This window comes from Vulpes vulpes, chromosome 1, assembly GCF_048418805.1.
Source record: "Vulpes vulpes isolate BD-2025 chromosome 1, VulVul3, whole genome shotgun sequence".
In the NCBI taxonomy this organism is placed as follows: domain Eukaryota; kingdom Metazoa; phylum Chordata; class Mammalia; order Carnivora; family Canidae; genus Vulpes; species Vulpes vulpes.
Genome location: NC_132780.1, coordinates 91,377,211 through 91,449,299, shown reverse-complemented (window position 1 = coordinate 91,449,299; position 72,089 = coordinate 91,377,211). Strand labels below are relative to the sequence as shown.

At 41.2% G+C, this 72,089-nt stretch overlaps 1 protein-coding gene across 5 annotated transcripts; it reads left to right on the top strand.

Annotated features, from left to right (window-relative positions):
• Positions 1–34,198: 34,198 nt before the first annotated feature.
• TNFAIP3 (TNF alpha induced protein 3) lies at positions 34,199–49,560 on the top strand. Of its 5 annotated transcripts, none has more exons than XM_072720035.1 (9): positions 34,199–34,325; positions 37,678–37,987; positions 41,152–41,342; positions 41,997–42,144; positions 42,304–42,474; positions 43,272–43,452; positions 44,613–45,532; positions 46,155–46,336; positions 47,268–49,560. In XM_072720035.1, the coding sequence occupies exons 2-9, from the start codon at positions 37,693–37,695 to the stop codon at positions 47,550–47,552; spliced, it is 2,373 nt and encodes a 790-aa protein (XP_072576136.1). In that variant the 5' UTR covers positions 34,199–34,325; positions 37,678–37,692; the 3' UTR covers positions 47,553–49,560. The 5 variants fall into 5 exon arrangements, with proteins under 5 accessions (XP_072576136.1, XP_072576131.1, XP_072576142.1 ...); XM_072720030.1 differs by having other exon boundaries at positions 46,155–46,351; XM_072720041.1 differs by having other exon boundaries at positions 34,283–34,349; positions 46,155–46,351.
• Positions 49,561–72,089: the final 22,529 nt, after the last annotated feature.

The following is a 72,089-nucleotide window of genomic DNA, read 5'->3' as shown; positions in this document are numbered from 1 at the left end:
GATAACAATGATCCATCATCAGGAAGAGGCTTATCCTGTGACAAGAGAGTGTTTTTGAAAGGTAACACGTCAACAACAACTCCTCAACAACACTGTTTGTTATTGTGGTAGATAGGGATACGAAGAGAGGGCAAGGCTGCCAGCATAACTTGCATAGGGAACAGAAGACTCCTGCCCTGGAAGAAGGAACTGAAGGAAGGAACTCATTCCCTTTCTCCACGGGGAATATGTTCCAAGGCCCCCAGTGGATGCCTGAAACCATGGAGACTACTGAGCCCGACATATACTGTGTTTTTCCCTCTACACACATACTTACAATAGAGTTTAATTTATAAATTGGCACAAGAAGAGATTAACAACAAAAACCAACAATAAAATAGAGCAATTATAACAATACACTGTAATAAAAGTTATGTGAATGTTGTCTCTCTGTCTCCTAAAATATTGTACTGTCCTCACCTTTCTTCTTCACATAACCATGTGAGATGATAAAATGCCCACATGACGAGGTGAAATGAGGTGAATGATGTAGGAATTGTAACGTGGTGTTAGGTTCTCATACACCAGGAGGATCATCTGCTTCCAGACCATGGTTGACTGTGGGTAACGGAAACCCTGGAAAGCAAACCCCGGATAGGAGGAACTTAGATATAAATGTCCTCTGGGGGGAAGAAAGTAGATAAGCATATTCTGAGTTGGAGCCTCTATTCATCTATGTTATTTATCAGATGGACAGAACGTCTTCCTTCTGAACAACACAACGCCTTATGGAGAGAACTTCAAATCTCTGCCATTTAGGCTTGTGAGTTGTAAGTTGAAAAAAATCAAGGAAGTAACAGAGGGAACCTAAGTGAGAGAGGAAGGGAGTCATGGTGCTGCGAATCAAGGCAAAGTGAGTCCCGGCCCATCTGGGCTCCCACAGCTCTTTCTTTTGGCCTTTACCAGAGGCTGTTTGGGATTTTTGTCAGTTTGTTTGCCTGGGTGTCTATCTCCTCCATAGTTCCCTTTTCATTTTTGTATCCACAGTACCTAGCATAGAACGGAAACTTAATCAATATTTATCAGTTGCTAGTGGTGATGGTGGTGGTAGTCATGTAAGAAGCAGAATGGATAGAAGTACAGCTAAGTGACAGGAAATTCTCTTTCTAGGCCTTAGGCAGTTGTGGAGGTCCCTGGAGAGTTCCAGTCCAGATCCTGGAGGAGACCATTAGCCAAGCTAATCAAGATTAGGACTTCTGGTATCCTTCTTCTGCCAAGGGAGGCAGGAGAGCCAATTGTTTAGAGCATGGGCTTTGAAGCCAGACAACCCAGATTAGGATCCTGACTTCACTCCAACCTGTGTGAATGTTGGCAACTTGCTTACCGTCTCTGTGCCTCTGTGAAGATGAAATGAGCTCATTAGAATGGTGCTTAGTATCCCCAGAAAAGCTCTCTAAAGTTTGGCCATGCTATTTCCAGAATTGCTACTCAATTTGGGAAGAGGAAAGTCCAGATGATGAGAACCTTTTGCCTTAAAAATTTTGAGTTTTGCATTTAACTTTGCATTCTTATCCCCTGGGGGCCCTTCTTGATTGGAAAATGAATCAGTTATCTGACCTTTCACCTTAAAGCTATTATTTAGACCACTGCCAATCTGATTTCCTCATTTAACTTCTACAAATGTACAGTTAAGCCACTTGATAAGAAAAGATAAATGGGAGTGTTGGGGTGCCTGGGTGGCCCATTGGTTGAGCATCCAGCTCTTGGTTTTGGCTCAGGTCATGGTCTCAGGATTGTGAGATCACAAGGAGTCTGCTTGAGATCCTCTTGCTCCTAGCCCCTCATCACTTGCGTGCACACACTTCCTCTCTAAAATAAATAAATAAAAATTTAAAAAAAAAGAAAGGAAAGACAAATGGTTCCAACCTGGCATCAAAAGATGAATGGTGTCTGCTAGGTCCAATCCACTGTAGCTGCACATGAGGCGTTAAGTTTGGCCTTAAACTATTATCTCCTTTCCAGATGTGATTGCTGCTTACTATTTCAAACCTTGCCAGGTACTATGGCAGGGACTATGAACAACCAATAATATAGGCTGAGAGGACCTAAAGCCAAGTTGGGGAAATAACATCAATATTGGATAATTAATATACAAACATAACCAGAGAGTAGTTGGGTTCCTGAGAAACACACACACGTACACACACACACACACACACACACACACACTGTGAGCCCACAGTGTTCGAAGGACACATTAAAACTTAAATTTTGGATAAATTTCACTCTTGAAGCCAATGATCTGGGGTGATTCGTAGCTACAAAGCAGCAGCAAAATATTGCCTGTGGGATTTTGCTTCACCCAGACCACCTTGAGCAGATCCTCTTAGAACAGCCAAAAAGAGGAAGAGAGAGAGAACCATTGAAATCATTTCCAGTTAAGTATATCCTAAAGATTAAAAATTTCTGACAAGAATTTTAGATCATTGCAACAGATGCCTTTCTTATGTAGGCTTGCGTTCCCACTGCATGGCTGCATTGTAATAAAGACAAGCCAGCTACCTAGTCCTTTAGCTATAAATGTGCTGAGATAAACGTGTGTGTTTATATATATGTATATACATATATATTTAAAGTACAGCTCTAAGAATCGTTTTAAAGTCACGCATCTATAAATAAAATGAATTAAATATATTTTATATAATTTATCCAGAGCAAGGATTCAAACTGAAAATACAATTATTTGATTATTTTTTCCTTGATGCTCTTCAAAGACAACAACTCTACACCTGCCATGAGGAATGGTTTGTAATATAACAGCCAGGAAGCCCCTCCCCTCCCTGCCCTGCTTTACTAAACTCTGTTTATCTTAGAGCAGTTTTAGATTTACAGAACTATTGTAATTAGCCTCAGGCAATATTATAGAGAATTACCATCTATGCCACACCTGGTTTCCCCAATTATTACCATATGATGTAAGTATGGTACATTTGCCACAACTAATGAACTGATATTGGTACATTCTTTTCTCAGTTGTTTCCCAAAGTCTTCTTTCCGACCCAGAATCCCATCCAAGATAGCACATTACATTTAGTAGCCATGTCTACTAAGGCTTCACTGGGCTGTGACAGTTTCTCAGACTTTCCTTGGTCTGGATGACCTTGACAGTTCGGAGGATTACTGGCCAGATATGTTGTAGAACGTGCCTCAACTGGTATTTGTCTGATGTTTCTCTCTTGATCAGGCTAAGTTAATGTACTTTTGCAAGGAGGACCACAGAGGGAAAAAGTGCCACTGTCATTTTTAATCGAGGGTACCTTACTGTGAATTGACTTGCCGCTTCAGCAGGTTCTTTTTAAGGTCTAAAGAAAATACCTTTTGTTTAAAAATAATAATAAATTTTTAAAATAATAAATTTTTAAAAAAGAAAATACCTTTTGTTTAAAAATAATAATAAATTTTTAAAATTTTATCAAGGGAACACAAAAGGATAATGTCTGCATGGATTCTAAGAGAGAATCAGTTATCTCCTCCCCTACCTTTTGTTAGGGCGATGATTCTCAAAGTGTGGTCCCAGGTCAGCATTATTAGCATTACCTGGAACTTGTCAAAAATGCAAATTTGGGGCCTGGTGGTCACAGTCCCACTGAATCAGAAGCTCTGGGGGGTGGGGCTCAGCAATCTGTTTGAACAAGTCTTCCAGGTGGTTCTGATGCACCTGAAGTTTAAGACCCTGGTGTCAGAGCTTGTCTAACATGTACACATGCGTACAGGACATTTCTCACTGGTCACCTTTTAACTAGTGGCTGTCAACCCTACTACGTTATATAAATACCTATCACCAGACATCATCCCCAAAGACTCTGACCTAATTGGTTTGGGGGGGGGTATTAAAAAGCTCCCAGGTAATTCCCATCCTGGACAGGGTTGAGGGCTCCTGCATCTGGCCTCCAACTAAGAGAAGCCCTCCTTCTTCTACTCACACTTTCCATGCTTCTCATGCTCCCCTTTCTTCCTCCCCAGACTTCAGAAGAATGCATCAATCAGTAGCCTGGTTTCTTAGAAAACATCAAACAGTGCTTAATACTACAGAATTTCAGAGTCGTAATAGCCATAAAGGTCAACTAGTTAAGTGGTTTTAAAACCTTTTTTCTTTCTTGTGAGCAGATCTCCTTCAAAGGAAATCTTATGGGGAAGCCCAATATAGAAAAAGAAAGCAAGCAGAGCTACTCTGAATGAAAGGTGAGGGGCTTGACGTGCTGCTGGTTGCCTACGTATGGCTGGCTCATCCCTGGCCGTGGTCACCATTCCCAGTCCGTGGTTGGACTTCTCCTTATCACCTCTAGTCATCAAAGCTCCCTTATGGCCAAGCCATTTTTCAGCACAACTCAAAGCCTTTATTCTTCTTTCCATTGAGCCCAAGTCTGTCTCCTTATCCCTTCCTACTACTGGTACTGGGTCTCTGATACTAGAGAGGACACCAACAACCTTTCTTCCTTCAAGACCTCTTCTCATTTCATGCTCAGACCTGCTGCCCCTAAATAGGATTAGTATCACCTGCAGAGCTTTTCAAACTTCTGATGTCCCAATTGCCTTCCAAATCAATAACTCAGTATCTCTTTGGGTGTGACGAGGGAGGAGGACTTTTTAAAGTGTCATAGGCAGAGTCAGTGTGCAGACAGCAATCTGAGAGCAAGCCAGAGCCGCCTTTGCCCAGGCAAATGTGAGACTTCTTCCATCTTCTCCTTAGGTAACACTGTATTGAACGTTCTCACCACCTGCTCTGATTTCTTTTCAGAATGCTCCATCGTCCAGATCCCAACACGAGTCATAACAGCACAATTTGACCAAGATGTTTTTGCAGACTGGATGAAAAATTGTAAGTGGAGTTGGTGTAACATCACATTCCTCTTGACCCAAGGTAATTAAAATAAAAGAGATCTATTATTTCATACCTCAACCATTTAAATACCTACCCACTTGTTTCCCCTTCCCCTGTATAGGAAAGATCATATAAACCCTCCTATCATTCCCAAAACAGACTTTGGTTTGGTCAAAGGGAGCAGCCTTTACCTTCACAGTTAGGATCTTTGCCCTGCCCTGATTCAATGAGGTGACAACATGATGGGTTTTGATGAATGACCCAAGAAACTCCACCCAAATGGCCCAATCCTTTGTTTCCTGAGGATTTCTCTCTCCTCCACTACCCCCTTACATAGACCTATTAGTCAGCAAATAATTGAGCTGCCCAAAACACAGGCTGCCTAGGTTGTCAAGTTCACCAGCCTCCCAGTGGCTCCTCCTGAATCTTCTTAACCAGTATTTCCTGAATGAAGTTAAGATCATATAGGCCAGAAGCCAACTAGTTTTGCTGAAGAGGGTGGGGTGGAAGACACCTAAATGAAGCTTTGAAGTATCTCAACTACTCAAGAGCCAGTGACACTTACTTGTCTCCACCAGGCTCCAGAACACATTCTCGTTGTTTCCATCTTCTTTCATTAACTTGTCCCCTCTTTATCAGCTTACTCACAGGCATTAGGTCCAAGGGAACACAAAAGGATAATGTCTGCATGGATTCTAAGATGAGGTATGTATACTCCACCAGCTCTTCCAGGCTGCAGAGCATTGCTGAGGTAAACACAGTAATCATGCTGAGTTTCAACTCGAACTCACATAGCCCACCTTCAGTTGGAGCCTCTATTCCCCCTTTAACTATTTGATGTTTTCTTTCTTAACTTGGTACCCTGTACTCCACAACAGTGTCTCAGAAACTTCTTCCAGAGCATCAGTTATCTCCTCTCTAAAATGCAGATAATCATAGCATCTACCTGAACAGGTTGTTCTGAGTATTAAATAAAATAGTGAACACAGATTATAAATACATGATATCATATGTACCTAATAAGTGCTGTTATGATTACGATCTTATGTGGATGTTGTATATTTTATATGCTGTCATTATGTAACAATATAATAAAATAACAACATAATAATTGTATTGTTTTCTATGCATGTCAGAGTCACAAATGTGACAAATGTGCCATATAATCGGCACATTTTTAAGTGCCAATTATATGCATTATAATTGGCACTGGGATTATAAAAAATTAATAAGATATAGTCTTTGTTCATCACACGAGGAGAAAAAGATATGGAATGATTTAGAATTGATATAGCACTTTGACACCTACCCTCTAAAGATCCCAGCTCCTTCCCTCCTTATTGTTTTCCCTCATCTTATGGCCCTTCCTTATTAAGATCAGGGCAAGTCAATGGAAGCTCTTCGGTGATCCTTTTTAACTCAGAATTTCTCCATATCATTAAGGTCCTTATTTTTCTGTCCTCATGTCACAGAAGACCATGTCTGCTCTACTCCTGGGCCCTTCACATCCTCCTATGATGTCCTAGAGAGGATTCCTCCTCCATCTCTGCTGTGAACTCTGAGCACTGCAGCCCCCAGGTTTAAAATTGAGTCCTTGCTCTTGAAAAAATTAGAACAGAGTTGAGATAACAGGAAAGAAGAAGGTGAAGAAGGAGAGGAGAGAACGGAAGAAGAAAAAGAAGAGAAGAAGAAGAAAAGGGGGAGGAAGAAGGAGAAGAGGAACAAGAAAGATAAAAAACTACAAGATCGCTCATAGCAAGTGCCATGAGTTATTCACAAAAAAAAATATGCTGCAACCTTCAGCAGAAAAGAACCACTGAGCTTCAGTTGAAAAATACACTTTTCCTAATAGGAATAAAGTTAATTCCCCAAAACTTTATAATCTTATTACTATTACTAGCAATATTAATATGCTATTATTATATATCCTCAGCATATGTCACAGTTTTTGTAAGATAATTTTATAAAAATTGTTTCTTTTAAACCACTTAACAAGAAAAGTTAAAGAATATTCTGCCCATTGTACAAATAGGAGAATTCCCAAGGCGGCAGTTAGCAAACACTGGAGTCAGGACTTCAGGATGGATCATGGGATTCCCCTCCCTTGCTTTTTCTCCTGGGACATTAACATTTATTAGTTTATGATGTGCCAATATTATGGTGGGAACTTAGTCGTATGTTATCTTACCTACCCTTTACAGCTTTGGAAGGTAAGTCTCACAACCTGCATTTTGCAGATGAAGATGACCTCATAAAGAGGGGTTGGAAAAAGAGGGAGACTGTGAAGTAACTTGCCCAAATCCCATTGCCAAGAAGCTACAGAGTTGGCATAGAAATCCAGGCTCATAAAACCTGAATTCTATGCATTAGTCTATATTCCTTACATGTTAAGGACATTTGCTTGTGAGAGCAAAAATAATACAAAAAAGTGAAAGCTAACTTTAGACCAGGTGGCAGTGATAGCACCTAAAAATAGACACAACCATGGTTAGGTGACGTGTCCATGCTAATACTGGGCTGTGGTGCAGAATGCAGAGGAGAAGGCCCTCCAGGGAATGGCCAGAAATACTCAGCTATGTTCATAAACATTAATTCCTAAGTTAATTTTAAAAGAAAATTATTTAATGTGATTATCCTTTGATTTTCTTTCCTCCCTATGACAACATGGAATTCTCTTGTAGAAACTCGTCAGTGACTAAGGTGCATGGCAGTAATCTGTGTGTCCATTAAGACCTATCACATACCAGGACAGCCTCTCACAAATGATGGCCTATGTTTTTCAAATAAATTCAATTCTTTCTATTACATTGGGCATGTAGACATACCTTAGTTAATTTGAAGCTTAGGATATTAGGAAAAATATCCTTCAAAGAGAAATACCAAGGAATATATATATATATATATATATATATATATATATATTAAGATTTTATTTATTTATTCATGAGAAACACAGAGAGAGAGGCAGACACAGGCAGAGGGAGAAGCAGGCTCTGTGAGGGGAGCCCGACGTGGGACCCAATCCTGGATCCCGGGATCACACCTTGAGCCAAAGGCAGATGCTCGCCCGCTGAGCCACCCAGCTGTCCCAACACCAAGGAGTATATCATGAACAGATTTAAGGACTATGTGTTCAACAAAATATATAAAAATAACAATACGTAATATAGGGTTCATGGCGGATACTTGATGTGGCAGTCTCTTTGGAATTTTCAATTTGGAAATATTTTAATGGGTTAGATCTCAAAATTCTAAAGTGTGACTGAATAGTTTTCTACTAGGTAGACTGTACTTTTATGAGGATTTTGTTCTTTTTTTTTCTTTTCCCCTTTTGTGTTCTGTCTGACCTGGTTGACGACTATGACTCAGATGATAGACTCACTAGTTGTGGTTTGAAGGGGATCACTTCAGAATTCTAATCTCTTTTGTCATGGACCATCCCTGGGGATTCCAAAGTGCTGCTAACCTTCCAGGAACTCCCCTTCCTCAAAAACCTTGGCTCCCAACATGAAATGAGCAACTTCTGATAGTGAAAATGGGACATTTTAGGAGTACTAACTAATAGTAAAACCAAGTCAAGGAAACTCTCTCTGAAAGCCACTATTTACCATATTAGGAAAAGATGCATGGGAGACAGACCAAAGCTTCATAAGTAGACTAGATTAATTTTATGAAAAGCTTATTAACCAAAGATAATTGTTGTTGTTTTTCACCAGTTAAATATATTAGAGAGGAAGAAAGAGGGTTAGTTATCTACAGAAGGACTGATCACCCCACTTTCTCAGGTCAGACAGAGACAACAATCATTACTAGGCCTGCCTTCCTCAAATTCAAGTCTGGTCAACATTTGCAAACGCCTACTTTGTGCCACACTGTGTTAACAGGCAGTAGGGAGTTAGTTATGCAAGGTCTTTCCCTCCCCTCCAGTGGAGCTCACTGTCCAGTGGGGGTTTTCATACTATACCACAAACTTTTTAATACTTATTATCAGAGTAATTAGGCACCACTACTTGCTAACTGTTTTGCTCTGTCCTTGGTATGAATGAACGAGAGGATCCAGGGACTTCTGAGGGCCTCATGCAATGTAAGTTCAGTTGAATTCCATTTGTGGTTTTATACTTTTTCCCCTTAATCCATTTTAGGTAGAGACATACTCATTTATCAATAATACTACAAGTACCTTGTGTGCATCCCAGAAAACACAATGTGCTTACTTTCAGAACCCAGAAACTTAACTCCCAAAAAGTAAGAGACTCATTAGAATCAAAGAGGAGCTTGTCTGAAAATTAGAAGAGTGTGGTAGAAAAATCACCAGAGGGCCAAAGTTATAGTTAATGTAAGCCCAAGATTTCCCCATTGTGCCTTGGTGTTGATACACTGTTTGCACAGATTGAAAGGGTATAGGGGCTTGTGCGAATAGTTTTTTAAAACGAGTATATCATACATAAAATACTTCAGCTTTCCAGATTTAAAATTCCCAAGTGGAAGAGGAATTAGGGACTTTCTTAAGGGAGTAAATGACTCAGCTTGACTATCCAACTTCACTCAGTGTGTGTTTCAAAAGCAAATAAACAAAACACACACAAGACCAACCCAATTATGTAGTTGGGTAATATACTCAAAACACCCACGAAAGTTTTAAATTTGTAAATTATATCAAGTAGTGGCATGTAGAGTTTGTGATGAGCAGAGTCTCATTTCCATCACAGACATTCATATTTAGTGAATATGCCCTTTGAATGAAAGAACAAACAAATGTATCAATCGGTGCTTCTCTAGGCACAGATGTATCCATGGGTGTATGGGTGTGAGGATTTGACCTCCTAAATTCCACGTCCCAAGATGACAATGAACGCCAATTCAATATTTTCTAAACTTGCCTGCTGTAAGAATCCCTAGGACTCAAGCGTTGAAGGTAATGATTTCTAGGCCTCTGTCCAGGAGACTCTGATTTGACAGAACACAATTCTCCATTGTGATAGCTTCCAGTGATTCTTGTTATCAAGCACCAGTAGAAAATACCAAACGAATTGATTTACACCGCTCTATTTATAATATTTCATTTGTTTGATTGAGGATTTTTGTTTGTTTGTTTTTGCTTTTTTATCACAGGTATTTCAGTGGTCCTTTTCACGGTCCTCACTCCTGCTTTTCTGCCTTTTCATCTCCTGGCATTTCGCCTACTCCCTTAAATGGCCGCCATGCAGCCCTATCGCCATCGATAGCCTTCCCCTGGTTGGCTAGTCCACTCCCACCTAAATAGTTCGCATTGGTAATACTTCATTAGAATCCTAATGGTCAGAGTAACACATGTGCATTTTAAGAAATTTTAGAACCTTTGAGAGACAAAACAATTTTTATCATTTAAGGGACTTCAGGAAAAACTTGAGAAAAAAGACAAAAAAACTAAACTTGAGGAACTGAAAATGTCTGAGGCCTGAAGTCAGGAAATATACCAAAGGAACAAAGCCCCACATCTCTTGTTCACACTTCCTCCAGACTCACTTGTAATTTATTTACCCATTCCTATTTCGAAGCAGGTCACTTTCTGCTTTGATCAAAGTTTTCAGATATTAGAGATGATAATAACTGGCTAGCTGTGTGAATGTGTCACTCCCATTAGAGTGGGGCCATGGGAAAAAAACTCACCTATTCATTTTCTCATGTATACAATACTTTATAAAATTCAAATGCCTACTCTTTGCTATGTGCTGTTCTTTGAGCTAGAGTGCAGACTGCTGAGAGATAACCCTCTTCTTTAACTCACAATTCATTGGAAAAATAGACATACAAGCAAGTAATTATGTTACAGTATGACTATTATATTAAGGTATAAATGTAAGATGCTATAAGGACATAGAAAAATATATTGTGGGTATGGGGAGGGGTCACCTTTGGAGAGGAGATGATCATGTTCCTTTTTTTTTTTTTTAAGAGAGAAGAGGAGGGGTAGGGGAAGAGGGAGAGAGAGAATCTTAAGCAGGCTCCACGCCCAGTGCAGAGCCCAAGGTGGGGCTCAATCCCAACACCCTGAGATCATGACTTAAACCAAAATCGAGTCAGATGATTAACCAATTGAGCCACCCAGACGCCCCAAGATGATCATTTTCCTTTACAGATATCTATTGTTAAGGCTATTTTTTAATTGTATAAATAATAAAACAGTTTTAAAGAGAACTTTTTCTTCCCACCACTTTTCACATTAACAGTTTTTCTTTTGCTATGTTCACATTGAGTCTTTATCCATATGTAAATATATATGCATAGTTATATGTATGAATATATTTAAATATAACATATGTATGAATAATAACATATATAAGTAAAGTTACATTTATATTTTTGTATATATGATATACATATATTAGAATATATAATTAGAAATTCAAAATCATAACATCCATACTTGTGTGTACCAAAAGTTATATATACATTTGGCTGTTTGAAACTTGAAATATGTTTTTCTGTAAAAACAATACTATGGGGCAGCCTGGGTGGCTCAGCGGTTTACCACCACCTTTGGCCCAGGGCGTGATCCTGGAGACCTGGGATCAAGTCGCACGTCTGGCTCCTTGCATCGAGCCTGCTTCTCCCTCTGCCTGTGTCTCTACCTCTCTCTCTCTCTCTCTCTCTCTCTCCTCTCTCTGTGTCTCTCATGAATAAACAAACAAACAAAAACAATATTATGAATGGTTGTTAGCTTTCCCAGGATAGTCTGTTTAATATATGGCACTCTTTAGCCATACAACTGTTACACAGCAATAGAGTAATTGTGTACTAATTAGAAAAAAAGATTGTTTTTCTAATGAATTCCTCTAGTAAAAAAGAAAACAAATACAATTATTTTTAAGTATTTTTCAAAGGCATTTAAAATGCTAATCCTGGAGGTGGGCTAAAAAATAGCCCATAGCCAAGTAAAGGAGAGATGTTAACCAGCTGCCAGTGGGATGGGCATTTCTGTTTCCCTTTGATAACATTACAGGTAGGAGATAGGAGCAGCAGCAGCCTAGAGCTAGCAGAAGAGAGCAGGAGCATGGCTTGCTTTTCTAATTTGGAAATGTATACTCTGTGATAGGGGCAAAGCCTAGCAAATATGGACAGAGGTCAGCCAACGGCTACTTGGGGAAACTTGCACCCTGAAAAAGATAAGGCATGTGTATCACAAAGTGGGGAGAGGAAAAGGAAAGCAAGGGATTGGGCCCCCATTGCAGATGCTTTGTTGGCACAAGAAGCCATTTGCTCTGCCTCCCTGAGACTGGAGAGGTATAGAAGGAAGAAGTAGAATGACTAAACGTATGGCCTCCCCCATAGTCTGGATTCTGGACCCTGGATCTAACTGTCATTTTTGTGGTGGCTCCCAGGTATGTGAAGACTGGTGTACATGGAGGCCAGAGGGGACACTAATTCTTCCTATCTCAGACTTAAGTATATCTTAAGGAACTTCAACTGTGCCATGGGATAGTTCTAAATGTGATATTTCCAATACAGGAGATACCTATAGCTATGTACTTCGGGTTTATTTTTCTGAGTTATATACGTGCAAATAAACTTCATTGAAAATCAAAGCTTTAAGGTAATTAAACTAAAAGGCATCTCTTTATTCCAAAAATCTTCTACTATCCCAGCACAACCATGAAGCAATCAGCACAATCATATATATATATTTTTTCACAGACTAAGATTCTTTAATCACAAAGGCACTTGAGAACTCCTAAACCCAAAGTCTCCACCAAGAGTGGTCCTGCAGATGTCCTACCCTGCTGCCCTCTGTCCACCCATCTGTGGCACTCAGAGTTCATCATGACCTGCAGAGGGATCCACACTGGGCTTGATGAAGATGCCTTCCATGGCCTTCCACGTATTGTGTGTATTGGCGCTGGGCATGTCAAGCACTTTGTGCTGCCCACAGATGGGGCCTCCATACTGCTCCTCAGTGACTGGCAGGAACACAGAGGTGCCCATGTGCTGGAAGCACACAGCGGCCTCCCGCTCCCAGTGCTGCCCTGAGCAGCGCACGGTCCACAGATCCAGGTCCTCACCCTCACCGTCTTCCCCAAAGGCGCTCACTGGTTATTGGACAGCGGCGAGGGGAAGTGAAAATATCAGTGAGGATGACAGAACATGAGAGACACCTAACTCTGGGAAATGAACAAGGAGTAGTGGAAAGGGAGGTGGGCCGGGCGGTTAGGGTGACTGGGTAACGGGCACTGAGGGGGGGCACTTGACGGGATGAGCACTGGGTGATATGCTATATGTTGGCAAATTGAACTCCCATAAAAAAATAAAACAGCAACAACAACATATATATATAGAACATATATTTATATATGTTCTATATATAACAACAAATAATCCATTTGACTAGCACATAGAGTACATGAAGAATTAAGGTGGAAAGTTAGGTTGGGATTATATTCTGGATAGACATGAAGGTTTAGTAGAGAAGTTTGTAAGCTGATTTTATAGGTGATAAAAGGAATTTCAAATTAGACCTTTATAGAATCATAATACTAGGTCATGGTCATAGTACAAGATTCAAAAAGTATGTTTTTTTATTAATCATTCAGAAACTTTTCTATACACAGTTTTTTTGAGCAGAGGCTTGAGGTGCTTTAGGGGCAATGTGAAGCCTGGATTCCAGAGGAAAAGGAAGAATAGAGATTAAACACAGAGATCTGAGAGGTGCCAGGGAGCATAAACAGAGCTGATTCCCAGGATGGAAGTCTATGTTAACAAAGGACCATGCTCTTATTGGCTGGAATGAAGAACCCATAGGAACACCTGGGTGGCTCAGTCGGTGAGTATCTGCTGTTGACTCAGGCCATGATCCCAGGGTCCTGGGGTCAAGTCTCACATTGGGCTCCCTGCAGGGAGCCTGTTTTTCCCTCTGTCTATGTCTCTCTGTGTCTCTCATGAATAAGTAAATAAAATTTTTTAAATTTTAATTAATTAATTAAAAAAGAACCCATAAAGAGAGAAGTTTATAGATTTGTTTTTGAATTGTGGTAAATTTGGGGTTACCAATAAAACCCTCATTTGGTCTGCTGGCCAACAACCTAGAGTTCCAGAAGACGCTGGAGGGTGAAAATGAAATGAGTTTTCCAGCTCATTCACCTGGAGATCACAGTTGAAATGTCTGGGATGAATCATGTAGCATTTGAAAAGACCACTTCTCAGTAAACAAGAAATTGAGTAAAGGAAGAAGAGCCAGAGAAAAAGTCAAAGAAGGAATGACCAGAGGTCTAGTAGAAAAATCAGGCAAGTATATTCTCCCAGAAACCAATAATAAAGAGATTTCAAGACAAGTTTATCAAATGCCACAGAAATGCCAAGGCCATGGGGTTTGGTAATGAAGAGGTCATTGACAAACTTTGAAAAGAACAATTTCAGTAGAGCAATGGACTAGAAACCAGATGGATTGGAAAGACCATAGGAAGTGCAGAACTCAAAGTAGTTTGGCAGTAAAGACATCCATTTCATTGATTCATTTATTCATTCACTTATTCACTTGCATTAATGTATCCAACAGATAAATAAATTGGGCCTGTGCATAAGGCACTGTGCTAGACATTTGGAATAGACACCAGCCCTCATTCTAGTGAAAACAAAACAACAACAAAAGAGTTAGAAAAATAAAATACTACTATTGCAATAAGTGCAATTAAGAAAATAATTAAGCATCAGAGAGTGAGTTCAGGGGTGAATGTAAAGGGAAAAATGCCCATACACAGGGTGATTGGTGCTGGAGTTGAGGAAAGAGGGTTTGTTTTGTCTGAGTAGGAGAGATAGCCCATTTGCAGGCTACTAGGAAAAGGCAAAGTATGAAAAGTAGAAGATGGAGGAGGAATAATTTATAGAGCAAAGTACAGGAGAAATGGGATTGTATTCCATCCAAGGCACTAGGATGGAGGTGAACCTTGGAAAGGATTGGGGAGACTTCTCCAAAATAGGATTGAGGAAAAAGAGGGGGCATAAAGAATTTTCCTAGAAAAAGAGAGAAGGAGATTGAAGGATCCTGTGTGAGAAGTTCATCTCGGGAAGGAGGCCATAAGATCATTTGCCAAGACAGAAAGGTTGTCCTCTGGTTAGGAGGAATGAAATAAGCAATCAACCAAAAATAGTTATCAAGTGGCATGAGGGTCTGGTGGAAGCTAGTAGCATGAATCGATAGCAAAATCTGTAGTAAAACAAAGCTGAGTTTCCCAGCAAAGATCAAGAGAGGAGCAGGGAAAACAGGTGCATCCATACTCTGGTGGGAAGAGTGGGAATATGAGGAAGGCAGAAGATCAAGCGGAAAGAGAGCACTCAGGGCCTTTGACAAGGGCTCAGCTGAAGGTGGTTGAGCTTGAGCTCTATACTAGGCTTTCAGATGCAGAGTCCAAGGCAGAGAGGAGCCTATAGAGTGAGCTAGGAGGTCGGGAATGGGGAAGAGAACAGAAGGTCAAAGAGCAGTTCAAGGGGAGATGAAGGGATGAGCGGCTGTGGTCACATGGAAAATTTCAGCATTTGGGGTAATACAGATGGAGTGTCTTCGGTTGACTCTAAAGTCTAAGGCCATGCTCAGCTGCAGGCTGTCTGCAAGATGTGATGCGGTTCGTGTGAGGATTGAGGTTAAGTGTGTGGATGTTGAAGTCACTGTGACTCTTGGCAGGGGAAGAGGGAGGCCACACTCCGGAAGGTGAAGAAGTGTCATGTAAGCTCTTACTGTAGCTTACATGGCCCAAGCCCATCTGTCTCCCCCCCAGATCCCCCTCATACTGCTCAGACTGTGGCCCCATCACTCCAGCGCAGCTGGCCTTCTTTCAGTTCCTTGAATGCTCTGGACTCTGTTTCACCTCAGGGCCCTCACAAATATGATTTCCTCTTCTTAGAATTTCTAACCCTTCAGCTTCAACTCTCCCTTCCCCTACTCTGACCAAATTTCACTGTGAATGTCACTTCCCCAGAGAGACTTTCCTCCAAATCCTTAGGCTTTAAGCCTGTATTAGAATCTATAATTTCTTAGCACATACTCTTGGAACTAACTCTTTTTGGAAGGATTTTCTTACAGTCAATCTCTCTCAGTGGATAAGCTTTCAGAGGGCAAACACTATCTGCTTTGTCTCCTGAGACAATTCTGTCCCTAAGAGAGTATCCATTTATGTGTTTTTAACTTACCCCAGTCCAAAGGACTGGACATGGGACAGTGCAATTGTAAGGATTATTTCTCTACAAAATATTGAAGCAATACTACATTATGTAAGATTAAAATATTCGATAAAATGCTTAAACAAATGTGAAGGTAGACTGTTCATTGGTTGGCAAAATAGATGATCCCCCAAACTGAGACACTACAGCATGTAAAAATATAAGAAGCTTCCACCCAAAGGGCTGACTACCTCTCAGTCTCTCTCTCAGAGTACTGCGCCCCCCGCCCCCACACCAGTCTTCTTTAAGCTGCATTTTTATTCCAGCATTTCCCTGCTGAAAGTTTTCGGGGTCTTCCCTTTTCCCTTCCCAAGCAAAGCTAAAGTCCTTTGGTGACTTGCAATGGCCCCTGCAATGCTTCCAGGCCCAGTCTTTTTTTACTCAAGGCAAGCAAGTTTTTTCACTCTCCCACTAACTTGCTGGCCTCATTTCCCACCTCAATGACTCAGTCCACGTAACTTCCCTCTCCTGGAAGGCCCTTGCCTTTCTCCAGAACCCATCTGACACTGTCCCTGTCATTTAAGACCTATCTCCACTCTTGGTTCCTCCATGGACCTTCAGGCTCTGGCCATATCTCACCTTGTTGATATATAAATTCTGACAGCATTTGACCATTGGAACCATAAAATAGAACTGAATTGTCTACTGTCCCGGATTTCAGTATAGGTTCTAGGGAGTTACACATATCTCAATATCTCCTAATAGATAATAAATTCCTCATCTAACCAAAGGGAACCGAAGCTTAAAATAGCCTAAATTACCTTTGCAGTCCCCTAGGCTATGTTACTGGTCAGGTTATCTATTGACTGCCTCAAAAACTTATTTTCATATTTAAAATGTTTTAGGAAATTTATTTTAACAACCCTTTTTCTGTTTTCCTCTCTAGTCTCATGTGAGCAAATAGTAGTTTAATGGGGCATTTTCGGGTTGAATTATGAACAATCTCTTTATAGAACAGAAAATCAACATTTTACTGCCATAAGGATCTGTCTCTAGTTGCTTACTGAAGGTCATGCTGTTTTTATGAGTGAGACTGGGGTAGGAGTAGGAATTCCTGGTATTCCATGTAGTTTTCTAATTGATTCCAGTGGCTCTCAGACATATTAAGAAATTGCTACAAAGCATGTTTACAGCAATTCAGGACTTTCTCTATGACTCTCATTTAACTAAACAACTCTTTCCATTTATTTTCTTGGCTGTTAATCTCATAGAAATTAGGCAAGCTTTAGTGGCTCCTTTAGCCACTGAAGGCATATTTCTTAAAAAACTCAAATATATTTCACTCAAAAACTTTAAGTGTTAAATCAATAAAAAAGAAAACTAAAAATAAGTTTACATTACAAGTGCCAGTGGGTTATGTGTCTGTGTGAAGTCCTTATATTAATGCCTATCATTATATTCATAAAAATATTATCATTATCTATTATGTTTTATTAATAAAATATTAATTAAGTATAGGTCTAGAATCCATGTCATATCTATTACTCTATTGGAAACAATGCAAAGGCACACAATGGCTAATCATTTGGAAGGATTTGTTAAAGAATTTAGGGAATTTGAGATTGTTTTGCCTGCCTCTGAAAGCTGACACTAGATATTGCTCAAGGCTTATTAATACAGTTTTTTATAACCATAATATATAGAGTTCATGTGTCATTGTTTATCCTTCAATATCCATTTTTAGATTCAGTGTTCCTCTCATAAATTAAAAAAAAAAAAAAAACTGGTAGAGGCAACTCTGGAATATCCAGAAAATCTGATCTCACTAATGAAGAAACTATTCAATATGGGTACAATCCGGTGCACATTCTCTGAGGTATCTTGAGTTGGGAATACCCTTATTAAAAATTCCTTTTCCAAATTTAATTTAAAATTATTTGTTCCATTGTTAGAATATGGCTGATGGGAAAACAATAGTCAGATGTGGGGAATCACCCAAAGTTTTCTATAGACTCATAGGGTCCAAATAATCAGAGGCACTAATTTCAGGAGACCTGGTTCAAGTGACATTTCCTTCTGATCCATAACAGGCATCTTTCTGTTTCATATTGCCTGTGCATAATCCACACATGAGGCCAAGGTCATCACCCACACAGAAAAGAGACAAAAATACGCATGCCACCCCCACCTGCTTCTAAAAATGAATCTACATCAAGACATAGACTAGAGTCTGAGCTTGTGGCTGTATGCTGAATGAATTAGGGCAGAACTCTGGTTTGAGTGGTTAGTAAATGTGAAAGACATAGACAAAGAGAGCTATTTCCATTTCCATTTGAATCAGATTTGCTATCTGTCATAACTAGTAGCATAAAGAATTGGAGGTCTCCAGGGCCCATTTGTTCCCATAGAGATCCCCTACCCTGCAGTCCCCATGGCCAGCTAGGGTAATTTATCCAGAGAGCCTAGAGAGCGTGAAGTGGAAAATTCTAGTTTGGTGATTAAGAACAAGAAGGCTGGAGCCAAACTATGCTGCCACTTAAGGAAAGTGATGGCCCTTGGGCAAGATACCCTCAGTTTCCTTATCTGTCTAATGGAGATAGTAACAGTGCCTGCTTTTTTTTTTTTAAGATTTTACTTATTTTATTTATTCATGAGAGACACCAAGAGAGAGAGCGAGAGAGAGAGGCAGAGACACAGGCAGAGGGAGAAGTAGGCTCCATGCAGGGCCCCCGACATGGGACTCCATCCCAGGACTCCAGGATCGGGCCCTGGGCGGAAGGTGGCGCTAAACCACTGAGCCACCCCAGCCTGCCCAACAGTGCCTACTTTTTAAAGTGTTCATGAGGGTGAAATAGATCACTGTGTATAAAACACCAGAACATTCCCAAGCACATGGTAAGTGCCATAAGTGTAGGCTCCAACTTTTACTCTCTTTCTGTGTAGCCTTGCATATAACATTGAACTTGATCCTCAGGTTTCTAATCTATAAAGTGCATCCAAAAACATCTACCTCTAAGGATTACTTGAAATAAAGATACTATCTGTATTGGACCTATCACAGTGACAGCCACATAGCAAGCATTTAAAACACTGGAACTGAATGGTAGTGCCAACAATGGGCATTTGGGGCACGTGATCTTCCTAATTAAAACTCTACCATTTGAGGGGCACCTAGGTGGGTCAGTTAGTTAAGTATCCAACTCTTGATTTTCACTCAGGTCATGATCTCAGGGTCCTGGGTTAGAGCCCCACGGTGGGTCCTGTGCTCAGTGGGAAGTTGTCTTGGGGATTTATCTCTCTCCTCGCCCTCTGCCCCTTCCTCTGCTCACATTCTTTTTCTCTCTCTGTCTCAAATAAATAAATGAATCTTGAAAAGAAAAAAGAGTCAAGAGGCTCCTGAGTGGCTCAGTTAGTTTAGTGTCTGCCTGGGGTCCTGGGGTGGCGTTCCACATCAGTTGCCCTGCTTATCCCTCTGCTTGTTACTCCCCCTGCTTGTTCTCTCTCTCTCTCTCTTTCTCTCTCTCTCTTTCTGTCAAATAAATAAATAAAATATTTAGAAAGGAAAAAAATCTACCATTTGGGCTCCATAGAAACTGAGGAAACTGGGAAAACTTTTCAATGTGTTTGATCAAAAGCAAAGCAAAGACCAAAAAAAAAAAAAAAAAAGCAAAGACCATTTCTGTGAGTGCTATAGATTGAAAGTGTCCCTGTCAAATTCATGTGTTGAACCTAATCCCCCAACTGCAGTATTTGAAGGAGGGGCCTTTGAGATGTGATGAGGTTGTAAAGGTGGAGCTCCCATGAATGGGATTTGTGCCTTTATAAAGGAGAACCCAGAGAACTCCCTCACCTTCTCGCCTCACTTGAGAACACGGTAAAAAGATGGCCATCTGCAAACCAAAGCAAGTGAGCAAGTGCTCACCAAACACCCAATAGGCCAGCAATCTTATCTTGGACTTTCCAGCCTCTGGAACTGTCAGAAATAAATTTGTTGTTTATAGGCCACCCTCTCTTTGATACCTATGTTACAGCAGCCTGAATGGTCTAAGACAGTGTGTATGATCAAAAGTGAAGACTCAATAATATATAAAGCTGTCCAAAAAAGGAGTATGGAACTACCTGCCTACTGTTCATCCTCCTAATTTCCTCCACCTGGGTCCTTGACCGCCACCTGCAGGCCCGGCCCCACCCTAAGCTCTGGGGTAACCACAACCTTAGTCAGTGCTCAGGTGACTCAACATCAAGTCAGCCCCACTCAGGGACCTGCTTGTACCGCATGTCTTACATTCAGAAACTGGGTGCCTGCCTTATGCCTCAAACATTCACTTACCAAATACTTTTTTGAATGTCTCCTATGTGCTAAGCAGAGGGCTTCCTGAAGACAATAGAGCAGTGAGCAAGATAGACATAGTTCTTAAGAACAAGACCTCCCCTTACACTCCATTGAATCTGTCCTTTCCCTGAGTACCTGCCTTGCTAAAATACCAAATACTCCACTTCCTTCAAGACTGAGTCCCAGACTTGCTCTCCCCGGTTCTTCTGGAAGTGAGATTCTCTGATACCTAGTCCTGTCAGCATCTCCTTCTGATGCTGTACCTATGTGGGTCTCCACATACCTCTGTCCCAGGCTTGCCCTGTTGTACTTCATCGATGCTGACCTTCCAAAAGCCTGTCTCACTCATTGGTGGTTCCCAGGTCCCTCTACACTTCATCAGAGCCTCCTCTGTGACAGAGCATCCCTTTGGGTGCTTTAATGACAATCTCTTATTCCTTACCATGATAGGCCTCACCAGCCTTTGTGGAAACAAACCCAAGCTAAATGCATCAGTGGAAACTATAAAAGGAACTCTGCCTTTGTTCATTCACCTTTTTTGATCATGGGATAGTCCTTATGTTTTGTGACTCACACTGAAATGCCTTGAGTGTTTCTTCCCTGGGCAGTTTCCCCTGATTCATTGGCCACATGCTTTTTCCTCTGGGGAGTAAGTAATTCATTGGATCACCTTCTATATTTGCTGAAATATTTCTGAGTTTGGATAAGTTACCTGAGAAAGGCTAAATGGAGGTGTGACACAAATAAGTTTCCTGTCAAATGAAGGCATTAAAAAATTAAGACAAATAACTGAATAGAGTGTTCCTCTGGTATTGTTGCTATGGCATATTAAGATCACATGAAAATTTAAATCTTGTTCTCTGAAAGCAAATGCATCTGAAAAAGATAGTTAATTTCCCCAGGATTTTTTCTGTTTGATTTTCAAGAAGGACCAGGAACTGTAGCCCTTAGTGGAGGTATGATTTCAGTAACAGAAAGAATACTTATCTAATAATACCTAGTACAACAATGCTACCATTCCAGATGAAGGAGCATGTTCTGACATGCAGTCAAATAGTATTTTATCTTTTTTACAGTTGATATTATTTAACAGGTTTAACATTTGCTAATTGAAGCACTGTGGTTACTATCACAGACTTCAGAGAGGAGCCAATCTTCACTAGATTTTTTTTTGAAGATTTTATTTATTTATTCATAAGAGACAGAGAAAGAGAGAGACAGGGGCAGAGACACAGGCAGAGGGAGAAACAGGCTCCACGCAGGGAGCCTGATGTGAGACTCGATCCCAGGTCTCCAGGATCGGGCCCTGGGCTTCAGGCGGCGCTAAACCGCTGTGCCACCAGGGCTGCCCCCAATCTTCACTAGAGATTTTGTCAATTTCTAGATCTGTGACCTTAACCTTCAGTTATTTCATCTATAAAATGGGATAATGATACTTATTTGTGAAGATTGCATGTGAAAAAAGCAAATAAAACATTTAATTCAATACTGAGCATACAGCAAGTGTGCTATAAGGTATATAAAATATATGGATATGGGGCCATGAGTGTCAGAAGATGATAATCCAGAATCTCCATTTGATTGACCACTGCATAATCTTTTTTTTTTTTTTAAGACTTTATTTATTTATTCATGAGACACACACACCGAGAGAGAGGCAGAGACACAGGCAGAGGGAGAAGCAGGCTCCATGCAGGGAGCCCCATGTGGGACTCGATCCAGGACCCTGGGATCACGCCCTGGGCCGAAGGCAGGTGCTAAACCGCTGAGCCACCGGGACTGCCCCCAACTGAATAATCTTAATCAAACCTCCCACTGTCCTGTAGAGGGAGATTCTCTACCTTCAAAACAGAAATAAAATAGCTTTAAAATTTACAAAGTATCTGGCAATATTTTCCTCATTTTTCCATGGTTTTCAAGAGATGTAAAGAGTGAGGTCCAAAAAAAAAAAAAAAAAAAAAACAAGACCGAGGTCCATTCAGTTAATCTCTTCCTGGGCACTGCAGACAGCCTCCTTGGATAGACAGGGCAGCCATAATCTGTTAAACTCTCACATCCAACAAGGATGCCATGAGATGCCCCTGGTGGGATATCTGGTCTCCTTGTTACACCTTCCACAAAGATGAGTAGGGCATAGGGAAATGTGGCAAATATAGGTAAATACCTCCTCTTTCAGGGTAGAGCCAAGTATGAGTCACAATCATGGAAATTTTAGATTATTGAGAGACTGATTTATCTTCTTGGATTAGTCACATATACTCCAAGATATAGCAATAAAGTGCATTTGTCACACATTATACACATTACATTAAAAAATGGCCTAAAGCATGGCTAAAGGTCAGGTCCTAAACATTATCTTCATTTAATTCTTACCATGACTCTTTGAGATAAGTACTGTTTTTATCTCTCTTCATAGTATCGCTACTTTATTTTTTTTTCAAGATTTATTTTAAAGAGAGAGAGAAAGCCCACATAGATGCATGAGTGAGGAGAGGGGCAGAGAGAGAGAGAGAGAGAGAGAGAGAGAGAGAGAATCTTCAAGCAGACTTTACACTGAGCATAGAACCAGAGGCAGGGCTTAATGTCACAACCCATGAGCCTTGACCTGAGCCGAAACTAGGAGTCAGTTACTCAACCGACTGAGCCATCCAGGTGCCCTTTATCTCCATTTTATAATATCTGTATCTGCAAACTCTACTGAGGGACACAAAGATAGTTAAATGAAAATGAAGCATATCATATTCTCTTTTTTAAAAGATTTCTTTAAGAAAGAGAGCACACATAGGGGGAGGAGCAGAGGGAAAAGAAGAGAAAGAATCTTAAGCAAGCTCCATGCAAAAAGCATGGAGCCCAACTGGAGGCTCAGTCTCCCAAAGCTGAGATCATGACCTGAGCCAAAATCAAGATTCAGACACTTAACCAACTGTGCCACTCAGGCACCCTGGGGCATACCATATACTTGAATAAAAGTGTTCAACATCATAAATATATAGTCTTCCTTTAAAAATTATAAACTTTATGCACTCTTCCCCCAAGCTTTTTGAGGGTGAAAGTAGATATGGGAATTTTTCATATGAAAAAGTAAACAAGCAAGATTAGCCAGGAAAAGCCTTTTTTTTTTTTTAAAGATTTTATTTATTTATTCATGAGAGACACACAGAGAGAGACAGAGACAGAGACAGAGACAGAGGCAGAGGGAGAAGCAGGCTCCATGCAGGGAGCCTCATGTGGGACTTGATCCCAGGACTCCAGGATCATGCCCTGAGCCAAAGGCAGATGCTTAACCACTAAACCACCCAGGTGTCCCATAGCCAGGAAAAGTCGTAAAAAAATTAGGCAATAGATAATCTATTAGATATGAAAGTATACTTTAACACTTAAATTATTAAAACAATGTTTTCTTTGCATAAGAATAGATTAAAAAATCAGTAGAACAGTGCAGAAAGCCTAACAATATATTAAAATATGCACAGAAACTCAGAATATTATAAATTCAGTGGGAGATGTGTTATTCAATAAATGCCATTGGAACAACTACGTGACCATCTGGCAAAAGAAAGAAAGGAAAAGAAAAAAGAAAAGAAGGAAGGAAGAGAAAAGAGAAGAGAATAGAAAAAGGAAAGGAAAGGAAAGAAAGGAAAAGAAGAAAATTGAATGATTTTAACTTTTTTTTATTTTAGAGTGAGAACTTTCCAAAGATAATAAATACCCAGAAGCCATAAAACAGTTCCTAAAAATTCTGCTTGAAAAACTAAACAAAGTTAAAAGACAAAAATACAGGGATCCCTGGGTGGCGCAGCGGTTTGGCGCCTGCCTTTGGCCCGGGGCGCGGTCCTGGAGACCCGGGATCGAATCCCATATCAGGCTCCCGGTGCATGGAGCCTGCTTCTCCCTCCGCCTGTGTCTCTGCCTCTCTCTCTCTCTGTGACTATCATAAATAAATAAAAATTTAAAAAAAAAAAAAAGACAAAAATACATATGTGCATATGTATTTGCAATTCATACAACAAATAAAGCTAACTTTTTTTTTTCATTTTAGATAACTGATTTTATTTCGTTGAAAGTGTTTCTCATGTAAAATGAACACCTATACGAGACTAGGCGGGGAGCGGGTTTGTGCCCCCACCGGTCAGAGGATGAGGTGGGAGAGAATTTCTTGCAGGCCAGCTTCCCACCACTTCATTGGCAAGACAGAGGACGGCACAGAGTTCACTTCACTTGTGTTTGTGTTGATGTGCGTGTGTATTTGCAATTCATACAACAAATAAAGCTAACTTCCATGTATGTAAACACTTTGATAAGAAAAAAGCCAACACCCCAGGAAAAACTGCACACAAGATGTGAACTGCACACGAGATGTGAACAGTTACAGAAAAGAACATAAGAATACCTCTTTACAGCATAAAAGGATGCTCACCCATCCTCAGGACAAGAGCGGCACTCAGTAAACCACAGCAAGATGCCCTTTCCAGTGAACATTCTCTCACCGCTGGCGAGAATATGAAGAGATAACCACAGTGCAGGGCCATTTGACACTATGTACCAACTTCCAAATACCAAGATTTTCTTTTACCCAGCAATCCTACTTCCAGGGGTCTATCTCACAGAGACATCTTCTCATGTGTGCAGTGACCCACGCACACGACAGCATCGCCTCTTAGAGCAAAAGACGGGATGCTGCCTAATGTCCATCAATAGTCGAATAATGGTACCCCTATATAGTGGAATGCTGTGGAGTGGTTAAAAAAATAATCAGGTAGATCACATGTGCTGATAGGGGACAGCTCCAAGGTATTTTACATGAAAAAAATATGTCAGCCTAGCGGAAAGAGGCTTTGAGAAGTTGAATAACTTACCTAAAATAACCTTGCTGTTAAGTAGGGTAGTTAGTGGTAGAACTCAGTGCTTTCTGAGTATAAAGCCCAACTTGAATGGGCATTGGACGCTGCTGTTCTGCTCCTGTGGGAGAGTCATGGTGCTGACCCCATGTCTTCTGTGACTTGATGGACCCATTGTTTCTTTAGACAGTTTTTCAAGGAGTAAGAGACAGGGTGTGGGGTGGAGGGTGAATTATAAGACTTTGATCCAGTAAATTGTTTCCTGAGCAATGTATTAGAGCTTTCCCCCTTAGTATCTGTCACACATATCTGGAACTAGCAGGAAAGATATTTATCGATTCCCCTCTGAGTGTCTGGAACAGAACATGTATTTTTGTCTTTTAACTGAAGCTAGGAGATCTAGTTCTGGGAAGCATAAAATTTTGCCCCCTAAGCCCTCTGCTCCTTGAGAAGCTTTTTGTACCCAAAAGAAAGCCAAGTGCTTGTGGCAAAACTCTTTTTCATTTTGAAGGGAAAAGCATTCAGCAAACTAGGGCATTAACAGTTATTGAAAGACATGTGCCAACATCACAATTCAGTCCACAAGAGGAAGTGAAGGCAGAGTTCTTATCTAATTAAAACACCTTGGGGAAAGAAAGTGGGCAAAGGGTAATTACCTAACTTGGCATTTGGCCTGGAAAAGAAAGGTTAGTATTTCTTTTCTTGCAAAAACTGTCAGGAAACTTCAAATTATAATGCTTGCCTAACAGCTGTAGGGGCTTTTTCATCCCTGAATCCTACACCGCTTGACATATATGAGTTGTTTGTTCCTTGGGTTACTTCATTTAAAAAAGCAATTATTCATTTCTCTATAAAAAATCAAATTTAGGTGCTGAAGACCTTACAAAACAATCTAGAGGCCCAATCTCTGGCATCTTACTCAACTTCTAAATTCTAGTTTCCTTGGTTTAGTCTTCACTGCTTTCATCAAGTAGAATAAACCCCACTTGGCAAAAATACTTTGGTGTTTCCAAGAGATGTTCTGGGTTTTTTTTGGTTGTTGCTGTTTGTGAGTTTGTTTGTTTCTACTTTAATCTATTTGAAAGTTTCCACGGTAACATGGTGTAGAATGTGGTCGATTGGGCAGTTAGAAATCTGGTTTTGATTTCTGGTCTGCTATTCACCTGCCATGTGTCCCTGGGCATACATAGTAATGCACTTCACTGGGGCTCGGTTTCTTCATCAGTAAAATGAAGAAATTGTGTTAAATCAGAAAATTCTTACCAGGAATTGTAACTACATAAAGTAGTTGGAAGCAAAGCCATTCTGGTAGAATTAGATGAGAGATCATGGAGGCCCACCCTTCTGCACCCATTCTGCATGTCCTTAAGGGTGACCTTCATATCATTTTCAAGGAACTTAGGGATCCTTGGGTAGAGGGAAATCTCAGTCAAGGGCATTAGCTTTTAGTTATAAGGTTAATACGTTCTGGGGATCTAATGATTAGCATGGTGACCTACTGGGCTCGGGAGGTAAAGAAAATGAGATTATCATCAAAAAGTTCAAAGTTGCAGTTATACGAGATGTATAAACCCAGAGATCTAATGTACAACATGATGACTATATTTTATAATACTCTATCACATACTGGAAATTTGCTAAAAGGGTGGATTTCAAAAATGAAAACATTCAAAAATTTAAATGTTTTGTGAAAAATAGTACTATATTGGATACTTGAAATTTGCTAAGAATGGATCCTAAGTGTTCTGCTCGCACACATACGACAATATGGTAACTATGTAAGATGATGGATGTGTTAATTAGATTGGTATGTTAATAATTTCACAATATGTATATATCAAATCACCACATTGTATATCTTAAATGTATATCATTTTAATTTGTCAATTATACTTCAATAAAGCTGGGGAAAATGTTTATTTAAAGAAGTAAGATATTGTCATAAAGAAAAAAGAAGAAAAAGAAAAGGATCATAGGTCTTGACAGTTTCTAAAGCTCCAGCACATACAGTAACATTCCACAGTTCTATAATTCTATATTTATTTTAAAAAGAAGTAAATGCATAAAGGAATTCTTGAACTCCCTTACAAAATAAAAGTAATTCTTTTAGCCAATAATATGAAAAACAACCATGGAACACCTTGTATGATTGATGCCAGGCAAACCTTGGGGAAAAAAAGGATTTGTTCTATCACTAAAATGAACAAATAATAATAATTTGTATTACCATGTGTCAATCACTGCTTGAAGCACATCAATTTATTTAATCCTCCTAATAACCCTAATTCCTATTATTATCTCCATTCTTCTTCTTCTTTTTTTTTTTTTAAGATTTTATTTATTTAACAGAGAGAGAGACAAAGAGATAGCACAAGTAGGCAGAGCAGCAGGCAGAGGAAGACGGAGAAGTAGACTCCCCACTGAGCAAGGAGCCCTGATACAGACCTCAATCGCTGGACCCTGGGATCATGACCTGAGCCGAAGGCAGACACTTAATCGATGGAGCCTCCCAGGGAACCCTATCATCACCATTTTTCAAACACAGACCTAAAAGCAGAGAACTGAAATAACTTGCCCAAGGCCAGTTAGCTAGTAAGTGGCAGAGCTGAGCTATGAACCTAGCAAGGTGATTTAGAGTCTGTACTCAGATTTCTGTATTAAATGTAGCTCACTGGAGTATTAATCCATATACAATTTTCTTGATAGAAGCACAGAAGGATAAAATGACTCTGAGGGACCAGAGTATTCCAAATCTTTCATTTGATAAATAAAACCAATTTGAAGAGGAAAAAATAATATCTTGGCTCAGCTGAAAGTTCTACCAATTTCCCTAACGTTTCTCAAAACAATTTCTATCAGAATTTTCAACTTAAAGACCTAACATTGCTTTTAAAAAAGTAAAACAAGTATTAACTGAGAAAACATTGGAAAAATAGAAGCTTTAAAACTTATAGTAAATGACCATTAACTTAGGAGATTGTTTATATTTTGTCATGGTAAGTTTTCCATTCAAGTTATCTGATTGAGCTCTTGAAAGTCACTTTCCATTCAATCATCTGATTGAGCTCTTGAAAGTCACTTTGAAAACAGAGCCCTGCATGGATAGTTCAGTTATCAACCTCCACCCAACACACACACACACACACACACACACACACACACAAACAAAACAGAGAACCTTACCATAGTTAGGGAATAAGACATAACAGGTTGTACATTTCTGAGTGATTATTGTTAAAATGCCCAGGGCCAAGAATTTTTCCACCACCCAAGCAGTACAGTAATTTTCCTAAAGTTCAAAGCCAGGAGTGTACATATGAATTAAGTTCTTTCATTAAGAAAAATTATGTTTAATCTCTCATTTGTTCAACTTTGTTCATTTGTCTGACATCATTGAGACCCAACCAAAGAATGAGTGTTCAGTTCAGCCCAAGAAGCCAAGAACCCACTATGAGAGCCTGAAGAATCAAGGCATTTCTTCTAAAGCACTTATTTCATAGCTGAGATGTTAATGAGTTAAGTTTTGGGGAGTACTTCTCTAAGGTACCATGAGGTCACCTGTTTCAGTAAAGAAGATGAAGCACAATGCCTAATTGTTTCCTCTAGAAAGCTGAGCATGTCTCAAGACAGGTTCAGTAGATTTATTTCAAGTGTGAAATACCCAGGCAACCCCAGGCAATTGTTTTTCCAAGTGCTTCAGCTCAAAATAATCAATAGTACAAAGTGCGTATTTTGGGATCCCTTGACAATGGTACAAAGTGCGTATTTTGGGATGCCTTGACATGCCTTGAATTCCTTCAACTGTCACCAATCATGTTTGGATCTCAGGCTTCTTGGAGTTTTAGGATTCTTAGGGAGCTAAATTGTGCCCTTGACGGTTGTACATTAAGGTTCTAAGACAGGCTGCTTCCAGTAACCTGGTTCCTCTTCTGGCCTCTTTAGAACTTTAGCAATGACCATGAAATAATATTCTTTAAAACTTCTGTTGAAGGTAAGCTAGAAACTGTTAGTCCTTTAAGACATTCTGTTCAGTGACGGGTACCTTTTCTAACTTTGGGAAGGAATTTGTCACTGTCTAAGCCTGCTGTCTCAATGCATGGTCTGTATCTCCATTTCACATTTAAACAGCTTTATCTCTATGTGGGGACCCTTCCTACAAGGTCCCAAAAGGCCACTGGTTTCTGCTTTACCAGAAACAACCAAAGAGCAATCATCTCTCTTATGATGAGCACTTGCTTGTCTTATAATATCTTCACGTGCTTTTGTTCTGTGTTTTTCTCTTTTAGCCTCAATATGGTATCATAATATATTTTCTAAAGATATTTTATTTAAATACACAGGGGTGAGTTTTGCTGGTGTTGTTGATGATGTTCAGAATATGCACTTTGGTATACTGAATTTTTTGAGCTAAAGGTACTTGAAAAACAGAAACTGCAGAAACAGTCTTTCCCTGAACTTCTCTTAACTACCTAAGGACAGATCCTCCAAAGTGAACTCAATTGTCATGAATCCCCTTCCTGGGAGCTTCATCAACCAGACAGGATTGATTCCGATCACAGGAGAAGAGACTAGACATTGACACCACACCCAGACAAACTTGGTCATAAACTGTCACATCTCTTATCTGTTTTTATAAAGTCTCATTCATCTTCCCTAAATACTATTTACTCTCTCCTAAATTGCCTACATCCATCCCTCCCTCCCCCTATATAAGCTGTCAAATCTCACCACTGTTTAAGGTATACAGTTTCCCCATGTACATATTAAAAATTAACAAATTTGTGTACATTTTCTTCTGTTAATAGGCCTGCTGTCAGATTATTTCATAGACCCAGCTATCGAATGTAGGAGAGAAGAGGAAAAAAGTCTTTTCTTCCCCACACAAAGAAGAAAGAGGAACGTGATGACATCAATGAACGTAGCCCGTTGTCAGTGAGTAAAAGAAGGGACATGTGTACTTTTAAAATTATGAGGTTGATTCCCCCACATTATTAAGTCTATGGGATGTCTTACAGCTATGGATTCTCACATGGCAATATAATAGCTTCTCCAGCCTGCTAAGATGCTCGGAATTTCCATCATCAAAGCTCTAGGAAGTCGCGGGTTCAGTAGGAATGTTTCTCAAGGAATATAGCACAATAACACATTGCAATCTTTTCTTGAAAATGAAAATGATTTACCTTACTAGATCAGCCCATTCCAGAAAACAGGCCCCTGACAAAGTGAAAGCTAAAATCCTTTTTTATGGAGATAGGGAGGTGGTGGTGGTTGCGGAGGGGTGGGATGGGAGAGGAGGCAAGACTGGCAAGGAGACAAAAAATTAGGGGCACCCCAAACTGAGCTGAGGGAGTTCAGGCACAAATGAAAAGAAAAGGGGAGTATCAAAGACCAATTTTCACAATGGTCGCACTCCTCCAAATAAAAACTCATTTACTTCAGTTAACAGCCTGTTTACTGCTAAACCCAACACTGCATACCGTCTGATTGCTAATTGCACTCATTTCAGATCTGTCATTGTTGATATTTGGTTGTCAATAGCAGCTTCTATAGAAACAGAAATGAAACCAAGAATTGAATATTTATTCATAACGTAAAATAAAATTATTTTGCCCAGTGTTTCAGCAAAGCGTTGGACAGGAAATCCAACCAGAGTTTGAAGGGAAATGAATTTTCTGACAAGTTTTAAATTTCAGCATCCCATATTTTCAGGCAAAATGGAATAAGAGGAGCTGTTCTTGGCAGGAAACCAACTCCCTCCCTTCCACTGGAAGGGCTTTGTTCCTGTTACTAGTGACTCACTAGATTACCTCAGTTAAGTCCCTTTACCATGGTGGGTCTTTGTTTCTCCACAACCCCAGATAATACCTACAAAGGATCTGAGGCTCCTAGATAAGAAGTAGTATTTAGGGAGAAGTTGGCATTTGTATGGTGATGAAGTCTATGACATCATTTATCACAGTTCTCCTTGTAATTAGAACCCAAGGAGAGAGAGCTTCCAGTATCTTCTCAGCACCAGCCTTGGAGAGCCTGCATATTGCTGAAGTCTCAAAACCCAGTCAAGGGTTATTAAAATTTGAAGCAGGCTTCAAAGCTACCCTGCAATAACTAAATATGGTACCTGCCTCTCTGTAATCTGGTTTCTCCTACCCCCTGCCCCTCCCTAACCCACCCTCTTGAGACTCGTATCTTTTTCATTATGTGGTATAGGGATACAGGCTACAGACACAGTCCTACAGACTAACTCGGAGAGGTCAAGTATATTCACTGTATGTGGTTTGTGTCATGGGAACGTTAGCATGTTTCACCACAGTGAAAATGGCACATAATCCAGGAATTCTCCGAAAACACTCCATATAATCAGAATTCAATTTTCCTCTTGTAAGGAAACAGGTGTTTTCCTCCTATGTGTCCACTAGACGTTAATAAGCATACCTTTCTCTTTGCAGAGCTCTGTTCATCTTGCTAGAGACTATCACAGAAATTAAAGTGCCTTGCGAGACTTTGGGGCACTCTATATCTCTCCAAATTTGATATTTCCTTTCCTGTACGCCCATATGGAGTCTCTCTGTTCCTCTTCCACTCTTCCTTCTGATTTACCACCGAGAAAATCCTTATTGGCTTGGTCCACGTGTTGTTAGAAAGGGAAACCTGTATGGCCAGAGCTCTGACTTAGAAGGCAGAGAGGACAGTAAACTCTAGGAATGGGCAGGATTGAGGATGCTTCCTCAACAGAGAGTCAGTCCAGCAGAAGAACTGGGGAAAAGGGGAGAGAGCAACACTGAGAGTTACAGACCACTCCTGCATCTGACTGCTATTAACTCATCACAAATCCCAGCAGGCAAGACGGTATAGTGGCTACTATGGGACACTCGAAGTGGCGGATTCGGTCATGGTCTTTCAGGCTTGTTACTCCTGCTATTGCATCCCCACTCATCAAACCAAGCAGCAGATGTAAACCTAGAGGGGCAATGGAAGCTACAGGGGAGGTTGCAGGGCCGGAGCCAGACAGGAGAGAGAGCAGGCAAATTCTATTCCCAAAGGAGCACAAGGGGACAGTGGTCTGAGGGTGTTCTTTCATGTATACCATCTTTTATCATCTCAGCTAGCCCAGCATATTTCCTGAGGATGGAACGAAGGCCCACCTGGCTCCCAAGCTCACCTTCTGCTGCTGCCCAGCACCCACCTTTGACTAAGTGACTGCTGTGTGTTTGTGAGGCTGGGGGCCAGGGTAGAAACAATGGCCTTGAGATTTTAAGCCTTGGAGGATCTTTTCTGAGAGTAATATTTAAGACCCAACAGTGTTTACCTTGGAGTAAACAGGCCCACTTCCAATCACGGCTCTGCCACTGACCGACGGTGTAGACTTGGGGGGGCTTAAGCTTCTTACACTTTAATTTCATAGCTTCAAAGTGGAGTTGTTTTGAGGCCTAAGTGGCAGAGTGCCTTTCAAACACTTAGCCTAGAGAGCGGCATTTAGTAAGGACTTAGTAAACATTATTATTATCATATTCCCTATGCATTGTTTGAGAGTTGGTAGCTAAAAACATTTGTGAATGAACAGCTTATACCAGCAGGTATAAGAAGAAATGCCAGGAGGTTTGGAGTTGTCAAAAGTCCCAGCCACTGGTTTCAAATGGCCAGCACCAGCCTTGGAAGCTTGGCCACTTCTGACTCTCCGCTCTGAGTGTCTCTTTGCCAAAAATGTGCCACCTCGTCCTCATCCAGTCCTCCATCCAGTCTCCGCAGGTCCTTACTGGAGAGGAAAGCATATTTTTCTAATTCCAAAACTGAGATACACGGCCCAACAAGTATAATTTTCATTATAAGTCTAAGTCTAGAAGGGGACCATGCACAGAATATTTCAATCTGGTTCTAGTTTAGCTATTCTAAGAAATGCGCCAAGGGGGACTCTTAGCCGGTAAAAGGGCCTGCCTCTCCCTCTGCAGTTCAGGCACCTCCACTGTCCAAGTGGCTGACACCTATTTCCACAGGACGTCCTTTGGGTAAAGACTGCGGGTTACCACACTATTTAATAAGGGGTGGGGGTCGTGGGTGGGTAAAATGTATTATCAGCCCTTGACACCTTGGCCTGAACTAATGGTCAGGTCATCAAAAAGAGCTCCTAATAGGGCCTTAGGGGGGACACGCAAGGACAGTAATAATGGACTAGAAATGACTTCTGAACCGAAATGCTCCTGAATGCCGAGCCCCCTGGGCACCTGGCGTGCAGGAAGGGAGAAAGGGGAATCAGTAAAGTGCAGACCAGGGTTGATGGTTGCTCTGGTCCTCGACTTCACCTAAGACAGGTTTTGCTCCTGCAGATTCCAAGGCTGTGGGCCTCAGGTCACCCCCAACAGCCCGCCGTCCGGGTGGCAGAACGCGGGGATGGGGACCGAGGGTTGTGAAATCCCCGCCGGGGCCCAGAGCAGGGCGCTCCGACGAGCTCATCACGTGCACGGCCGAAGGCTGCGGTCCCGGACGCCCGGGTGGTTTTTAGGGTTTTCTTTCTTTATTATTTCCCTTATTGTTCTCCACAGTTGGTGATTTTCTGCAGAAAAACGGCTGAGAAAAAAGAACCTATTTCATTTCCAGTTCCCATCACCGCGATTTCCACATGGATGTGACGTTGGGCCAGCTTCCGAAATGCCCAGGTGACTCACGCGGGGACACCCGGGGGCGGGGCTCAGGAGTTTCTCGCGCGGGGGGGCGGGGCGGGGCGGGGCGGGGCGGGGCGCGGCGCCGCCGGCCTCCTGCGCCGCCCGCGCCCCCTGCGCCCCCTGGCGGCCGGCGACCGCGGGGCTCGGCGCCGGCCCGGGCGTCACGTGACTGGAAAGTCCCCGGGTGGAAATCCCCGTTCTCCGCCGGCGGTAAAACAGAAAGGGAAAAAGAGAACTGGCAGTCTGCAGTCTTCGCGGCGGGCCGGTGCAGCGCGCTCGGAGCCCGCGGGGGCGGAGCGGTGACAGCAGCCGCCGGGACAAGTGCGGCGGCGGCGGCGGCGGCGGGCGCGAGCCACACGGCCCCCGGCGGGCGGGCGGGCGGGCGAGCGAGCGCCGAGCCCCGGCGTCCATGGGGCGCCTCCTCCGCGCGGCCCGGACCCCCGCCTGCGGCGCGCGCCTGCCCTGACCCGGACTTGGGACTGCGGGAGAGCACCGCGCGGCCGGGACAGGTGAGCGCCGCGCGGCCGGGACAGGTGAGCGCCGCGTGCCCGGGCCGCCTGCCACCGGCTCGGCGGGGCCCGGGCTGCGCGGGCGCGTCGCTGGCAGCTCCTCGCGGGCGGAGCTTGTCGGCCGTCGGCGCTCGCGGTGTGGGGTGTGAGATGCCGGCGTCGAGGTCGCCGCGCAGGGCGCGGGGTGACAGCTCCGGGCTCCCCGGCCGGCTGCTCCTCGCGGATGCTGCCCAGAACGCAGGCTGCAGCGCACGGCTGCAGAGGAGCCTCCGGACTGCTGGGCCGGGTGGTCCTCGGCGCTTTGCCCCCTTTCGTGCCCCTTTTATTTCTCGATCGAGCTCTGGATGCTCGCGGACGCGGAGACCTTGCAGGACCGCGGTGGCTTCTCCCCGGCGGGTGCAGAACCAGGCGGCCCGCCGGGCGGGGGTGGGGACGGGGCCAGCCAGCCTGTCCAGGGACAGCTCGCAGGCCCCCGCAGCCCGCTGCAGGGAGGTGGGGGGGGGGGGCGCAGGGACGGGCCGAGCTGCTTCGGGCGCCGCCGCGCGAGCAGTGTGCGGGGGGCAGCGGGACGTTGGCCTGCGGTGCGGGTGCCCCAGCTCACGGCGGGCGCAGCCCCTGCCCCAGCCCCTGCCCCACAGCCCGACGGCCGCTGTCAGCCGGCTCGGCCCACATCCTGCCACCTGGCCTCTCAGGACAGCAGTGGTATTAAGTAAGGAAGGAGCTCAGCTCTTTTGAGACCGCTTTGTTTTCAGTTCTCCCCGCCTCTGATCTTTCCTTGGAAGGCTGCTCTGGTCAAGGGTCTCAGGGCAGCATTTGGGGAGGGCCGTGGCTCATCACGGTTCATCCTCTGGACCTTAGCACCAGGGTCTGCAGTTGTTACGCAGCCGGTTATAGCTCCATTCCCATCGTCTAAGGTGCTTCTTTGTTTGGTTGGTTTTTTTAGACAATTCTTCGTACAGGTTTTGGAGTTTAGGAGTGATATTACCAAAAATTCGATGAGGCATTTATTGATTTAAAAAAAAAAAAAAGTCAGTGAGGTGACAAATGTAAAAGAAATGGTAAGGGTGATAGATGTCTTTACCTGTAAGGACGTTACGGTTATAGGTCAGGAAAATTTAGTCTTTAATCTTAAAAGTGGAGAAGTCTGAGAACTGGGAACTTGGCTGGTGGGTTCTAATTCTTTTCAGGAGGCGATCGATTCCACAGTGTTTGCAAGGCTAAAACTATGAATGGGATGACCCAGGGCTATACAGTGCTGACAGTTGCATGTCTTACATACGGCAAAGAGCCCTTGTGCTATTTGAGGTCTTTGCTGAAAGATCTTCAAATTAGAAGAGATTAAGAGAAGATTCAGAAAACTCAAAAGGCAACACCTAGCTTGTTTCAAATCTTTTTACTTCCGGCCTCTTCCCGTCTGGCAGCGGCAGGCACAGGGATGGTGTTGTGGGAACAGCAAGGGGCAGGTGTTGGAAGATCTGGCTTCCAGGCAAAGCTGTCTGCCTTGGGTGGTGTGGAACCTGAGCAGGACCCGTACTCGTGTTGCCTTGGCTGTGGACAGGGAATAAGGGCACCTGTGATTTTTAGTCCCAGCATCCAGCATGGCTCTCAGCAGGTGAGCAGGCAGTGCTTTTTAAGCAATGGACAGATGAATGAGTGATTGTGAGACTGGCCATGCCACAAAGTGGAAATGGGTGTAATGTTTTTATTGCTTCACTATGCTTGTGCCCTGCAATAATTTTGCCCAGTTCCACCTTCAGGGAACTGAAGGAAAGATTACCAACTGGCCCAGAGAATAACTTCTCCCAGGCCTCATTGACAATCAGATTTGGACTCCTGGTCCAAAACTATCACCAGAAAACTCCTCAGAAGCAACCTTGGGTCATCTACTTTAACCTCTCTATTTTGGACCACAAGTTTTAAATCACTTCATCAATGGCTTTAAGAGAGCCTAGACCCATCTAGGAATGGCTTCCCTAAAATCTAGGTTTCTTCTCACTCTTACATAGGTTTCAAGTCTTCCTCAACTAGAAGCTTGCCCTGGCAAATAGTATGGTGCAGGAGTGAGATTAGCAATCTCCATGAAACTTCCTAGGGAATGTCTTCATGCTCCAAAACCCATCTTTGCCTTCATCTTGGAAACCAAGATGTATGTTGGGGCACCCTGCTAAGGCTTGTGGACGAGAGCTGGCTTTCCACACAGCTCCACATTGCAGAGATCCCACGTTGCATCCATTCACAACATCCTACGCTATTGGCATGGGTTGTAGATGCTGGGTTTTGCCCCCCTCCCCCCACCCCCCCCCCCACTTCCTTCATTTATCATGAGCATCCCCCTGGCTGAAACATCTTTCCTTGCCCATTTCTAGACTTTTATTTCCTTCTACCAGCAGATAATGTTTCAAGATTCCAGGGTGAAGACAGGGTGGGAAATGCATTTGAGTGTTTGTACCTGGACAATGATAATAAATGTAGTTAAGTTGAAATAATTGAAATCTAATGCCTGCTCTCGGAAGTGTAAAATTTATTCTTGTATTATTATTATTATTATTATTATTAATTATTCTATGTCCTATTCTGATGTTGTGAAGTTCAGTGGAGAGGTTCTGAAAGACTTATCGTTGACCCTTAAAACTGCAAAGCTTCTTACTGGAAATAGGCTTTTTCATTGGTTCTAAGATATTCAGTTTTAACCTTTATAAATATTATAATACATTTTTGTAAATAAGCCCTTGATAAATATTTCTCTCCGGGGCTAAAGAGGAAACTCTAATCAGCAGCCTACGTGACAACATAAAATTGTGAGATTTTCCACAAAACATTTATTTATTCTGCAGTGTAGGGTGGGAGGGCTTAAAAGAGATAAATCAAGGCTTTGCCTAAAAGCCAGGGCTGCTCAGCAGTGGTCTTAAGGGAGAAGCTCAGGACTTGTCAGGGCCACCTTGTGCCCGTCACTGGCATTCAGAGCTCCGAAGCCCCGGTGGCTGTGTCAGAGTGTCATGAGAATGAGAGGGGAGCTTGTTGGTTATGAGGTGCAGTACCTGTTGCTGACGGACGGGCTTGGCTCCCTGACAGACGTTACTGAAAACACGGGTTATTCCCCTCCTCCTCAATACCCACTCCCCGCCTTCCTTCTCTTGTTTAGACTAATCTTTAAAAGTGATGTAACTTAAAACAGTCCAGTGTGAGTTAATCTCGGGGGCCAGCTAGTATCCTGGAGTAGAGGTGACTAAGATCTTTTGCCTACAGATGAGGCTAATGACAAGATCAAACACTGGGGTTTCCTGCAGGCAGGTATATAGGAGTGGTATCGAAGTCGGGCTAACGGAATGGGTTTTTCTTCCCTCCTCTTCAGGTGTTGCAGAGCACGATGGCTGAACAGCTCCTTCCCCAGGCTTTGTATTTGAGCAACATGCGGAAAGCTGTAAAGATACGAGAGAGAACTCCAGAAGACATATTTAAGCCAACCAATGGGATCATTCATCATTTTAAATCCATGCACCGATACACACTAGAAATGTTTAGAACTTGCCAGTTTTGTCCACAATTTCGGGAGATCATCCACAAAGCCCTCATTGACAGAAGCATCCAGGCCTCCCTGGAAAGCCAGAAGAAGCTCAACTGGTGTCGGGAAGTCAGGAAGCTGGTGGCACTGAAAACGAATGGTAAGAAGCTTTTGTCTAGGTGTTGGCTCCTACAGTACTGGATCCCCATTCATCAGAGTCTAATAGCACTGGTCCAAACTCAAGCCTTTTGAGAGCATAACCACTTTAGTATAGAATACTCTATAAAAAGCATGTGATAAAAGCAAGCTTGTATACCGGTGTTTTTATTAAGGATATTTTGTAGTTGTGCATATTAGAGAGCAGAACCACTCAGGCTTGAGGAATGCATCTCTAAACATCCATTAGGGGACTTAGGTATCTAATTTTTGTGGCTATTTGTGTAATCATTTGTAAAATACCCTTTCCTGACCAGTCATGGAAACCTTAAAAGATTTTAAGTTCAAAAGGAAAGCATGGTGTGAAAATTAGTATTACTATTGTCTCCCACAATCATTAGAAAATGTTCATAATGATGACCTTACATATTTTGAATTGATGACATGTTATGGCTTAACCAGTGAATGGCTGCTGTCTGCCTCTCCCTTACCTAGGTTCTGTTGGTTTTGGTCCCAAGATACAAAGTAGAAAGATACTTGAGATTTTTAGCCCAGATTTAGAGACCTTTACTTCACTATTTTTAGGGATTCCTAGTTCTGAATTTCTTGTGTCTCTCTGTGTGTATCTACCTATTGGCCCTTTACTACTGGTAGTTGTTTCCTGTTCTAAACTTCACTGTTTTGTTTTTTGTTTTTTGATTATTACCCTTGAGCAAGAGTATGTGTGTCATGGCAACATCCGAGCCTACGAGATACAAAATCCTACGTTAAAACATCACTGATTATTACAGCATCAAGTAGACTGTTCACCATCAATTAAATGCTTATAGTCTAGATGAGGGCAGAAATCAGGTACTTATGTAAGTAACAGTCCTTCTTTAAGACCACCTCGATCAAAATAATAGTCCTAAGCATAGGAAATCCTTGTCAGTGAGAGGATAAGAATATTAATTAAGTTAGTTGATACCTTAACTTTGGACATTTTTGAGTTGGGTAATGTGGAGTGATTGGAGATACGTATTCTGGTGGGGGGGTGTCTTGTGCATAATTACTACAATATCTTGCATCTTGTACTTTTGAAGTACAGATTCTTAGAAACAAAAGTAGAATGAAAACTGGGGAGAGCTAGTGTTTACATTGTTCTTGGCCCTAAATCAAGTGATGCGTAGAAGTGGGTAATTATGTTAAGTCATCATCAAGGGGTTTATATTCCTGACAGCTTGTGGTTTTAACTCTCTTCCATTTTGTTACCAAAAAGACAGAATGAACGTTGGGAAAGTTGGAAACAGATTAGAGATGTGGTAGGAAAAGGAAAACCTTCCTATCTTTAACAGAATTAACTGACATTTTAGGTTGAACTTCTGCCTTAAGAAGAAATGAATGTAAATAGTCAACACTTGTCTTGCCAAGATAAGTCATTAAAGTCAACAAGGATTCATGCTACAAATCAAGCTACAGAAGCAAGTGTTTTATAACAGTTTCTGGGAAATAGGAATTTGGGGGCTCAGACCCTTTTATTTTCCCAGTTTGAAGAAAATTTCTTAAAATTCTGGAAAAGGGAGAAAGATATTTAGAGGAGGGGAGATAGACAAAGTGACTTTTACTCTGGCTTTTATGAAGCACCTTTAAAAAAAAAAAAAAAAAAACTTTCTCCACTAGGAAGGTTCTACAAAATCAATGGTCTGTTTGGGGAGGGGGTGATTAACAAGTTTGCATTTGAGGATATGAGACTGCGGTGAATGAGGAAGGGAGTAGGTGGCATAAAATTGAAACTTCATGTGAAAAATTCCAGCGTCTATTGGCTGTGGCGATTTCACTTGTATAATGAGTAGCCCTATTCCAGCTCACCCTGGCCACACCCACTTGGAAAGTCCAGGGCGCCCTTCGCAGTTTAAATGTCTACACACCAGAACAAAAAGTACAATAGCTGTTGCTCAATTGCTAGTCAAATCACTTAGCACTGGGGAATTCCAGATGTTACTTAGGGAATTTTGTACTGGTGCATCTCAATAAAGAACTGAAAGTAAGCACAAGAAGAAGAAAAAAAAGCCTTATCTTTGCTCTAGATTTTGCAAAGGGGAAATTTCAACAGAATGCAATCGTTGCCACACTTCTGCCAAGACAAAAGGCTGAGCGATCTTTTTTGTTCGCTTGTGTGAATCCTTAGCTTGTCTTTCTGTGTGTATGAATTGCAGGGGTGCCTGCTGCGGATGTATATGCTTGAGGGGCCTTCGTTGTTGTTTTGTTTTTGTTTTTTACAGTTTGGCTACAATTAAGATTTGATAAAAATTTCAAAAAGCTTTTGTAGCCCCGCTTGTAGAGTAATGTAAGAAAACAGTTGAACTCTTCTTTATGAAAACAGTGGTGCATTTGCCCACAAGATAGTAAGGAGTTAACTCGTTTGGTATTAAACATTCTCCCCAAATGTTTATTGTTTCGAGGTTGGGAAAAAAAGGCAGTCTCTTGAATTGTGGGTTTTAGCCTGTGAAAGGAACAGGTTAATGGAGTAAATTTAGACCTATCTTTTTCTCACATGCTCAAAAGGCAGGCTGAGGAGGTAACTCGGGGTTCTTGATCCCACTTCACAAACCAGGAGAGGAAACTCCCAGGCCCCAGAGGCCTCAGTGGAATGGTCAAGTCATTTACCACTGAGTCATAGCCAGACTGTCCTTGTCTAGTGAACGGAGCCAAGCCAGCTTCCTGGTTTGTGCATATCACCTTGTGTGTTCTCTGTAGAGCCAGAGAGTAACCGTGCCTTTGTCTTAGCCAAAACATCAAGGAATGCTAGAATGAAATGAACTGTAGAGATCTTAATCCAATACCCTCATTTCACAAAGAGAAGAAATACACAGAAGTTGACAAATTTCCCCCAAAGGTGACACCTAAACCAGTTAGGGCAAGCCGGGCTAGACCCAAGGTCCCCCAATAATCATTCCCTGGTTTCTTTGCTCTGTTGGTGTCAGGCATTAAAAATAAGAGCGAAAAGAATTTTTGTTTTTTCCCTTAAAGCTGTCATCGCCTTGTGCAATGATCTCATTAGCCCTTGGACTAAGAAATTAAACCATTGCCATTTCTCACATGCCCTCTTGGGTCCCCTCTGATAGCAGCAGGGTTCATGCATCTTAAAAACCTTTGCAGGCCTTTGATGTGTATGGCTTCTGTCCTCAGGCGATGGAAACTGCCTCATGCATGCTGCCTCTCAGTACATGTGGGGTGTTCAGGACACAGATTTGGTTCTGAGGAAGGCGCTCTTCAGCACTCTCAAGGAGACGGATACACGCAACTTTAAATTCCGCTGGCAGCTGGAGTCTCTTAAATCCCAGGAGTTTGTGGAAACGGGACTTTGCTACGACACTCGGGTATGTTCCCCCATGAAGTATCTATCGATAGAGCTCCACGCTGAGCAAAGGGTCCCTCAGGCCAGCCCCTGCTCTCAAGGAGCATATGATTTACTAGGTCATGTGCACTTGGCGAAGTAAAGCATTCAATGGAAAACACCCGAAACCTCTGATGGGATGACCCTGAGGCTTTTGTCACTGCTGGGAGGTTTCCAGGCAACAGATTCCCAGCTGTGCATCTCTTCCTTTTAGAAGGGCATCTGCTCACAGCCTTTCCTGTGGTGTTTTGGTTGCTTTCCAACCTGCCTGCCCTTTGCACACTTTGCTGAGCCCGCCAATCAAAATCAGACGTGGGGCTCCCCATTCTCAGTCACAGGCTTGGAATTTTTGTGTACATTTGGATAAGGGGCTTTGGTGTTATGCCTCATCAGGGATTTTTTTGAAGGCAGGTGCTGTCCCCATCCTCCCCCGCTTGTAAGTGTGCCTTAGAGTGGAAAAAAATAAAGGAAAAAAAACCAAAAGGGGGAAAAAGGGTGATCATTTGAACGATGATTTCCAAAAAGGGGAAAAGTAAGCTGAGTTATATAAATGAATAATTCTATCACGAAGTCATACTGAGTTTTTAATGCATAGTACATTCAATCATGATTTTTCCCTTTACCTGCTTCTCTTTAGAATTGGACCGATGAATGGGACAGCCTCGTCAAAATGGCATCCACGGAGACACCCGTGGCCCGAGGTGGACTTCAGTATAACTCCCTGGAAGAAATACACATATTTGTCCTTTGCAACATCCTTAGAAGGCCAATCATTGTGATTTCAGGTGAGAGGCCACGGGTCACTTATTTGTATTCGAGTGCTGTTGAGCTTTAATGCTTTAGCTCTTGGGAAAAACCCAGACTTCCCAGGGGCAGTAGTAGCTGAAGGGAATTTGATGAAAATCACCTGAGGGCCTTATTTCTTTTGCTCTTTCTCTAAACAGACAAAATGCTGAGAAGTTTGGAATCGGGTTCTAATTTCGCTCCTTTGAAGGTGGGCGGGATTTACTTGCCTCTCCACTGGCCAGCCCAGGAGTGCTACCGATACCCCATCATTCTCGGCTATGACAGCCAGCATTTTGTACCCCTGGTGACCCTGAAAGACAGCGGACCTGGTAAGAAAACCAAGCATGAGTTCACATTTGTAACTGCTGGGCTCTCTGGCAATAGCCTCATTTATGTTTATTAGCTATTTTTTATATGAATACAGTGTTGTTTCATGTGCCTGATTAGCAACAGTAATGCAGTGGCAATATTCCCAATACCCACTATCTTTGTGTATGGCTTGGAAAGCACTTTCCATAGCTTAATTGCAAGTAGGAGATACATATACACCCATGACTACTGCCATTTGATCCATTTGATCCATAACTGAATGAGGCACACAGAGCCCTGGCACGGAGCAGATAAATGTCTGTCAGGTTAGCTGCTATTATGATGGCTTCCAGTGGAAGAGTGTGTGTGCTAAGTGCTTTAGAGACAGCATTTCATTTCATTTCATCCTCATAGCGTTCCTATGGGCTATAAGCCCTGGGAGCCTTATCTTACAGATGAGAACCTTGAAACTCAGAGAGGTTCAATAACTTGCCTGATGTCACAGAGCTTGATAATGGCAAAGTGAGGATTTAATCTCAGATCAGTCTGGTTCCGAAGTGTGGCAATGTAACCAATGAGATCCACTGCCTCCAGGCTGCCTGATATTCTCTAACCTTCCAGAACAAAGCATTTTATGTTAGAGTTTAATGTAGTTTGTTTCTTCATCTGAGTGCGACTGGGGCTAGGTGATACTTTTCTACTCTTTCCTTGTATCCTTTTTATGTTTTCAAAATGTGATCATTATATAATGTGGCCTCACACATAATTTCATTTAGTAGAACCATGTGTCGCTTACGTGTTATTTTTTCCCCCTCAGAAATCCGAGCTGTTCCACTCGTTAACAGAGAGCGAGGAAGGTTTGAAGACTTAAAAGTTCACTTTTTGACAGATCCTGAAAATGAGATGAAGGAAAAGCTCTTGAAAGAGTACTTGATGGTGATAGAAATTCCTGTCCAAGGCTGGGACCATGGCACCACCCATTTGATCAATGCCGCAAAGTAAGAGTTTATCCTTAGCTCTACCCTTTGTCATCTTCAGTTGCTTTTACTTTCACCACATAAGGCAGTGCCACCCCAGCTCAAATAACCATAAAGTTATATGAAGCCAATCTCCTCCAATGTGAAACAAATTCAGAGTGGTGTACGTGAGTCAGAGAGGATGACCGGAGGCCATGCTAATTTGGGTTTCACAGGGGAAAAAGTAATTTATTCATGGTGATTTTCCTGCATATCTAGATGCTGACGGAATTGTGGCTTTTAAGTATATTGTATTAAACCAAGGATAGTTTTGTTTTGTTTTAATTGCCCTAGTACTAAGCTAGCAAATGAAAATTCTTGGAGATGAAAGCCTTTTTCTTTTGGCTTCTTGGTAAAGACAGACACATCAGACACAGACTGGGCTGTAGATCATGTTTCTGTGGCAGCCGTACGATTTTGGCCACATGAAAGTGACAGAGACCCAGAGTGCATGTTGTACAGGTATCCATATATTAAACACTGGCTTCCTGTTAGATGCCTGTTTGTTAGGACTTGAAATACACAAGAGGGGACGATGGAGGGATAGGAGAATCCGTTTCTCAAAGCGGAGGCGGGCCATTACAGAGGATCAGAAGTCCATGGACAGCACCTGTGAGCATGGCAGCTGCTTAGTCACTGTGCAGGGGGGTTAATGCTGATACAGACCAGGCACAAGTTTAAGATCAATAAGATCAATAACAGCAAAATAGAGGCAACGAGCTCTCAAAGTAGTTTGGACTATGAAGTAGCCTCATCCCAAATGAATACCCTATGTAATATTTTCATAGAAGTTTGAGAGAAGTTAAAAGGTAAAAGTGACTTTTGATAAGAGGAATAGAGTAATCAAGTGTGGAGGCATCCCCAGAATAGCCCTTTCTTTAGAATTATCTGTCATTTGGGGTGGACCAAGATTGATTAAGTAAGATTTTGATTCTTGAAATAACGAAATCTTCTTAGATGGACTGTGCTATTGGAAGCACAGACTCTTAATCATGAGCCTGCATTTCAGTGAATGCTTGTGAAGTTAATGCCATAATCCACATTCTAAAAGTTTGCCCTATGAACTAACGATATGAAATCGTGTGTGTGTAGTGTGTATCTGTGTTTGTGTGTAGCCTCATATTTTTCCTTTTGGTCTTTAGGCTGGATGAAGCCAATTTACCCAAAGAAATAAATCTGGTAGATGATTACTTTGAGCTCGTCCAGCACGAGTACAAGAAGTGGCAGGAGAACAATGAGCAGGAACGGAGAGAGACGCATGCTCAGAATCCTTTGGAACCTTCCGTTCCCCAGCTTTCTCTCATGGACGTAAAATGTGAAACACCCAACTGTCCTTTCTTCATGTCGGTGAACACCCAGCCTTTGTGCCACGAATGCTCAGAGAGGCGGCAAAAGAACCAAAGCAAATCCTCCAGGCTGCACTCCAAGCCAGGCCCTGAGGGGCTCCCGGGCATAGTGCTTGGGCCCTCCCGGGGAGAGGCCTATGAGCCCATGGGCTGGAGCCCCCAGGAGCCAGCTGGGGGACCTCATTCGGCCCCTCCAACAGCACCCAGCCTTTTCCTGTTCAGCGAGACGACCGCGATGAAGTGCAGGAGTCCCGGCTGCCCCTTCACGCTGAACGTGCAACACAACGGATTTTGCGAGCGCTGCCACAACGCCCGGCAGCTTACTGCAGGCCACAGCCCGGACAGCATGAGGCACTTAGACCCTGGGAAGTGCCGAGCCTGCTTACAGGACGTCACCCGGACATTTAATGGCATCTGCAGTACGTGCTTCAAAAGGACTACGGCGGAGCCCTCCTCGGGCCTCAGCTCCAGCGTCCCTCCTTCCTGTCACCAGCGGTCCAAGTCAGACCCCTCGCAGCTCATCCAGAGTCTCTCCCCACATGCTTGCCGCAGAGCCGGGACCGAGGCTCCCTCCGGCTGCCTCTCTCAGGCCACACGGACTCCAGGGGACAGGACGGGGACCAGCAAATGCAGAAAAGCCGGCTGCATGTATTTTGGGACTCCAGAAAACAAAGGCTTCTGCACGCTGTGTTTCATCGAGTACAGAGAAAACAAACGTGAGTGACATGATTAGTTTCCTAACCCCGTTTCAAAACCCCTGATCTAGAAGCTGCAAGAAAGCAGCCCCTCTGGGTGGTGGGCACAGTGGGACAGTCGCCTGGAGATGTAAGCCACAGAAATCCACCTTCCAAAACCCTACAGCACCTCGTAGATAGAGTTCAGAGGATTTGTGTCATGAGGTCATGCAGCATCTGGCATTTATAAGGTAGAGTTTAAACGGGACTTCTTTGGAAACGTAGGTGTGATAGAGAACATTCAAGATCCAAAGAGCAGTAGCTGGACTGAAGGAAGCCTCTGCCAACATTGTAAGAAAACCTGGGTGGTTTTAGCAATCTCTAGCTTGAAAGAGGGATGGGCAGTTGACATCTTTGCATGTTCTGTTACTGCACCTGGCCAGTGCAGCACATTCAAAAGTGAGACATCTGTAAAGTTACAGATGTTTTGATAATGACATTATTACCATTTTTTATTTGGCTGAATTTATAAGAGGCTGTGTTCATGGATGCATGGCATAGGCTGCCCTAAGCTGCATCCAGAACCCGTCTGTTTCTTTAACAGCAAGGTCTCTCCCTGCTTGGAGACCACATGAACACTGATGGGCCCCAAACTCTCTTTTAGATTTTGTCACTGCCTCAACAAAAGCCAGTCCCACGGCCCCCAGGTTCCAGAACGCTGTTCCGTGCTTGGGGAGGGAATGTGGCACCGTTGGCAGCACCGTGTTTGAAGGATACTGTCAGAAGTGTTTCATTGAAGCTCAGAGTCAGAGATTTCATGAAGCGAAAAGGACCGAAGAGCAACTGGTGAGACATTTTGAGGTACTTTCCCTCCCCCGCCAGGATGCCCTCCTGGCTGGAGCCCTTGCTTCTGACCAGACCATCAGACTCTCCTCCCAGCCAAGTTCCAGGGAAGAATTGTGGGGGTGGAGAGAAGTCATGTGGCCCCCAGGGTTGGAAGTGCAGTAGCTACTCTTGATTTTTATGGCTTAAGTGTACTTTAGAACTCATTTAAAAATTAAATGGAGGGACACCTGGGTGGCTCAGTGGTTGAGCGGCTGCCTTCAGCTCAGGGGATGATCCCAGGGTCCTGGGATCAAGTCCTGTATCAGGTTCCCCGCAGGCAGCCTGCTTCTCCCTCTGCCTGTGTCTCTCATGAATAAATAAATAATATCTTAAAAAAAAAAAACAAAGATGACTTAAAAACTAAATCAAGTCATCCATAGAATAAAACCTCTTAAAGCCCACAGAAAGCCAGACATTGAACAGAGACTGCTTGAATTTTAGTAGCAGCAAAGGCATCTGAGTGGCCAGCAGGCTTTCTGAAGTAATCCTTTGTCACGAGACAGGAGGAGGAGACAGAGCAACCCCAGTGCCTCCACACAGTGGCACATAAGAAAAGCAAACTTTGGCTGATGGGCGCCTGTCCCTTTGTTCACAAGAAGGGCAGCGTATTACTAATCCAAGCAGAGGCCGCTGGGCCAGGCTTCGCAGGCCTCTGGGCCAGGCCTGGTATTCGGCCTCCCGGGGGCCAGGCCTGCTTTCGTGGTCCTGGGCGGGGAGGCGTCCTTGGAGAGCTCCCATTCTCAGACTGTGTGTGCCGCTCCAGTTTCCCTGGGTCAGGCGGCTGCTCTCCATCCCATCGAGTTCTCTGTAGCTCCCTTCCTGGCTAATAGGTTTGCCTAGTGTTCTCCCTGAGAAAATGGGACCAACAGCTCTCTTTGCCCTTTCCACTCAGCGATCCAGCCAGCGCAGAGACGCTCCTCGAAGCACCCCGAGCGCCTCCAGGCCCAAGTGTGCCCGGGCCTCCTGCAAGAACATCCTGGCCTGCCGCAGCGAGGAGCTCTGCATGGAGTGCCAGCACCTCAGCCAGCGAGTGGGCGCCGGGGTCCACCGGGGCGAGCCGGTTCCCGAGGAACCCCCCAAGCAGCGCTGCCGGGCCCCCGCCTGCGATCACTTCGGCAACGCCAAGTGTAGTGGCTACTGCAACGAGTGCTTCCAGTTCAAGCAGCTGTACGGCTGAGGGATGCGGCAGGCTGGCCCAGCCACGGGGCGCCTCGAGCCTTAGCCAGCATGGTGCTAGCCCCCGAACACTCCTGTGCCGCAGCGGGGAGCTCCGGGGCGGCTTTGAGCCGGGGAGCAAAGAGAAGCTCCGGTCGCTGTCATCGCCGCCAGCGTTCCCATGTGGCCTTTGAGCAAGAGCAAGGCTAGTGACTGGTGGCAGATGGGTCTGGTCCTGCCCGGCCGGGGGCTGCTGCTGCTCCTCCTCCTTCTCCCCTCCTCCTCCTCCTCTTTTACCTCCTCCTCCTTTTCCTCCTCCTCCTCCTCTTCCTCCTCTTCTTCCTCCTCACCTGCCACTTGGAAAGCCAGGAACTTCATGGACTTGGGTGCCAGGACGGCTTCATCATCTCGGGAAGAAAGGGAGAAGATGCTCGGGCAGGCGGGCTGGGAAACCCAGAGCCATTCCACCCGCCCAGCCGCACGTGGGCCTGGCCCAGAGCTGAAGCTCCACGGGCCGCAGCCTTTGGCCGGGAGTCCAGGAAGCTCAGGGAGACCCGACATGTCCAGAGTGCCACTCAGTGGTGAGTGGCCTTTTCCTCCCCGCCTCGTCTCTTTCCCACGGACACGGCAGATACAGCCATCCACAGACTGTGGTTCTGAGGCTGCTGAGACTGAATAAGTTCACACTGAAAAGCAAACCAGCTGCTCTTTACCATATGCACCTTGGAAGAATCAATATTCTAGTGGGAAGATGTGTGACTCTTTGATTATCACTGTCTTCACTTCTAAAGAAGTTAGCTTGAACTGAGGTGTGCATAAAAATGTGTACATATATAATGTACCCTTATATTATGTATGAGGGAATTTTTTTATTACATTGAAATGCTGCCCTAGAGATTTAAGTAGGAAAACTGAATAATAACCTATTTTCTGGTTGTTGTTGGGGCGCCATCTGTATAGAGCTTGCATGAATTCAACCAGCTGTCTTGTTAAAGTGAGCTCCCTATTGTGTCTATGTAATTCACTTTATTTATTTTATTTCAAACTTCAAGGTTATTTAAATGAAGACGTTTCTTCTGCTCTGGGTAAAGCGCTTGCTATAGTGTCTTCTTGAAGTAACATATTCGTATTGAATCGTCTTTTAGGCGAGTTCCTTAGTACCTTGGGGATTTGGTCTCTTTGATGTACCGTGGTTGTCTTCCCTAAGAAAGAAGGAATTGCATCAAAGGTGTAGTCATTAAAAGCTCATGCTTCTTAATGAAACTTGGGTCAGAGCCACCTCCTAGCCACCTGCTTTCTGCAGTAGACAGATGCCTCTGAGTATCCTACCTCCTTAAAGATGAGATTGGGAAGGAATAGGGATGAAATTGGAGGAGGTCACGGGAAGATGTGACCTTTAATGATGGTTTTATTTGCTGTTTAACACTGTGTCCTGGGGTGCTGGCAGTGACCTCACATCCAGTGGCACTTTAGCGCCAGGACAGCAAAACCCTGTGACCATGAGCATAAGGAAATTTCTTTTTGTCCTTGGCCTGCAGTTTCTCTATTTGCTTTATGTTACTGTCATACTTGTTCTAGAAAAAAGGGGGAAACAAATTGTCCCTAGAGGTAAAGGCTGCCTTTTTTTTTTTTTTTTTTTTTTGGTCCAGATCTTATGACCTAAAAATATTAGCAACCTATAACTCTACACAGCCTTTACTTGTGCTACCTGACATGTTTGCCACTTGGAGTGCCATAAGTCTATTTCCTCAACATAAATCTTAATAATTTTTTCTAAAGATTTCAAATACTTCAGTGTTCATCCAGTTCTTCTGAAGTCAATATTTTAATATTTTGTGTGTATCGATATTTTCATTCTTAATGTGAAAAAATGGAATTATTTATACTTATTATAGAAAGCATTTGAAATTTGCACATTTAGTTGTCCCTAATAGAGAGCTATTTACTCTGTTGGATTCCTTCAAGTTTTCATAAATAAGTGTAACTTTTCACAAAAGTCAATATTAAAAAATAAATTATTTAAGAATAAATTTTGATGTTTTCTGTTTACAAATGATGATAAAGAGACTGTAATAAAAGCCATGTTTCCCAAACAGCTTCATTTTGAGGTACACCTGGTACACATGTCCCACCCCTGTTTAGTAAGAGAACTTTGTGAACATTATAATGGCATGAGGGTAGGGCATCGTTCAACAGCAAGGACACTGAGACCCAGACAAGAGTGGAAAAGGTTCACCTATGCCCATTCCCAGGGGCCATTAGGTCGCTGTGCCCCTCCAAACGTTCCTGCCCCTGGTCTTAATGCAGTGCTGAAAAGGAAAAGAGGACAGAGGAGCAGAGAAAGGCTTGGAAAGACAAAAATAGGAAGGAGGAGGAAAGCCTGGTGTAAGACTTCCTGGATCAGATTTAGAATAGGTGACATCTGGCTGTGGTGCCTAGGAGGACCAGCAGTACCAAAAACCTGGGAAATTGCAAAATGACACATTCTTCTGTCCAGTGCAAACATACCTGCAGAAGATTGATTTGGGAGGACTGCAGCTCCCAGAATCTGTTTTTTAAAGCTCCCTAGGAGATTCTGATCATCAGTGAGATTTTAGAACCATGCTTTAACAAATTATTCATGATCCTTTTTTAACTTATTGTGGGAAATGTTAACGCACAAGAAATGAGAGTATAACGAACCCCTATGTATCCATTATCTGGTTTTGACGGCTATCACATTTTACCAAATTTGTTTCATCTGTGACCCCCCCCTCTTTTTTCTGGATGATTTCAAAGCAAATCCTTACACCTACAAATATATCAGTCCACCTTTCTAACTGATCATTGTTCTTTCTATACAACCACCATTTTTACACCTAGCTAAATAATTTTTCGTGTCATCCAATGCTAACTATGAATTCTAACTTCTCAGGTTGTCCAGACATAGTCCTATTGCTTTGGGTTGCTAGCAGTAAAAGAACTTAAGGCTCTTTTATTCTGTAACATTCTCTTAATTTTTATTCTATTAATTTGTTGGGGCAATTGGGTCATTTGTTCTCTAGAAGAGCCTACGTTCTGAATTTGGCGAACTGCTTTCTTATGGTGCCATTTAACTTGTTCTTCTCTTCAGTACTTTGTATTCGATTCTAGTTCAATGAGGCGAGAACCATCCACAGGTGGTGCTGTGTGTCCCATAGAGTCCCGTCCTGTGTGAGCTCTATGAATGCCAACCCGGAAGAATCATAAAGCCTCAAATTCACCTTTTCTCTTTTTTTGTCCATTCTTCCTCCCATCTCTCACTCAGCATTAAAAGTTATAATTCTTCAATCAGCATGATGAACATAAGCATCTGACCATAAGTCATCAGGATTTCTAAAATAGGAAGTGAGTTATAATCAGCAAATTATCTCTGACTCAGAAGAATGGCACATAGACAAGGACATAGGGCAGGTTGGAAGACAGCAAGAGAGCCACCCAGTCAGGGCAGGACTCAGTCTGGAGTCGTGGCTGGGCCTCTGCTGATTAGGGGGCCTATAAAGTATATGCACAATCTTATGTTAGGGTGTGTACATTATTTTTCTGTAGTGCAGCCAATCAGTGGCTTTCTTCAGAGTCTCAAAGAAATGGAGGATTTTTCTAAAAAAGCAAAGAACCTAAGCATAAAAAGGGCTACGAAATGAGGCTTGGGAAGAACTGGCTTTGCTTCAGCTTGCCCAGATCTTTGCTTCCAGCGCTGGAAATGTCACCCTCATACCACACAAGCATGGACATTCACATTATCCAAAATTGAACTCAATATTCTATCCCTGCCTCCCTTGTTCCCATGCTCAGGGAAGGGGATTATCTTCCCAGCCACTCTAGACTTTTTCTCCTCCTCCCACATCCAAACTTCATGAAGTGTATCTCCAATGTGTATCTCTAATCCACACCTCACCTCTACCCTTCTGCCACTCCGGCCGGGGCCCTAGCCTCCTTCCGACTTTTTGCCTCCACTCTCCCCCTTTCTAGCCCACTCTCTCACTATAACTTTACTGGTCACCTATGCTTCTAAACCAGAGAGCTGATAAGGCTTCTCCTCTAATTAAAACTCTGTGATGGCTTTCTACTGCTCCCAAAGCTGGATGCATGCAGCAGGAAATGCAGGAAGAAAATAAGAAAACTCTGAGTTCATTCTGCAAATATTTGATACATGAATTACTACTGGTGATCTCCTTTTCTCAATATTAGAGGCCACTGTCACCTGCGAGTTGTCCAGCTAAGAGAGGGTAGTAGTGGCACCTCCATTCATTTCCTTCTTGCATGTTGAGACAAATTACATTTGAATTATCCCATGTTACATGATTTTATGGTTAAAACTGATGGAGCTGTGCCACCTATAAACTTTCCTATCTGCAACCTAAACTTAGAAACCACAATTTTTAGTCTGCTTAAAAATTATCCAAATGAAGAGCTTTAGAGAATTTTGAACCCATTTATTAGAAATACCAACGTAGGGACGCCTGGGTGGCTCAGCAGTTGAGCATCTGCCTTAGGCTCAGGGTATAATCCTGGGGTCCTGGGATCAAGTCCCCCCATCGGGCTCCCTGTGGGGAGCCTGTCTCTCCCTCTGCCTGTGTCTCTGCCTTTCTCTCTGCCTATTCTCTCATGAATAAATAAATAAAATCTTTTTTAAAAAAAATAAAGAGCATGTGCTGAAAAAAAAAATACCAACATAGTTTTACATCTTTTCAACTAATTGGCATAAAAAATTAGAATTACTGAGTTTCAACAAAGAACATTGCATAGGTGATAGCTAGAATGAAACAGTTAATATGAATAAGGAGGCACAATAATTTTTTTCTTTCCATTCTGTTTTCTATTACTCTTCTTTGTAGGTGTACTTTCCAGCTCTGAAGGTCATTAACATCAAAGATCACAACAAAGAGAACTTAGACTTTGGAATGGCTTTATCCCAAAGTGATAGATAATGATTTTTTTTTTAAAATAAGGAAGTGTATTTACTGATTTCATTATTTCTTATTGAGAACAAAAGGTGTTTTTACCATTAATAAAAAATAATTGTTTTTAGAATATTACTTCATATTTATCTCAGTGTTTTGAAATCCTTACATTTTGTGATTTTAATGTTTTATATAAGATAGTAACATATTTTCATTGATTTAAAATAACACATACGGGGGCAGCCCCGGTGGCTTAGCAGGTTAGTGCCGCCTTTAGCCCAGGGCCTGATCCTGGAGATCCCAGATCGAGTCCCACATCGGGCTCCCTGCATGGAGCCTGCTTCTCCCTCTGCCTGTGTCTCTGCCTCTCTCTCTCTCTCTCTCTCTTTCTCAATCTCAATCTCTCTCTCTCTCTGTCATGAATAAATAAATAAAATCTTAAAAAGATAAATAAATAAAATAATACATACCGAACACCTGGGTGACTCAGCGGTTGGGTGCCTGCCTTCAGCTGAGGTCATGATCCTGGAAGTCGGGATCAAGTCCCACATTGGGCTCCCTGCAGGGAGCCTGCTTCTCCCTCTCCCTGTGTCTCTGCCTCTCTCTCTCATGAATAAATAGATAGATGAAAAAAAAAAAGAAAGAAAAAGAAAATATATAATACATATATTGTGAATGTACTCTCAAAAATATTTTTTAAAGATTTAACTCATTATATGAGATGAGATCAAAAGCCTTTGGAATTGAATTTCCAACATGTTATACAGTGCTGTTGACAATTTGAAACAATTTAAGTATTCATTTTTGCCTTCTGCCACTATTATAGCTATCTCATGACCTTCTATACTCTCTTCTGCACTCTCTAGAAAAGAAAACCTTTTGGTCTCAGGACCCCTTTATGCTCTTAAAAATTATTAAAGACTCCAGAGAGCTTGTGTTTATGTGTGTTATATCTATTTATATTTAGCTTTTAGAAATTAAAACTAAAAAATGCCAAACCGCAGAATATCCAAGCAAACATTCCATTAGCTTCCAAAATTATGATATTGTTACATGTCACAGAGCAGTAAGGAGTCATAAGGACCCCTAGAGGTCTCCAGACATGACTTTAAGAACCTCTGCTCTAGAATGATGATTCTTAACCCATGCTTGCCATCGCCATACCAGGAACACTGCAGAATGTTTTGATAATGCCTTGTGTCTGTGGCCTGCCTGCGGCCAGGGATTCAGTGCCTATTGCAGGACAGAGGCGCAGATGTAGCCCTCATGGCGAAGATTGTCTCTAAGCAATGGACCCTAGGCTTTTTGGACTGTGTGTCCCTACCAGTAAACATGTACTGAGCATGTACTCCCACTATGTGTGTATTTATTTCTTTATAAATTATATACATATGTTACCTTATCAGCGGATCCTACACCTTGTAAAACATGCAAAAAAAATAGGAGATAAAAACCAAATCAAAAATAATTCTACCACCTTCCTCCCATGCCCCAGTGAGTCTTGTGCACACACTTTGAAGGCAGCTGTAGACATAATTTTGCAGATTTCTGTACCTCTTTGCCTTTCCTGGGTTGTCTTCCTGGACACCCCTGCTGCCTTCCTCCCGCATCTCCCTGCTCCCTTCACCGGAACCTGGCCCAGCTCCTTCCTTATGCTCTGCATTCTCCCAGCTATCATCGGAAGAACTTGAAATTTTGTAAAAGGAATTTTAGGCTCAAACCCTGGTTCTGTTCCCTGTTAGTTATTCAGATTTGAGCAAGTTGTCTCCTGTCTCTGAGTCTCAGCTTCCTCAACTATAAAATGCTCCCGAAATGTTTTCTAAGATACATTAAGGAACTTTTCCTCACTCATCCCACCGGAAACATCCTTCTCTATCAGTAACTGAGCGATAGGTCCTTATCCTGAGGACATACTAGAATCACCCAGAGGGCTCTTAAACCAGCCAACGTCCAGAGATTTCCACCTTTAATTGGCCTGAGATGACACTCTTGGGTATTGGATTTTTTTTTTTTTATAAAGTTTGGGTGAATCTACAATGTAGCCAGGATTTGGAATCAGTAGTAGCCAAAAGAGCACTATTTTCACAGAGGCAATGAAGGGGGAAAAAAACACAATTACATCATGCACTAGGGGCATTTGAAGAAGGCAAGTGTCTTCTTTCAGATGATGCCTTCTGCAAGTGACCAGCCTGTCATCTGCAACCCTACTAGGGGGAATTGATTCTCACCAGGTGCCTTTTGTGCATAAAAGCTCCATCTTCCAGAAGCAATATTACATTAACCAAGATCAGAGATATACTCATGTATTGGTAATTTACACAAGAATAATTTACTACCAAAGAGGGACAAACACTTGCACCTTCTGATCAGTGCACCCCCTCCTCAGAGGCCCACACCTTGAGAATCCTTATTATCAGGACACCTGCTGAGCCTGGAATCAGATGAGGGAAAGCTGGGTTCATGGGACAGATGTCCCTTCTATACACTGGAATATGCCATCTCTAGTCCCATTGGTCAAGTCTCCTTTCATTACACTGCAGGAGTCCAGGATGCTGTCTCCTGCACATGGTCCTTAGATGGACCATGTCTGCCTTCAAGACCTTTTCTGTTCTTTGTGTCACCCCCCCACCTTCTGATTGGCCCACTTTCCTCTAATCATGTCAACACCTTCAGTGAAGCCACAGTCCATCTGTTCCGCTAACTTTGCACACTTTTGAACTGATTTTTTATATATTTTTAAAGATTTTATATATTCATAAAAGACACAGAGAGAGAGGCAGAGACACAGAGGGAGAAGTAGGCTCCCTGAGGGGAGTCCGATGTAGGACTCGATCCTAGGACCCCGGGATCATGCTCTGAGCCGAAGGCAGATGTTCAACCGCTGAGCCACCGAGGCATCCCTGAACTGGTTTGTTGTTTAACTCGTAGAGGAAAATCCAATTTCCAAGCCACACCCCTATCCAGTTATTACCTAAGAATCTTGAGTTACAGGTAGTAACTTGGGAAACCCTTAGAGTTCGTTAGAGTAAGATTCAACATGATATTTTCAAATATTTATTTGAAATGACATCTAGCTGTCAGTCTTATGGGAATCAAAGTAAGAGAAGCCATTATTTACAGCATGAGGAATGATAGCAAACACAGCCATGATTTAGCTACTATTAAGAAAGTGAGGGGACACCTGGTGGCTAAACAGTTGAGTGTCTGCCTTTAGCTCAGGTCGTGATCCCAGGATCCGGGGAACAAGTCCTGTATCGGGCTCCCTACAGGGAGCCTGCTTCTCCTGCTGCCTGTGTCTTCTGCCTCTCTATCTGTGTCTCTCATGAATAAATAAATAAAATATTTAGAAAAAGAAATGTGGAGTCCTGAAATAATTAAGAGAGAAGTGGAATAAATCCTTCTCTTGCTGTCCTCACCCACTCCTGCCCCTCACCTACCTACCCCCTGCCTTTAAAACAATACCAATCTATTTATCTTCCAGTCCTATCACTCAGTGCAATTCTACTAAGGGCTTCGGGACCCAGACTTCATTCTAGTCCTTGCTTCCCAGGACCTCCAGGCTCAGGGTGTGCTGTGTCCTCTCTGGGCAGGCTTTGTGAAGGTAAAATCAACTAACATGTTGGTTGACCATTGAACATGTTTCACAAGCATATAATGCTTCTCTGTGAATTCCAGTTTTACAGTTAGATTTTCCAGTAGAAGAATGAGTCAGAAAATAGGAAGTAGCTAGCCAGCACTTCACACTTTTCGTGCTCATCTTCAGAAAATCTTAAACAGAAAATGACTTAAACTCAAGTTTTAGAAAATTTAAAATGACTAGATAGAAGCCCGGTGGTTGTTTTATATTTTCCTCAGGATTTAAACACATGGGGTTTGTGGGTTTGAAAGCGGGCACATGAAAGTAAAAGTAATTGTCATGTTACTAGCTGTTTCTCAGTTTTCAAAGTATTATGTTTTCTAACTCATGTCTGAAATTATACTATGTTTCAGACACCATATTCAAAGTGGAGAATATTTCAAATATTCAACATTTAAATATTGAAAATGGCAACTGACCTTGTCTTATTTGAAGCTGAGACCTCCAGCTTTACAATAGCCAAAACAGGCTAGAAGGAAAGTGTGCTAAAATTACTGCTGGAAAAAAAGAAGAAGAAAAAAAAAAAAGGATTTAACAAGTGGATTTTTTTTTTTTTTTTTTTACAGGGAAAAAAAGTCCAGGAGTGGTTTCACAGAATGGCAAGGAAATTATTTCCACAGAAGCTTCTAGATCCACAAAAGAAACAGCCCTGTTGGTCTAGCACAAGCTACACAGGAACCTGAGGGGCAGCAGAAGAGTTTTTGGGCCTGTGGAAAATGTACCACAATTATTTTTAACCACAGACTTTAGAAACATATTGCTTAAACTGACTTTATGCTTCTTTTGTTGTCCATATAGGATTTTGGATTTTTGAGAAAGAACAACCTGGTATTCTAGGTCCAAGTAAATCCATTAATGTCTCTTCTATCCCCAGCACACATTCCAGATCATACCTGATTATCAGAAAATTTGCAGGCAGATGTCATCATAATATAGTAGGCATATGTTCCAAACCATCAGGTAATTCAAGAATTAAACTATAAAATATTACTTAATACAAATGGAAATGAAATAAAAGGAGCCAGAAAATTTTAAAATGAAAAATATTTTTTTTTTAAGAAGAGAGAAGAAGGGTCAAAATCTATTCATTTGGAATCCACTGATTATCTCTTTCAGGCTTCCATATCATCAACCAAATTCCATATCATCAACTATCCTCTACAGGGCAGCCCTAGCACTGGAGGATTTCAGGGGCAAGGATTTGAATGAAGCTGAAGGTCCTTGAATGTAGCAGAATTTCACTGAAACACAGGATCTATTTTTAATGGCCCTCCATGGACTTTCAGCTAAATCCACGCCTCTAAGCATGGCCCACAAGGCTCTTCTGTGATGTCGGCCTGTGTCTCCCTGCATACATGCACATCCACACAGAATCCAGGCATGCCGTGAACCCACAGCACAAAGCCTGCCTCTGCCATTCCCATTTTTACTTTGCACCACCTTTGTTCATTAGCCGACTCCTACATAGCCCTCAGGATTCAAGTGCAGAGTCCCCTAATCTAAGAAATGCCTCCTGTCTCACTCTTCAGTCTGAGTTAGCTGCTTTTCCTACATGCTCCCATTAAATTGTACAGTTTCTGTTACTATTTTATAATTATTGGTTATCCTGTTTATCATTGTTGTTAATTTCTTAAAATAGAAAAACTTACTTGTTCTGTGTCCCAAATGCTTAACCCAATGTCTGACACAGTTTAGACTTTGTCTGGAAGCAAATGTTGAGGCAGTATTTGAGGTATGTTTATTAAGGATCAGAATTTCATGTTTTGCTCAAGGGCAACCCTCTTTACTTCCAACCATGGGCCAAAACTGGACAATATATATGCAGTTTCTCTTATAGTGATCACCACTAATGAAATTCAGTGAGAAGGCATGTCACCACTGAATTTAACCCTAATAAGAATATCAATGCTAATTTGCACAATGTACAAATGCATTATTTTTGTGATTTCTTAACAGACCCAACTTGGCTATAAAGAGACTTTATTGGCATAGAATTTCTTAATCAAGATTAGTGCTGATTGAATCAACTAGTTGACCAACTAAAACAAGTCTGGATTTAAAGATGAACACTGAAGATTTTGTTTTCCCTACTGAGGATATACATTTCTTGGCTTGCTCCAATACACCTCACTCTGTCCTTACTCAAATTTATTTGTTGTGTACTCTTTCAACAACTATTGAGTACCTTTTATTTGCAAGCACTGGAATACAAAGATGGGTAAGACACATCCATGTCTTTGAGAGACCAGAGAACAAAATATCCAGAGAAAGAAACAAATATGAATACCCAAATCACGATACCAAGGGTAAAGTGCTATAATTGGTCAAAATTAGGTCAAGAAATAAAAGACACCACTCTGGATATTCTAAGCAGGAAGGAATTTAATATAAGAAATGCAATGCGAGGGAAATCCCTGGGTGGCTCAGCGGTTCAGCACCTGCCTTCCTCCCAGGGTGTAATCCTGGAGTCCAGAGATCGAGTCCCATATCAGGCTCCCTTCATGGAGCCTGCTTCTGCCTGTGTGTGTCTCTGCATCTCTCTCTTTGTGTCTTTCACGAATAAATAAATAAAATCTAAAAAAAAAAAGAAATGCAATGCTAATAAAACAGAATTGTTGGTGGAGAGAAGCTCAGAAAAAAATGCTGTAGATTTTCAAAAAGTAGGGAATGCAAGAACCGTATTTCCATTCTGCCTATATCTGCTACCTATCGTGGTCACCACAGCAATGGTTTCTTTTTCTTTTCAAACTCTATTGAGTTCCTCTCAGAGGGCCACTATAAACAAGAAACTTGCTAACAAGATAGCCTGGGAAATTCATCTCCAGCCCTTCAACCCCAACATAGAAAGGGGAGTCTGGAAGGTCTGGCAAAGAAGGTAACAATTCACATTGCCCATACACTAAATGTAATAGGATAACTCCTCTATTCTGGAGATAACCAAGTCAGCTTGGATCTGTAGAAATCCTGTACAGAGCTTTCACTCTGATAGGTCTATGCCAATAAAAGCCATATTCTCACATAGGAGCTAGCCCTATATTCAAAAGACCAGGAGAAGTTTAAGGGATGTTTTTCTTTCTTTCTTTCTTTCTTTCTTACTTTCTTGCTTTCTTGCTTTCTTGCTTTTTCAAGGGTCCTTAACATTGACTGGTTTTTATCCTACTAACTATACAGAATCTGAAATTGATACCTCTGGAGTAACTATTTGGGGATTAAAGCATCCTGGGAGGTCTGATACATTAATCTTTCATGCTGGAAAGTTGGCTGCCTTCTGAAATGAACTGTAAGGTCAATTGAAAGTGGACGTTAGTCATCTCTGGCCCCCATCAGATGGAAAAACCACTGAAATAGACAAAAGGTCTGTGTTCAAGACCAACAGAGGCCAATTATTAACTATGTAAATATCAATAAGTCATTTGACTTCTTAAAGTTAATTTCCTCTTCAGTGAAACAGATATGTAGCAAGCCTTCCCTCCTACCTCTATAGTTACTTTAAGATTTAAAAGCAGGATGAAGGATCCCTGGGTGACGCAGCGGTTTAGCGCCTGCCTTTGGCCCACGGCGCGATCCTGGAGACCCGGGATCGGGATCGAGTCCCACGTCGGGATCCTGGTGCATAGGGCCTGCTTCTCCCTCTGCCTATGTCTCTGCCTCTCTCTCTCTCTCTCTGTGTGTGTGACTATCATAAATAAATAAATAAATAAATAAATAAATAAATAAATAAATGTAGGATGAGAAAATGTATGTGAAAATATTTTTGTAACTATAAATGTTGTGAAGATCAAAATCCAGAAAGCTTACATGAAATGCCTGCCAGAACCTTGGCAAAGGGGACATGAAGATTGAAGGGGAAGCCAGAATCAATGGGAGACTAGCCTCGCTACACAACAGGATCCAAAAATGGGCAGCTAGATTTTCAAGTGTCCAAAGGGTATAGTAAACTCCATATGGTATCAATATTTAAGAGATCCAATTGGAGCAAAACAGGACTATGCAGTCAGCAGTGATTTTCAGAATTAGGCACTTAGCAGGTTGACTGAGGATATTAAATATAAAATATAAAATGATATTTTGTCATTCATTTAGCAGCAGATTAAAGCCCAGGCAGGAGTATCTCCCACCTATTACCTTGGCATGGAGAAGGCAATCAATATATATTTTCTTGACTTGACTAACCAACTAACAAAATAAATTAATAAACATCTGGTGATAAGAAAGTACGCTATCGGGATCCCTGGGTGGCGCAGCGGTTTGGCACCTGCCTTTGGCCTATCAAATCCCACGTCAGGTTCCCGGTGCATGGAGCCTGCTTCTCCCTCTGCCTATGTCTCTGCCTCTCTCTCTCTCTCTCTCACTGTGTGCCTATCATAAATAAATAAAATAAAATTAAAAAAAAAAAAAAAAGAAAGTACGCTATCAAGGCTCCAGAAAAGCTGAGTATGGTTTTATAATCTGGCTCCAGGCACATATGGGGAATTTTAGTGTTAATCAGGATTAGCTGCCCAGTGACGTGGGCTGAGCAAGCTCAATGCAGATCAGAAAGAAGAGAAAGGATGCAGCTCAGTGGGCTAAAGATGTAAGAGACTACCCTATGCCCAGTGGCAGGGCTCCAACACAAATTAAGGATTGCATCTATAGTGAGGGTTGGGGCACTTGGTATACTTCCAGGCTTGATAAGGCCAACTAAGTCAAGACTAGATGAGAGATAAGAATGAACATAGCAGGTGCTGAAAACTTAACAAGAAGTGAAAATATAATTAATGAATTATTGTAATGAGTTTTTAAACAATTATTCACCAAAAAAATGAAAATTTTGCTTTAGGATCCAGAGAGAATATAATTTGGATTCACTTTAATAATTAGCTTAATATGAGCAACTAAAATTCCTGTTTTTGAAGGAAAATATGAGGAAATGCTAATGAAATAGAAAAAGAGATAGGTAAAATACTATATACTGCTATAATCATAATTCTGTGTATATGCATATGTGTGTATCTAAGAATATGCAGTAATATATGAAGAGTAAATTGGACATATTCTGCACAAATTGACAAAAAGTTCCAGAAGACTATATACCAAAATATGTTTAGTCGTAAATTAGCAGTACTTCCTAAATACTAACAGTATTTACTAAACTAACATACTAAATACTAATATTATAAATTATTTTTATTTCTAATTTATAATTTTGGGTATTTTAACAATTTCTGAAAATGCACATGTATTCCTTTTATAACCATTTTTTAAAAAGTTTTCTTGGGAGCAGTTCAAGATGATAGTTCAGGAAGACTCTGAATTCACCTCCTGCCATGGACACAGAAGAATTCACTATGAAAAAGACCTGAAAACTAGCTGAATACCTCATCCACAACAAAGGATTAATAGTCTACAATAAGACACAGTCTCACCAAAAACTTCCTTCCTCATCCCCTACACAAATAGGAGGAATCTCAAAAATATGGAGTGTAACCCTGAAGAGTAAGAGACTTGAGCCCTATGTCAAATACATCTGCACTGGAGAAAGGGCATTAATTAGTAGTAAGAAAACATATGAAAGCAAAAATCTTGCTGACAAAGGTAAATATATAGTAAAGCTAGTGGACTAATCACTTATATTGCTAGTATGAAGGTTAAATACAAAAGTAGTAAAAATAACTGTAATTACAACAATTAAGTGATACACAAAATTTAAAAATGTAAAATGTGATCTCAAAACATAAAATGTAGAGGAGGGCGAGTAAAAATGGAGTTTTAGAATGCATTCAGACTTAACTTGCTAACAATTTAGAATATACTGGTATAGATACAGGCTGCTATATGTAAGTCTCATGGGAATCACAGAGCAAAAACCTATAGTAGATATACAAAAGATAATGAGAATGGAAGCTAAACATAACAGTAAAGAAAGATATCAAACTGCAAAGGAAGAGAGCAAGAAAAGAAGAAACAAAGAGAAGCTAGAAAACAATTAACAATGTGCTGATAAATGTATACTTATCTATAATTACTTTAAATGTAAATTGACTTAACTTTCCAATCAAAAGACAGATGGCTGAATGGATAAATGAACAAACAAACAAAAACAATCATCTACATGCTTTTAAAAAGACTCATCTCAGATGTAAGGACACACTAAAAGTGAAGGGATATAAAAATATATTTCACACAAATGGAAATCAAAAGAAAGCTGGAGTAATGACACTTGTAACAGAATAAAATAGACTTTAAAATGAATACTGTAATAAGAGACAAAGATTACAATATGTAATGATAAAGAGACCTATCCAACAAGAACACATAACATTTATAAATATTGATATACCCAAAATAGAAGTAGCTAAATATTTAGAGGAAATATTACTAGACCTAAAGAAAGAAATTGACAGCAATATAATAAATAGTACAGGATTTCAATACACCACTTACATCAATGGGTAGATCATCCAGACAGAAAATCAGTAAGAAAAGATAGGCTTTAAACAATATGTTAGACCAGATGGACTTAATAGATATATACAAAAAAAATCTATTCAAAAGCATTGGAATACATATTCTTCTCAAGCACACATGGAACATTCTGCAGGAACAGTCATATTTTCAGCCACAAAACAAGTCTCAATAAATTTAAGAAGATTGAAATCTTATCAAGCATCTTTTCAGATCACATTGTTATAAAACTAAAAATCAATCACAAAAATAAAACTAGAAAATCACAAATGTGTGGAGATTTAAAAACATGCTGCTGAAAAACCAAAGGGTCTATGAAGAAATCAAAGCAGAAATTTTAAAAAAATACCCTGAGAAAAATGGAAATGAAAATACAACATACCAAAATCTGTGGGATGCAGCAAAAGCAGTACTACAGTTCACAGCAGTAAAGGCTTACCTCACAAACAAGAAAAATCTCAAGTATATCACACTTTACACTTAGACTAGAAAAAGAGGGACAAATGAAGCCCAAAGTCAGTAGAAGGAGGGAAATAATAAAAATAAGGGTAGAAATAAATAAGAGACTAAAAAGACAATAGAAAAGATCACTGAAACTAAGAACTAACTCTTTCAAAAGATAAAGTTGATAAGCCTTTAGCTAGACTCACTAAGAGGAAGAGAGGGCCCAAACAAATAAAATCAGAAATGAAAGAGGGAAAGGTACAATTGATAACTAAGAAACACAAAGTTTCATAAGAGACTACTATGGACAATTATATGCCATCAAATTGGACAACCTAGAAAAAAATAGACAAATTCCTAGAAATACACAATCTTCCAAGACTGAATCATGAAGAAATAGAAAATCTGACTAGACCAATTACTAGAAAGGAGAGTAAATCAGTAATAAAAACCTCCAACAAACAAAAGTCCAGAACCAGATGGTTCTGGTTAATTCTACCAAAGATTCAAAGACACTTTAATAACTATCCTTCTTAAACTCTTGCAAAAAACTGAAGAGGGAATGCTTCCTAATTCATTTTACAAGGCCAGCATTACCCTGATACCAAAGCCAGATGACAAAGACATTATGAAAGAAGAAAGAAAGAAAGAAAGAAAGAAAGAAAGAAAGAAAGAAAGAAAGAAGAAAGTTAAGGTCAATAACCTTAATGAGCAAAAATCCTCAACAAAATATGAGCAAATCAAATTTAAAGCACACTAAAAAATCATATACCATGATTGAGATTTATTCCAGAGATATGAAGATGATGGTTTAAAGCCTGAAAATTAATCAACAATATACACCACATTAACAATATGAAAGATTAAAATCATATGATCATCCCAATAGATGTAGAAAAAGCATCTGACAAAATTCAGTATTCATTTGTGATAAAAAGCTTCAACAAAGTAAGTATAGAGGGAATGTACCTCAACATAATAAAGGCTATATATGATAGGTCCACAGTTAGCATCATATTCAACGGTGAAAAGCTGGAAGCTTTTTCTCTAAGGTCAGGAATAAGACAAAGATACTCACTCTTGTCTTTTTATTCAATATAAGATTAGAAGTTCTAGCCAGAGTAATTAGGCAAGAAAAAGTAAGAAAAGACATCCAAACTGGAGAAGGAGTAAAACTGTTACCATTTGTGGATGACATAGTTTTATAAACAGAAAACCATAAAAGCTCAATCAAAAAACTGTTAGAACTAACAAATTCAGCAAAGTTGTAGGATATAAAATCAATATACAAAAGTCTGTTACATTTTTATACTCTAACAATGAACTATCAAAAAAAGAAATTAAAGAAACAACCCCATGTACACGTGCATCCAAAAAGAAGAAGGAGAAGAAGAAGAAGAAGAAGAAGAAGAAGAAGAAGAAGAAGAAGAAGAAAAAGAAGAAGAAAGAAAGAAGAAAGAAAGAAAGAAAGAAAGAAAGAAAGAAAGAAAGAAAGAAAGAAATTAATTTAACCAAGGAGGTAAAAGACTCATATGTTGGAAACCATAAGATATTGATGAAAGAAACTGAAGGAAAAAGAATAGAGCATCTAAAAATAAACCCACGCCTATATACTCAATTAATTTATAAAAAGGAGAAAAAATATACAATGATGAAAGGGGCAGTCTCTTCAATAAATGGTGCTAAGAAACCTGGATAGCCACATGCAAAAAAGATGAAAGGAAACACTATCTTACACCGCATATCAAAATTAACTCAAAATGATTTCAAGACTTGTACATGAGACCAGAAACCATAAAACTCTAGAATAAAACATAGACAGTAAGCTCCTTGACACTGGTCTTGGCAGTGCTTTTTGGATCTGGCTCCAAAGACAATGGCAACAAAAGCAAAAATAAACAAATGGTACATCAAACTAAAAAACTACTGCACAAAAAGTAAACAAGCAACAAAGAAAAAAAGGTAATTCATTGAACAGGGAAAGATACTTGGAATCATATACCCGATAAAAGGTTAATGTCCAAAAAATATAAAGAACTCCTACAACTCAGTAACCAAAAAGCAAACAATCCAACTTAAAAACCAGCAGAGAATCTGACTAGGCATTTTTCCAAAGAAGACATACAGATGACCAACAGGTCCATGAAAAAGATGCTCAACTTCGCTAATCAGCAGGGAAAGTCAAATCTACAATGAGATATTCCATCACACCTGTTAGAATGATGATTATCAAAAAGACAAGAGATAATGAGTGTTGATGAGGATATGGAAAAAAAGGGACCCTTGTTCACTGTTGGTAGCTATGTATACGGGTGCAACCACTATGACAAATGGCATAGAGTTTCCTCAGAAAACTAAAAGTAGAACTACCATATCATCTAGCAATTCTACTTCTGACTATTTATCAGAAGAAAATGAAAGCACTAATTTGAAAAGATATGTGGACTATGTTCACTCCACCATTATTCACAAAAGCCATGATATGGAAACAGACAAAGTGTCTATAAATGGATAAATGGATAAAGAAGATGTGGTATACAATGGATGTGTATACAATGGAATACTACTCAGTCATAAAAAAGAATGAAATCTTGCCATTTGCAACATTATTGATGGACCTTGAGAGTGCTATGTTAAGAAAAATAAGTCAGACAGAAAACAAATACTGTAGGACATCAGCTATATGTGGAATCTAAAAGCAAAACAAATGAACAATGAAAAAAACCCCGAAAATTCATAAATACAGAGAACAGCTTGGTGGTTTCCAGAGGTAAGGGGGGGACTAGAGGGTGGGTGAATTGAAGAAAGAGGGTCAAGAGAGGTACAAACTTCCAGTCATTAAATAAATAGAGGGCACATAATATAAAGCATGATGTCTATAGTCAAAAATATTGTATTGTGTATTATGTAGCTTTACATGGTGACAGGAAGAAACTAGACTTACAGTGGTCATCATTTTGCAATGTATATAAACATTAAATCATTATGTTGGACACTTGAAATTAATATGTGACATATTAATTTCACCTCAGTTAAAAAAAAAGCTTTTTTAAAACATCCCTCCTACTAGCCTTACAGAGAGAAAGAATATCCCACAGCCCATCCTATGAATGCACTATGAACTTACTACCAAAATTAGACAAGAATAGAATGAGAAAGAGAAATTATGGGCCTATCTAGCCATCAATACAGGTACACTAGTGTAAAACAAACTATTATTAAATCAAATCTAACCATGTACAGAAAGATAACACATCATGAAATGTTGGATTTGTCTTAGAAGGACAATTTATAGAAAATAAGACATCCTGACATTGGCACAGGGTCAAAAAAATTTTCAGTAGCCTAGAAAAGAGATGTCACTTGAACAGGTGTGAAATGACATCTCAACAGTCCTGATTTGCATTTCCTTGATCATTAGGCAGGTTAAGCATCACTCACGGATACATGGAAATTTGTTACTTGGGGATGACATGGCAGAGCAATAGGGAAAGGAAGGAATCTTTAATAAATTCAGTTGGAAAACTGGTTAAAATTATGGACCAAATTGAAGTTGGAAGTCCTAGTTCACATCACACACAAAAATCAATTCTAGATAAAGCAAGGATGTAGAAGTCAAAAAGCAAAAGTTTAAATCTCTGGGAAGAAAATACAGGTGAATATTTTTTCTGATCTGAGGATAGAAAAAAATTTCTTAAACAAAACTGAATATGCTATCCTAAAAGAAAACAGTAATAGATTTGATAAACAATTACACTCTGATAGAGCTTCTCCTTTTAAATTTTTTCACCCAGACCTCATCATGTTGTTCAACAAAATAAAAATCCTTCTGTTACCAGACTTATTCTTCATAAAAGACATTTGAGTCATAAAAAACAATAAATTCTCATACAGTACCTATTTTTTTATTTTATTTTATTTTATTTTATTTTATTTTATTTTATTTTATTTTATTTATTCATGAGAGACAGACAGAGAGAGAGAGAGAGAGAGAGAGAGGCAGAGACACAGGCAGAGGCAGAAGCAGGCTCATCTCAAGGAGCCCGATGTGGGACTCGATCCCGGCACTCCAGGATCACATCTGAAGGGAGACGCCGAAACGCTGAGCCCACCCAGGCATCCCTAGAGTGCCTATTTTAAAATGCAATTTTATTTTATTTTATTTTGTTTTTTTTAATGCAATTTTAAATCATAAGAATTTTTTGTTCGTTTACTCCAGTTCAGGAAAAGCTGTAGGAAAAGAATCTCAGTTTTCTTCTTTAAGCAAATGTTAACATTGTTAAGAAAAGTTGAGACCAATTTTCTAACAGTGGGAACATACTTATAACTGGAAAATAGAGTCTCTATTAAGGTATTTTACATGTAGCTTTTGTGAAATGCATTTAATGGATAGGATCATATTGATTTTTTGAGGCCAAAATCCAATGCAGAATTTTCCTAGAGGAGGGGGAGAGGAGATGAGATTCAAGGGACCCTACTGCTCTGGGCCCAAGGCCTGGGGTCTCCTTCTCAGAGGATGGCAATTGTTCAAACTACCTATCAGCCTCAAGTTGTATCTGGGGTTCTTTATTCCTTTGTGAGTGTGAGCAGGCTTTGGGCTCTCTCTAGAATGTTCAATCATGTGCTGGAGAAAAAGAATAGTGAATTTTGAATGTTCCCAAAGAGTTGCCTTTTGAGGATTATCTCAGGCTCTCTTGGATTGACAATCATCTCACACAATTGTGGGTATAGCTATATTCTGTATATAATAATCCACCCTCCCCAGGTGAGGGAGTCCTGTGAAGCTTTAGCATAAAACGTTGATTTTCCCCTGGTAGGCTAGAATGGTTTCCACTGCCTCTTGGCGGGAAGTTTATCCACTAGAAGCATATCTCCAACAGAGGTCATTCCAAGATTGTCAATGGAAGATTGAAAAACCGAAGTCAGTGGGGGCATCTCTGAGTCCTCAATCCAGAGGCGCCTTGGTGGCTCAGTGGTTAAGCGTCTGCCTTCAGCTCGGATCATGATCCCAGGGGCCTGGGATCCAGCCAGATGGGGCTCCCTGCTCAGCGAGGAGTTCGCTTCTCCCTTTGCCCCTACCCTTGCTTGTGTCCTCTCTCTCTCTCTCTCTCTCTCTCTCTCTCTGACTTTCTCTCTCTCAAATAAATAAAATGAAATTTTGAAAAAAAAAAAAAGTTTAAAAAAGAGAAAAAAAATGGGTCCTCAATCCCACTACAGGTGAATAGGATCTCCTCTGGACCAATATATTACTATAGGTAAGTCTTTGCAGTTTTGAAAACCCAGAAAGGAGAGAAAAGAACTGGAAATTAAATGTATTATTAGACCTTTATCTTAGAAACATGCCCGGCAACAAAGTCAGCAGAGTGCCCTGGAGTTCCCATCTGGTCTGTGGATTGTCGGGGGAGGGAGGGGACATGTCCCAGGGGGTTCAGGTGCCACAGATACCCCTGTAAGGCCACAGTGGAAAAACTCGTGTTGCTATTCTTATGCCCAAGGGGCAGTGCTGTCAGTGTGAGGGCACCTTGATCACACAGGGTTGCTCATTCCAGACCTAGATAAGGCAGTTACATTGAAACTACTGCATCACCTTGCTGCAGTCATGCATGATTAAGTAGATATGCTGGAAAGAGAGAGGAAGGAGGCTGATTACAGAATTGAAGGAGTGTCATTTATGGTAAAACAGATTTTTCCTTTAGCATGTAGTAAAATCAATCATGGGTGGCGATGATGGCCACAACGCGCTCTTAGTACTGGTTTGATTTCTACATTTCTAGATAGTGTTTCCCATTTGTTTGGGGGGTTTTGTTTGTTTTGTTTTCAAATGGCCCCAAAGCAGCAGAAAATTAGGTTTGGACCGAGGGCGGGTGAAAGGGACATGAAGTGTGATAGTCACTTTTGTTCCAGTGTTAATTTTCAAAAACTCCGGATGTCTAATAGTGAAAGCCAGTCCAGAGCGTGCAGAGTTAAAGAACTCGCTAGCTGCCCCTCCTCCGGGCCGCAGGGCTGAATCACACCGGGGAGGGAAAGTCTGTCTCACAGAATTATTAATTCACTACTGTGATTTCTTTCTCTGTTGCTAAAGGGGAGCCGGGGGAGGGGGTGTGGTAAGTCGAGTGGGCAGCCAGGAAATGTGATGTTTGTCTTGGTTCCTTGCGATTGGAGGAAATTCTGTCTTCTTTTGGTTCAGAAACTTTCGCAATGTAACTTTTTTTTTTTTTTTAAGTAGTTTGACTTTTGTCAATGGAAGCCACCCCAAACCCACCTCTCTGGGGGCTGTAAAACCAATTGGCTTTGATGTAAATTTATCAAATGATGTCATGTCCATGGAGTGCACACATAAGACCAAACTCCTGAGGGGGCTCCCTACCTGCCTCTCAATCCTGGTGTAATCTAAAGACACACTTCTCAGCCAATACTGCTGGGACCTGTCGCCTGCAGCTTCCTATTTGAAATTCATGTCACTTTTTTCCTTTATCTTCTTTCGAAGAGAATTGAACTTTAGTATGAATAATCTTCAGTGCTGGCTGTCTGAGGACCCATAGTAGCTAAGAAGTCATCAAGCCTAATGTTATGGACAAAATGCAAGTGACCTGTAAGTGTCCTGTGTGAAATGGGGTATGACAAAGTGTAAATGGTGTGCAGCAATTATTTTGAGTTCCTCTGATAAAACATATTCCTCAGATTTGGGAGCAATATTATAAATAACGCAGCACTGTTTAATATGACCTCAGTATATTTCATTTCAAAAGACTCGAATTCCTATTTCTGTTTGTTTTGAAAGAACTCTTCACTATTGTAGTATAACATTTTAATAATAGTTTTAAAATTACATATATTGCTTATTAATTATAGCGGTCAGTGAGTTAGGTTTAATAAAAAAATCTTATTCAATCATAATATACATTATGGGTTAAGTATTATGCCCATTTGATAGATGAGAATACTGAAGCTCAGAAATATCAGACAGCCAAGATTAAAAACCCTGCTTGTCTAAAAAGGCCCACGCAACTCTAAAGAGGAATGTTTAAATTATTCAAACTGGCTCTAATAAAGTTTTCTCTTATTTTCAATGTTTTTATTCTTTAACAAAAAAAACTGTAAGTAAATAATACAAAAAAGCAAATTTTTAGCATATGTGTTAGGTGTAAAGAATGATTATGGGCTGGATACTTATAGACTAACCACTGAGCTTAAGAATGTAGACAACACTTTTGAAGACCTGTGTATCTTTTTCCAATCCTATTCATCATTCCAGAAACTTGTGATTTAGTGCATGGGGTAAGTGATCTCTCCAATGAGATAGTAGCCTTCTTGATAAAATGACTGTTTTTTGTTAGAGATTTACGATTGTTTTGTTTTTCTCCCTAGTTTTATCACATGGGCATTTATCCCTAAACAGTTTATTGCTTTATTTTGCTCAGGTTTGAACTTAGGATGATTTTTTTGTGTGACTTGTTCTTTTCATTCAAAATTATCTACACTGATGAGAAAAGTGTGTGACTCTTCATTTGCACCCCTATATAGTATTCAGCAGTATGAATATATCATACTTATTTATCCATTCTCTTATTTATCTGCATCCATGTCATTTCTGAGTTTTGCTGTTGCAAAGAAATGAACATTCTCCTCCAGGTCTCCTGGTACACATACACTAAAATTTACCTTGGGTATATCTCCATGAGTAAAATTGGCAGATCAAAGGGCATGTGAATGTTCAACCTTCCAGAATGCTACTAATCACTTTATAAAAAATATAGTGAAAAAAAAGTTTTACATTTCTACTTAGACTGTTTTAGATGTTTCACTGTTTCATATTCTCACCGACACTTGATGTTGTTCAAATAACTTTTGATTTTCACCTATCTGGTAGATATGAAACAGAATCTCATTCTGAGTTTGATATAAACTTCCCTGATCATTAATGAGCTTGAAATTCTTTTCATATGTCTATTGATCATTTGGGCTTGCTCTTCTATGCCAAGTCTGCTCTTATTTTTTGTTCATTTTCCATTGTTTTCTATTGTTTTGTTGGCCATCTTTAAAATTAATTTGTAGGCTGCCTTTCTATATTCTTATTACATTTTTTCATTAGACATGAATGTTGCAAATATCTTCTCCAAATTTTTGCATGAATTTTCAGAGAAAGTCTTAGTTTTAATGTTGTCAAACTTAACTTTTTTCCCTTAAAAGGAAAAATCTTATTTAAGAAAACTTTTCGGGATCCCTGGGTGGCGCAGCGGTTTGGCGCCTGCCTTTGGCCCGGGGCGCGATCCTGGAGACCCGGGATTGAATCCCACGTCGGGCTCCCGGTGCATGGAGCCTGCTTCTCCCTCTGCCTGTGTCTCTGCTTCTCTCTCTCTCACTGTGTGCCTATCATAAATAAATTAAATTAAAAAAAAAAAAAAAAAAGAAAACCTTTCTTCTCAGAGATCATAAAAATGCTATCCTATATGCTCATTTAAACCTTTTTTAAAGGGATCCCTGGGTGGCTCCGCAGTTAAGCATCTGACTTCAGCTTAGGGAGTGATCCTGGAGTCCCAGGATTGAGTCCCACTTTGGGATCCCTGCAGGGAGCCTGCTTCTCCTTCTGCCTGTGTCTCTGCCTCTCTGTGTCTCTCATAAATAAATAAATACAATCTTTAAAAAAAATTTTAAAAACAAACCTTTTTTAAGTTTTGTTCTTTATATTTAAATCTTCAATATCTCTGAAATTGATTTGGGGATATGATATGGTAGAGAATATTGACTTCATTCTTTTCTGTGAATACAGGAGAGGCACATAATCTGAAGCCAAATAACCTGTGTTCAATAATTAAAATGTAACCAGATTCTGTAATATTCTTGTTCTCCTATTGAAAGGGGTATTTCTATATACCTCATTTTTTTACTGCTTTTGTGACTACTCTCTTTTTAAAAAAACTTCGGTTATTTTTTCTTTTTTTAAGATTTTATTTACTTATTCATGAGAGACACAGAGAGGCAGAGACATAGGCAGAGGGAGAAGCAGGCTCCCCGCAAGGAGCCTGATGTGGGACTGGATCCCCAGACCCAGGGATCACGCCCTGAACCAAAGGCAGACATTCAATCACTGAGCCACCAGGTGTCCCAAAAT

Excerpts from the sequence above, each read along its gene's own strand:
- TNFAIP3 (XM_025997898.2), top strand. The coding sequence starts at position 35,761 with ATGGTGTTGTGGGAACAGCAAGGGGCAGGTGTTGGAAGATCTGGCTTC. Across the intron at positions 37,988-41,151 it reads GGTGGCACTGAAAACGAATG|GCGATGGAAACTGCCTCATG; the intron begins GTAAGAAGCTTT and ends TTCTGTCCTCAG. Across the intron at positions 45,533-46,154 it reads CGAGTACAGAGAAAACAAAC|ATTTTGTCACTGCCTCAACA; the intron begins GTGAGTGACATG and ends ACTCTCTTTTAG.